The sequence below is a fragment of the Rhamphochromis longiceps genome, linkage group LG16 (assembly GCF_057381845.1).
Source record: "Rhamphochromis longiceps isolate RC_006_pf linkage group LG16, R_longiceps_female_GT1.1, whole genome shotgun sequence".
Lineage (NCBI taxonomy): Eukaryota > Metazoa > Chordata > Actinopteri > Cichliformes > Cichlidae > Rhamphochromis > Rhamphochromis longiceps.
Window position 1 is genome coordinate 19537293 of NC_140572.1, and position 72089 is coordinate 19609381.

A 72089-nucleotide genomic window follows, 5' to 3' on the forward strand; every position below is an offset into this window, starting at 1 on the left:
TAGTTATGTGGTGTTTTGGTTCCTCAGGCCTCATTGAAGATATAATAGCTCCTGGTCCTTTTTCGACTTTGTGGGGTGATTATGATGACGATGATTTTCAAAGCTAAAAAGTGAAGGCAGCTATTCAAGTTATTATAGTAGACATTTTGAGAAGTTGTGCACAAGTTGACATTTAAAGAGTAGTTCCTCATTAATGTGGCTATTGTGCCTCGTGGGTTGGCAAAAAACGGTTCACATTAAGCATAATAGATATTGTTTTTGGAGTCTGAGTGAAAATGAACATGGACATTACCCAACTGGAACAGCCATTTGGTTATTTTTTCAACTGGTCTCGAACCTACATGGATGAATACGTGTCGTCTGAGCCAGTCACTGGAGACATTCATCAGTGCAAGCTGGTGCAAGCGAATTTCAGTGTTCTTTGTACTGGAAAGTGTACCAAGAGTAATACAAAAGCCAAAAATGTATTGGTGAATGTAGGCGGATTAAAAGACAAAAATATTTGAGAACTTCCCTTTTCAGATGAACAATAGGGCACAAAGGCAGGTGCAACCATTGCATTATCCTACTAATAACAATCTTTCTACAGCTGTTAGCTGGTTTATCGTGTGGGTTGTTTTAAAGGTCAGACCTTTACCTTCTCCCATAATATGACTCAAAATCTTTACAGAAAACTAAGCTCCTTGTGTGTTCTTTATTAATCATTGAATGGAAAAAGAAAACGTTGATGTGCAAAGTAATATCTGGCAAAATCAGTGGACTGATTCCGCAATTAGACCATTTATGGGAAATGATACAAAAAAGAGGAAACATCTGGTGAGCAGCAGTTCTCAGGGTGAGAATGCCTTGATGATGTCAGAGGTCAGAAGTGAAAGGCCAGACCGCTTCAGGCTGATAGGAAGGAAACAGTAGCTCTAATAACCAAGATATGCAGAATCCATCACTGAATGCACAACACCTCAAACCTTGAAGCAGATGGGCTACAGCAGCAGAAGACCACACTGATGGCATTCCTGTTAACTGAGGACAGGAAACTGAGCCTACAATTCACAAAGGTTCACCACAATGGAACAATAGTACATTGATTTCCAACATTTGGGTAGCTGAGTCAGAGTTTGGTATGAAAACACCATGAAATCATGGATCTATCCCGACTTTGATCTTCTTTCCTCCCAACTGTAAGGTGATACAGGTATTGTTGAACACGTTGATTGTCTTGTTTTTGTTATTTGCAGAAGTATATTGTGTATCACTGTGTAACCCAGTTCCTAAAATAATCTCAAACAGAAAGAGAAGACAAATTAAAACATTTAATGTTCATTGTTCTGTTCTTACTGGCCCGGTTAATGAAAGTGAAATGAGATCAAAATAATTATTTAAACATAGAAGGGATGCAGATTATATATGATATGCTCTGGTCAAACAAGGGTTAAGTTTCTCAGAGGGTTGATGAGCTCTGATGAGAGCCTATTGTTTTACTCCACTCCTCACATGTCAGCCAATCGGTGAAGCTCTAGGCAGCTCTTGTCCCTCCTTAGTACCAGCTCCCAAGTTTTCAGTCTCTTGCTTCTACAGCCGAACAGAGCAGACGGACTAAAACTTTTGTTATCGGTAAGCTGGAGAAATTAACCTCTAACGAGTTAAAAGAAATACCATCTAAACTGATATTTTTTACAAATTATGTATTTGCACTTGTTGTTGTCAAGGGCAGAGCGAAACCGGAGGGTTTACTGAGCTGTGGCTCCATGTAAATGCTGAGCATCCACTCGACGGCGGTAAGCTAAATGTGGCTAATCAGACACGTGATGTGCGGAGTGTGGGTACAGTTGTTCGATGTCTCTGAAACGCACTGTTGTTATGCTAGTTAGAGCATTAACTAAGTCATTAACATGTGAAAAGCTGTAAATGGTTAAAGCAGCTAAAAATAACTTTATGAGAGATAATTGTAAGCAGACTTTATCCTGCTTCCTGTTTAAATTTTGATGTCAATCGGTTGTTTTACAATACTCAGTATTGAACACTTGGTGGTAATTTTTAGTGTATTTCCACTTGTACTAGTAGGCCTATGGTACAAGCGGGATTAAGCACGTCTATTTTAATACTCCTATTTGTGGACTGAGTCCTTGTGTTTACGTGTTATTGAAATTGATTATTTGCACTTTGTTCAATTTCTGATAAGCATTTGCATATTATTCCATTTCTTAAAAGGGGTAATATACTTATTTATTTGTGATTAGATATATATGTACAGTGAGTTATTTTGATGGATGTAATTAATGTTTACAATGAAAGTGAATTATATGGTGACTATAATTCCTGCATGTTTGCAACCTTGTAGATAATCTTCAATGTTACTGCAGGTTACAAATAAGTATTGAACCTTGATACTGTGAAATTTTGGATATTGATACTTTGACCTTTGAAACTTGATATTTTAATGTTGTACAACATGACTGAACTGATGATGATTGAATTGATGATAGCTGATCTGAATAGTAGTTACTGCACTGTGACACTACTTTAGTTTAATTTGTGAGAGTTATCCTTAAAGGGCACGTGACATATATTTGGCCATTGTTTATAGGTCAGGTTTTTATATGGGACGAATCCAAAGACCAGGTCAGCGATTCCAGAACCCAGAGTGTTCCAGTGTTCACTGGATGGCGAGCCAACCCAAGATCCTAGGAGACGATATACATGTACACGCACACTCATTTGCACATTGATGGACTACAATCCTCTACTGTACAAGTAGTACGGTAGGACAGACAATCACACACACACTCCTTGTCAGACGAATTCTATGGGCCCCACCGGTACCATTTGGACTTAAAAAAGACTAATTCTTTTACTTGTGCACAATTTTATTTAATTCTATTTTTTTTTGCTACTTTGGGGGAAATTTTTATACTTGACATTCTGTTAAAACCTGTTGTAATACTGTGTTGTTTACAAATTTCTTTTGCAAGGCTTAACATCACTAAAGTACTTTTAAAGCCACATAACTGTGTTTGTCTGGTTTCTCTGCCATTCGTGTACCAGAGCTCTAAGAGTCGTTCTCAGTCTTCTGACACTAGCCCAAATTGCTTATTACTTTGGTAATTATCCATCGGTACTTTATGTAACTCCACGTAAGTGCTACAACTGTGAAAGGGAAATTATACATTACATGCTTTTATTCCATCACACCTAAGTTATACTAAGTCATTATTGTTTGCCTGAGCAAATCATCACTTACAAAAGGGGTACAGAATTCTACTCGCCATCTTCTCCTCTTAAATGTCCCATATGAAACTGGTTTTGCACTGGCTCCCCAGTAAATTTATACCTTGGTACTCTTAGAACCAAATGAACATCATTTCACAATATCACAGTCTGAGGATTGATGCTGACCATGTAAATCAGGGGTGTCCAACTCCAGGCCTCGAGGGCCGGTGCCCTGCAGGTTTTAGATCTCACCCTTGGTCAACACACCTGAATCACATGATTAGTTCGTTACCAGCCTCTGGAGAATTTCAAGACATGTTGAGGAGGTCATTTAGCCATTTAAATCAGCTGTGTTGGATCACGGACACATCTAAAACCTGCAGGACACCGGCCCTTGAAGCCTGGAGTTCGAGACCCCTCATGTAAATAGACTAGTTTGTGTATATCTTTTTAGCATTTCTATTATCATTTAGATCAGAAAACAACTTGGGGTTCAGTGTCTTGCTCAAGAATCCTTTGGCATGCAGACTGGAGCAGCCGGGGATCAAACTACCGGTACTAACTTTCCAATCATGGAAAGTTAATCCATGAGTCTAACAGGTAGTCCTGTTCTACCTCCTGAGCTACAGCAATACCCTTATGACCTCAGTGTACAAATCAGCCATATCAAATAGCACAAATATTCTCAAAATTGTTTCTTGAACATGGCAATATGTTGACTGAACTCAAGTGCCCTCCACAGTCAGCAGAGCTTAATCCCATAGATTACTCATGGAATGCGGAGCAACACGAGATAAGCATCATCTATGTAGCGCAAGTATGGGATGTTATCATGAAATATGCAGAACAAAATCCCAGACTGAAGTCTGAAAATCCCATTTTCCAGCACCTTGTTGAATTTATGCTACAAGAAATTAAAGCAGTTCTGACGGCACAAGGACATCCTATCTGGATACGACCAATACCAACACAACACAATGAATCTTGATTGTTCTGATAGATCAGTGCGTGTTTAAGGTGACACTTCTGTTAAGACATCTGTTCCTCCTTCATCACCTGTTTATACTTCTTCACCATTTTTGCTGCGGCTGCAGGCAGTAACTGAAAAATCCAACTGAAAAACTACAAGTTTAATGACATTTAGGTGTTGTTGTGAAATGTTGCTTCAAAACATACTTCTCTGTGTGTTATGCCTGTGACATGACACACAGAGAAGTAAACTATAAAACCCCCCTGCAACTTCTGTGCTGTCACGCTTCATGATTAACAACCTGTCCATGTTAACAAAAACAGACATGAGGGTTCCTTCCTCGCCTTTGTTATACACTTCCTCCTGTTCATTCTGGTCAAGTCGGTTTTTACAGCCTGGAATCATCATCACCATCAACAACATCTGACAAAGTCTCTCTTTTTTTTAAAGGAATGAAAATAAGATACTCCACCAGCGAATGGGATCAAATGCCTGGTTTGAGGTTTGACGAGGATCATTAAAACTTCAAAGAGCAATGTTATAACTCATTCAGGCTTGAGAAAGTGTCGACCATTATTGTGAGGTCGACAAAATGAGTTGATATTGGCTATACACTTCAGTGAAGCTATAAAAAGTAAACCAAATGAAAGAGACAAGACTATTAACCCTCTAACATCTAAAGCCTGATTATTCCCCGTTGCTGACAGACATGGACAGCAAGAGACACGATGGCCAAGCAGTCATTCCTGATGTACTTCTAAGAAGTCTACTTGAAATCTGGTGCCTGTGATTCAAGTGCAGTTGGTGCATTGTAATGTAAAATCTCTATGGATGAAGACTTGACTATTCTTAATTTATAATTTGATTATATATTACATATGGACAGCTTATGGAGAAGGGTTTAAATGATGTGATACATGATGTGGATGACATGTTGATAGAATGCTGACTTGTTGAAAAGTGGAAAGGGAGCGACAGTGGAGTTCACCAGGAATGGAAAAAGATCAAAATTTATTAATTCATTCACTTTAATTGATTTCAAATTCAATATTCAATTCATATTTCACAGCATCACATCACAACAACAATCACCTCAAGGTGAATGTAGAGACCCTACAATATTAAGAGAAAAACCTCACCAATCAAACCAAGCACTTTGCAAGAGTGGGAAAAAGAAACACCACATCAAAGAATAAAAATACAGAATGAAAAGTACAGGCTGAGGCTGAAATGGATACTTCTCGTTGTTTTAAACCAGGGGTCCCAACTCCAGGCCTCGAAACCCGGTGTCCTGCAGGTTTTAGATCTCACCCTGGGTCACCACATCTGAATCAAATTAGTTCATTACCAGGCCTTTGGAGAACTGCAAGACATGTTGAGGAGCTAATTTAGCCATTTGAATCAGCTGGTTTGGATCACGGACACATCTAAAAACTGCAGGACACTGGCCCCCGAGGCCTGGAGTTGGGGACCCCTGGTTTAAACACTTGGTTTTACTTTAGCATTTTGCATGCTTTAACTTCATTCGTCTCAGAGACTGGTTACCGGAGCACAAACAAAAGTAGCCCACAAACCAGTTATACTATATACTTTAGACACTTCTATCTGGCAGCAGATAAGACCATCTGCTATCTGCTAAGTCTGTAGCTGCCAGCAGACTGCCAGTACACTACCACTGCTGAACCAGTGGCACTCCACTGGGGGCAAGCAAGGCAGGCAGTGCTTGCCCGCTGAACTCTAAAAGCAGACAACTATTAAAACTCAAGTGAATGTGATCTCTCTCCTTTCATCTCAAACAGTGTTCTGTCATTAAGGAGATTGATGGTAGACTACCAGGCTAGACAGGCTGCTGCTGGCCCTGGTTTCACTGCTCTGAGATCAGTTACCATCTGGACATTTGTAGAAACAGAGCTAGCACAAGCAACTAGATGAACTTCAGTGATTTAACATTGTACGATTTTATATTCATCATAGGTGACAATCCTGTATTTTTGGAGAAAATTAAAACTGCCTTTTGTGAGAAATGTAAATAATTTCCAATGTGTGTAAGTTGAAATTATTGTTTTATTTGTTCCCCGATTGCAAAGACTTGGAAAACCAGTTAATAAAAATAAACACTGACTAACTTGTCCTGGACCTCCAGATTATTTTGCATTACGTTAGTTTTGAGTTAGTTAGTCATGAGTTTTTTTCCCCCAGAAGAAATCTGCAGTAGTTTCTTTTCTTTCTCAGTCAACATGTGCGTACTACTACTCAGGCTTATAAAATAAATTCAGCATATTGTTTTAAATTCCCAAAGCTAAGCTTGAAAAGTTTTTTGTTACTGTCTCTTTTTCCTGATTAAAGGCTGAATGATCTGTCCAGCCAACTCTGTTGTGCAGAGTCATGATGAGCACTTCCTGTGTTGTTTATTTACCTTGCACTGAGCTTCCAAGAGTTCCACAGATCCTCTGGTGTTCATGCTTGTCCTGCCAGAGAGCTGAAGTATTGGCAGTGACGCATGTGTACAGTTTCTCGCTCACGTACACATAATCAGGAGTGTGCTAATCTTTCAGCAAGGGGCGAGATCTTAAAGCTTTTACGCTGCCTTCATACCAATATTTCTTTGCTTTTCGTCATGTTCTGGGCTTTTTGTTTACACCAAACATTAAACTTTATAGTTTCTTATGGAGTGTTTTTTGCGACTTTAGTATCATTGACCTTTTGAGTATGAATTTCTCTTTAATAGTCAGAGATAAACTTCCTTCCCTCTTATCAGTAGCTCATCCTTAGAATGGGAAGTTACTTCTCATTTCATTAGTATGATTACACTTTTTCAGTATCATCTCCTTCCCCACCCACAACCGCCCGCCCTGCTGCTTCTACCCATGCAGATTCTTGGAAACCTTTTTGCTCCATGTACTTTGACTTTTGACAGCTGGCTTACTCAAGAAAATGCCTGTGTGTGTGTGTGCATGTGTGTGTTTCTGAGTAAGCAGGAGGTGACATTGGATATGTTCCTTGAAGTGCTTCTCCTACAATTCCTTGTAAATTTCAATCTGATTGTGTGGAAGGTCGCTGCTAAACGTGTCACATAGTATACAAGAGAGGAAAAATGTTTTGTCTTCCTGCCTTTCCGAAACTCCAGGATTGTTTACATCTCAAGATGTGACTGTGGATCAAACAATTAAAAAAATCAAGCCAACAGCAAAGTGCTAGAATCTACAGTTCCTCCCATGGCCTGCTGATACTGGAATCCAAAAGCAAGTAAGATCCCACCATGGTGTTTCAATTGGGTTGAGGTCTGGACTTTGACTAGGCCATTGTGTTCATTGGTGTGTTTGAGGTCATTGTCCTGTTGCATGAACCAGTTTGGCCAAGGTTTGGATGGCAAACAGATGGCCATTCCAGTTTTAATTAAGCCAAAACCAAAGTGCCTGAATCTGCAGTTCCTCTCATGGCCAGTCGATACTGGATCCAAAAGCAAGTAAATCCTCATAGACTCCCTTGTTAACAGGAATTTATGCTACCAAGTTAGTTTTCAGAGATGTTTAGCTCCAATAGAAATAGGATGCACTTTCTTTTTAACATGACTGTATGCAGAGTCAATAATAATGAGTTTGCCCTCCAAAAAGCCAAGTGTGTGTAGCCTGATGGCAGGGCTATTATGTGTAGACAGAGTACAGGTGTCTGTAAATTTAGAACAGAAAAGGAAGTGACAGCAGAATTCACCACAAAGAGGAAGACGAAAAACACCCATCAAAGATCAAAAATGCAACATGAGAGGTGGTTTTCATTATTTTTAACACCAAGTTTCACTTCACTCTAAAGAAGTTATTTGTGTAATATAATTCCTGTCTTCTCCACGTGCAGAGGCTGAACACACCAACCGCAGCCTGAACAAGGGTCACCAACAGCCTGCTGATGATTGTACAAAGCAGCTATGGACTGTAAAACCAGTGCTGGTATCTTTAAACTATCCAACTAGATGACAATAAATACCATTTAGAGACTGGTACTACTATGGTTTTGCCCTCTATGGACAGCTTCCCCCCTTTGTGCCTTTGTTTCACTATACATAACTGAACCTCTATCACCAATATACACATAACATTACAGTCATGGTCATTATTTCATTGTTTCGTTGTTGTTAATATTGTTGTTAACATGTGAATAATTCAAAGGCCATTTAAAACATGTAAAACGTAAGTACTTCCACATTTGGAGTAATATTTTTTTTGTTTTGTATCAGATGACATGCTGACCCAAATTGCAAAAAAGCAGACATGCTGTTCTGCTCAAACCTGCCTATGTGATATGTGATCATATCTCAGGATTCAGCTGTCGACAGCCGCTTAGTCACTGGCAGCTGAGATCCAAGTGCTCTTTACATGACTTGCAAAGAAGAAACACTACCTGGGTGTGTTGGTCGTTGTGATTTCCTTTGTAAACTGTCGAGATTTCCACAGTTCCTGTTTTCACGATCCAATGTCTGTAGACTTTTTCTACAGCTAAACTTAGTGATTATTGGTTGTGACACAGTTTTGGCCCACTCTTCTATCCACAGCTTTTTAAGGTCACGAGTTTTTAGTCAGGTTGAGGTCTGGACTTTGACTGAACCATTGCTCCATCTTGATTTTCTTTTTCAGCCATTCTGTTGCAGATTTTCTGCTGTGTTTGAGGTGCTCACACTCAGCAATAATCAATTGTAATCAATAGCTGATTATCAGCATCTGGCTGCTACTTATCCCTTTAAATCCCACGTAAGCAGTAAGTATTTTTCACAGGACTGCACTCAGTACTGTGGAAGCGTTGTTTTTTCATATGACTTTATGTATTCAGTTTTACTAACATGACATTACATATTGGGACTATTCTATTGACCAATGTGATTGTGCATGTATAAGCATGGAAAAACCCAAGGCATAAACACTTGTCTCTTTGGGGACTGGGAAAATACAGCAGAGAGAAGCATACTGCACCAGAGATGTACTGTTGAGATCAGTGAGGGACAGAGACACACATACACATACACAGGTACATGTAGATAGAAATTCCTTGATTTACCAGCGAGATTATTACTACATCCAGTGATAACAAATCACAATGCAGTACAGCCTGACTCAACACGTGTTGAGGCATTCATCAGACTTTTACTTACTCCTATCGATAAAGAGAAACCTATACAAACAATTTGTTGTAACAGGCTGGTTAAACCTGTTCATCAAGCCCCAAGTGAAGCAGCAAAGAAAACAATAAGTGGTTTTGTTTCACAAACCACCTGTTTCATTCTTTTCAAGCCGGTCGTGTCACTTCCTGGTAAGAGGAATTTGACTCTGGTGAATAAACGGTGCAAAGAAACCCTGTAAGTGCACAATATCAGAGTTAATGTCAAGACTGAGTATGTCTTTGTTTGGATACGACGGAGCCCTGAGATAAAAAAAAAAAAAACACAAAAAAAACGACCTCCAGTGAAGATGACTACCGGTACAATTATATTGTTCTCCAGTTCAGACAGCAGCAGTCAGAGGTCGCACGTCATAAATGCTGCAGATGGTCACACAGTTGCTGTGAACATGTTGCAAAAATTTTATTAGACAAAGTCACTTGTGCAGCAGGCAGCAGCTGATGACGGATGTGTTTGTAGCAGCTGGACATCCAGTTCCTTTCAGGCTGAGCCCTCACGAGCAGCTCCCCGACAGTCAAAATGCCAAATGTCCAACCATATGCTACACGTGTAAATGTGAGTGACCCCAGATGGTGTAAATCTGCACATGAAGCGAGCCGCAAATCCACGCATTTCCCCTTTTTCTGTTTTCTTTCTGTCTGGTTTGACTGGACGGGTGGAGGCGGGCAGCAGGCTCTGGCTTCTCTTTTTCAGTTTCGTCGCTTGACTCCCACATAGCCCTTCCTGTCAAACATCAGAGCCCTATCCCGTCTTATGTTTATGAATAATCGACCAGCTGGAGGTTGATCAGGGCCCGATGCAGTCATCGTTGACATCATCGCTGTGCATCACACCATTACGATGGGGTGCTAATGCATCATCATCAGTTAGTGGAAGAGGGTGAAGCATCTTAGTGTCAATGATTCTGTGATTAAGATGTTTGTTTTTCACTTCTAGTTTAGTATATGAATATTGAAATGCTAGAAAGTGAGTGTGCAGCCACTAAATGTTGCTTAATTCCAAGGCAATGCGACAGATCTAGAGACGTTCATTCTCCATCCTGATGGCCTGAAGGTGTTTTCTGAATCTCTGAGAGTTTAACCTCAAAGTTTAAGCTGTAATCTTGAATCAAAGAGATCTAAATAAAAAAATTAGTCATCTACAGAAATGTAAACAGTATAGAGGGGGTTAAAAAACACATCCTGCGGTTTAACAAGAAGTCAGACCACAAAAGAAAATGTTTAGGAAGTGAACTTTATTTAAATAAATAGCCACATAAATAAACAACTTTCTTCAACTAACATTTCTTCTCCTTCCTTCCTCCCTCCTTCTGTTCCTCTTTATAACCTCACACACACACACACAAACACACACATCCACACGCATGCATCCATACACACAAAGACGTGCTCATGCTCACACAGTCAAGTAACAAATCAGGAAAAAAAAAAAAAAAACATGAAATACTTCTTATCCAAAGTTTATCACAAGGGTAATTTTACAGGTTTGCATCGAAAGTCTTGTGTTTCAAAAGATTTGTGATTTTTTTTCCCATCATGAGAAAAAAACGAAAGAAAAAAAATCAGCAATAAGAAATATGAGTAAAGTGCAAATCTCGCTTGTTTAGATAGCAAGTTCAAAGGTCAAAGAAAATATCAAAGGGGACGTCTGAGGAAATGTCCTGTAATGGAGCCATCGATCGTTTTTTCTTCAATGTGGGGATCAGAGAGGAGGGGCTGGGGGTGGGGCAATCTGACTGCAGTTTGTTCAGGCAAAGGCACAGGTGTTGAAGTGAGTGCAATAAACCGAAGGGGGGGGGAGGGGGGGTCAATATAATTTCAAAAAAAGAGCCGGGCTCGAAAAGACACAGCTCTCACCTACAAGATGTTTCACAGACATGAGACAGCTAACTACACTCACATTAATACACATCTGTTACAGCTTTCAAACACCTTAACTCGACTGCCTGCACATGCAATTCAGTGCAGGACATCTGTGTCTATTTCAAGCTACTACTGAGCAACTGAAGAAAGTTCCACTTCCTGCACATTATGGTATTGCTATGTTCTGATTGTTTTCTTCTTCTTCTTCTTCTTTCTTTCTTTCTTTCTTTCTTTCTTTCTTTTTGTTTTTTTTAGAAAAGTACAAAACAAACACTACCATGGTCCTCATAGTAACAGCTAGAGATACCCACAATACACGTAGCATTAGGATTTGGTGGCAGCGGGAGTTTTTCTTTTCTTTTCTTTTGTCTCACAGCAAAAGGCTAAGGAGATCGTGTGAAATTGGTTCGCTACACCACCACGCTACATCTTGGAGACAGCATTCAAAGAGGAAAGTCAGTAGTGTGTCTTTTGACAGATCCTCTATTTCTTGTGCTGTTGAGTCTTTGGTAAAACCCAAATTCTTCCTTTCGGATCTACAAGCATGCTGTGTGAATAAAAAAAGCAAAAAAACAAAAAAAACAAAACAAAACAGCATTTTGAAATGCCTCGAGCCTCTTCTCTAAGTCACTACAGTATCATAAGAAGTACCTCTTCTAGTCAGCTAGCTAGCACGGCAAGATGAAACACACACACACACAAAAAAGAAAGACGAACACAAAACCTCAGGCAAGTACACGTGGAGTTTTTGACCATCCTATGTTAAGCCTCATTTCCATTGGTTTCTTTCATGTAAAATATTGCACTGTTCCCACAGTCTTTGTTCCGTACGAAAAACCCTCTTTCTCTGATATTCAACTTGCTCATTAGCGTTTAAAGGTTTTTCTTAACCTTTCCAAATTGTTGCCTGAGGAGGTAGTAATAGCATCTAAAAAGAAAGGTGCTTATCAGACAAAGGAGAGGGAGGGGTATGGATCCACACATGTAGGGTGCTACCAGGCTGACTGATGTACCTGCTGTGCTTTAACTCAACCAGCGAAACACCGTCTTCGCTCAGTTTTGGCTGATGAGGGTGTAGTAGTCTTTTTGCAGCTTGAGGTAAAAGCAGCGTTTTGCGTCACTAAAATTAACAATCTTGCACAGAAAAAACAAACAGGGAAAAAAAAAATCACAGTTTCAGTAAAAATAAAAATCGTCTCCTTCGGTGTGAGTAAGCTTAGGTTACTATACTGCGTGTTCACTGCACTGCTACAGAGAAATGTCTCTTCAGGAAGGTGAACAAAGTGGGGAGACTGAAAATAATATGAATTTTGGTCTTCTGTCCAGGCAAGTGAAAAACACTGAGAGCGCTTACACAAGTGGCAAAAAAAAAAAAAAAAACAAACAGGAAAAAATGGAAGAGCGAACTTTCCTGTTAAAAAAAAGATCAAAAAGTAAATCTAGACAGCATAAAAATATGAGAGTGACTCAGCAACGTCAGCTATTCAAGTGAGTCCATCGGAGCCGAGGAGAGTCTGTCAGTCTGTTATTGCTTCTCTGGCTGTTACGAATCGAACACTTCATCCAAAGTTTGGTTTATTGCTTAGTCTTTAGCTTATACGATTAGAAAAAACACATACACACAGCGAACACGTGTGCAGACACATTCTCACGTGTACCCCATAAAGACAAATTCGTCACTTGCGTCTGCTTTTTTTGTTGTTCTTCACTTCTGCTCTCTTTTCTTCTGCGCTCAGCATCAAGTCTTTTTTGGCTCTTCCACCAAGAGAACATTCGCCGGTCTCGCTTGGCCGATGATTTACTTCACCATCACACAGCTGCTGAGCTGCTGCTGCTGTCCAGACATACCCAGCTCCTGCATGTCGAGGTCTGTGCCAGAGACCGAGCCCATCCTCCACATGGCTGATTTGGACAGGATGGGGAAATTGCCTTGTGCTGCAGACTGTTGACGGAGGCCAGTGTGGTGGTTAGGGTGGGGTTGCTGGCTGATGTGTAGACGTGCCTCGAGAAGGTAGGCAGCAGAGGCCACGGGGGACAGAGAAGAGGAGTAGCAGGGTGAGGATGAGCAGCCTGTGGCGGAGGTCTCGAGGGTCTGTTGCCAGGGACCCTGCTGCAGACCCACTGAAGCCTGCTGAGCAGGCAGGACGGGTTGAGCAGGGTTGTCAAACATGGAGGAGGAAGCAAACACGGTAGTAGGCGGAGGAGATGGTGACTGTTGGTGTGCCAAGAAGAGCAGGGGCTTCTGTTGAGGTCCTGTCTGAGGGGCTTGGACCTGAGGCTGTGGTTGGTGCTTAATCTGCAGCATTCTGGGAAATGAGATGAGATTTGTTATCAACAGCTCGACTTGGGGTTCAATTGTTTGTAGTTTATGAAATTAACAATCCCATAATGCTTTGTGCTCCTGCAATAATGTGACTCACCTTTGCTGGTGCAGCACCTCCTCCAGCATGCTGCGGTGCTCAGAGAGAGCTGGACCCAGTGACCCCCGGCTACCGCGGTTACAGGAGGGTGATGGGGCAGCCTGCCTCGTCAGACCCTTAATCTTATTCAATCCCAGAAGTCCTTTAGTGCGCGTGTTTTTCCTCAGCTGCTGGCGGAAAGCTTTGAGGCCTGCGTGAAGGCATGGGAAACTGTTATGCAATGCAGCGTTGATCCTACTACATGGTACGTGTGAGAAAACCTGAATACCAGCTTAGGCAGGTGGCATACAGGAAATGATTTCACGATCATGCGTGTGTACCTTGTGTGAGGGAGGTGTCAGAGGCTCTGCGACCCTCCTGGAAGCTGGCAGGGGGCAGGCTGCCCTGGACCTGGGGCAGGAGGTGGGAAGAGAGAGCCAGGGGAGCTCCAGCAGACAGCAGAGCTCCTCCCTCAGCCCCCGAGGCCCGAAGTGTTGCCACCCCACCTACAGCAGCTTGCAAAGTGGGGGCAGGACTGGAAGAAGACTTCAGGCAGCTGTCAGAGGAGGCACCGTCTGAGGGGCTGACCACGATACCTAAAGAAACAGGAGAGGTCAAGACTCTGCATCGCTACAAGAATGAAGAACATGCGTGCGCATGTATATTATACTAACATGGAGGGTTGCACTGGTGGAAACGGGCGGAGACCTCAGCCAGAGTGTGTCTGCGAGAGGTGGTGGTTGGAGGGAGCAGGGGCCCAAGAGTTTGCGTCGCCTCCTCCTCCTCCAGGTCTCTGGGTCGCACCTCTTCGCTGATGCTTGTCTCCAGCAGGCTGTTGGGTGAAATGGAGCGGTTCCAGAGCAATCTGTTCAGACTGGCCTCCACTGGAAACACTACACGCTGAAAAGGAAGGAGGTTGACTGTTAGCCACTGACTGCTAGCAGGGCAGGGTGCAGCTTTTGCATTTGGTCTATTAATATAGATGCAAGAGAGCGTGCTATTTAAGAAATTTACCTGAAACAATCCAGCTTGGTCACACTCTACCTCTGAGTACACAGGGGGGGTGTTTTTGGTTGGAAGTGAAAACGCTGTTGTTCTAAAACTCTCAGTGGACTCCATGATCACCTAGAAGGAAGCAGAAAGCACAGAGATTATTAAACTTCATGCAAATAAGAATGGAGATTGATAGTCAGCTACATGCAGCTATAGTGCTGACCTCTGGGCTTGTGGAGTCGGAGGTGCTCCTTGGTCTCTGGCTCCATGTTCCACACTGGCGGCTCAGCTGCTGTGCACGATGCTCCCGCACTCGCTCCAGCAGCAGGTAGTAGATGGCAGAGAAGTGGTTGTAGCTGCTGCTCTGCAGAGACTGAAGATAAGGTCAGAAGATTAGTCATTTTGCCATTTTGTTTACTTTCTGTGGCTTGTAATGACAGTTTATAACCAGTGCTCTCTCTTTATAGCTTTCTTTAGCACCTCTTTAAAACTTTTAAGGGAAAGACAAATATAGCTGCATATATCTGCATTTATATATTTGGAGATGACAGAGTGAGAAATCTATATTTAAATACAGAATAAGGTCTTTGAAGGAATACAATGTAGGTTCAACTTAAGAGAGAATGAAAACTTAGCTGCAGCCTACCCGCTGCCTGTAAATCCGTAAACTGAGTATTTTTACTGTGACTGCAATACTTTCATAAAACCACTAAACACATTTTGATTCTTGTTCAGTCACCTCGATAGTCCTCTGACGGTCGATGCCCAGTGTGTTCATGATGCCCAGCACGGGTTCGCTGTAGTCGCCCAGGTTGGAATTGTACTCCGTGAGGGGATGGCTGAGGATCTGGTGGGCAGCTGACGGATCCGCCATCATCCAGCGGTGTTGCTTGATCTGAGCAATGCTGATCCTTTTGGCTGGATCCACCACCAGCATTTTACGGATCAGATTCTCACAGTCTAAAGTACGCAAACAGTGAATGAGTCTCTGTATGTAGTTTACACCGTTTTAGTAATTTGCGGTAACTGTTGTTGGGATAATTTATACCTTGTGACATAAAGAAAGGGATTCTGAATCGTCCCTCGGTGACTCTCTGCCGGAGCGCGGGAAGGCTGGCTCCGTCGAACGGAAGAGAGCCGCAGACGAGGACATAAAGCACGACACCGAGACTCTGCGAAGCAAAGAGCAAAAAGGAGAATGTAATCACGATTATGTAAATGTCATCGCTTCCTCTGTCAGTAATGCTGTATTACATTCCCGGAGCTTACCCAAATATCCAGCTGAGGCCCCTCATACTCCTTCCCTTCAAACACTTCAGGGGCAGCATAAGGCGGGCTGCCACACCATGTAGACAGAGGCTCCCCTGCATTGTAGAAGTTTCCAAATCCAAAGTCTGCACACAGACACAAGTGTAGAACAACTTTTTTTAATCAAACTTGTTTGCTTTCCATTCCAGCTTGAAGCGCTGCAGGCCCTATAGCGCAGATTTAGTACTGTTCATGGTGTGTTACGTAATTTATCATCATGAGATATTCATCAACACTTCAAAGTAAGCTCGGGTTAACATATCTTCTCATACAAAAGACTGACTGTTTTCCTGTTTCTGATAATTTGGCTCTACAGTTTCTTCATGTAAAAGCGTGTGATTGTGTGCTGAGCTCATTTCCTCTGGTTGATGCTTGTCTTAGTAAAATGGGTGAATAATTAACATTTAATTAGCACATAGATGGCACAACAATGATTTAATTAGAATCCCAGAGCACCAAATACGTTCTTCAGGCGTAAACTGAACAGAATACAGAAACAGCAAGTAGGTACAGAAGGACGTTGTTGCATTAAAAACCATTAACACTGCATCTTATCACCAGCCAACACTAAGAATATGATCGACCTACCGGCCAGTTTGATATTCATGTTGGCATCCAGCAACAGGTTCTCAGTTTTTAGGTCACGGTGAACGATGTGGTGCCGATGGCAGTAGTCCACCGCGGCAAGGATCTGCCAGAACTTCTTTCGTGCTTCATCTTCACTCAAGCGGCCATTTGAGGTTAGGTGGTCTGCAGGGAGAGAGGATCCAGACTATCAGGATCAGACTCTTAGGAGGGTCTATTATGAGGTTACTTCCTTTTTCCATGCTTTTATTTTGCCAGTGGCCTTTTAATTGTCATGGAGGGTTAAAATTAACCTCTGTGTTTCTGGGTGTGCTATGTACCTTTGTGAATGCAAATGAAAAGGCTTAAGGCTTCACTCACCAAACATCTCTCCATTCTTTGCATACTCTGTCACAATATACAGCATGTCTTTGGTCTCCATGACCTAAGAGAGAAAAAGAGAAAAAAAACAATGAGTGTAACTGTGTCATGGATAACCATATTTCAAAGTTCAAGTTGTTCCCAGTGTTTCATTGTAGCACATTCCAGCATTTATAACCACCACATTCCTCATTTGCAAATGTCTCCATACACATAAAATTAAAAAAACACCAACACCCTGTTTTCCATTATATGCCCTGTTGCATAAGTAAACCGTCAGTGACTTCCCGTGCACATTTTCCTCATGTCTTAAAACCCGTTTACACACGTCAAACAGACCCAAAAAGGAATGCGTAACATTCAGACTCAAACCAGCTGATCCAATGCATGGGAATGTTTTTCTTGAGGCTGATACCAGCTGGCAGTGGATGCTAGTGTTGAATTTCAAGCTTCCCCTTATCTCTTTATATCTATGAAAACAGAGCGGGGCACATTCACATGGGCTGTTCACATGGTGTATCAGAAACACTCAAAGTGCAATCACTCAGAGCTCAATGCACTTTGTGGGACGGAAAGACGTAATTCCCGGTTCTTTCCTGGAGCTCACACAAGGCCTCCGTTTCCCATGAGAGCCCTCAGGGACAGAGCAGTTGAGCTAAAAAGGTTGCACAACAAAGCAATTATCGTCAGATGACAAAGTCCTGTCTGGATAAAGCTGCTGGCCAACTCCTAAATTGAATGTCACCAAATTCCAGTGAATGGCGGAGCTTAATTCTTTTCAGCCACCGGGTCCTTTAGAAAACCAGACAACGGTGATTCAATACACCAAGGTCCCCAAGCGGGCACAAGTCTTTATCTGCGAGATAGGGCAGCTCCCTGTCACCTTGAGGTGCAGCTGACGTCACTGTTGCGAAGAACAGCCATGGCGCGTCAAGGGCCCCTAGTCACCCCCGAATAAAGATAAACCCTTTAACATCCATATTGGACTCCTCGTTTTCCATAAGGTCAATTTAAGGTTGCTAAAAGCTGCATAATGGGAGCATAAAATTAAAAAAAGAAAAAAAAATCCATGAGATTCCAGTGGAATTTAAAGCGATAAGACGGGCGGTTTATGCAAACAAACAATGAGCGGGAGAGAGACTTCAATGACCTTTCAGTTTAGAGGAATTGTTTTGGTTCCCGTGAGACAAAAACAAAGTGGAAGCAGCAGCTGATTTATCGTGAGGTCTCCCAAAAAACTGCAGGGATACTAGAGGATGTAATCTACAGATCACAAGATGGTCTTATGTCAGTACCCTCCCTTTGTGCAGGAAGGAGAAAGAGGAGGTGACGAGGGTTGCTAACAACCATCTGACTAACATCACCTTGAACAACCCAAGGCCAGGAAGAAATTAACAAGGGACAGAGGACAGACAGCACAGCAGTGATACAACACCACAAACCTACAGATTATCATCTCGCTCTATCACAAAACAAAGACTGTCAGATCAAAAATGGTCTTTTAAATAAAATTGGTTTTTTTTATTATCATTCTATCTTTTAAATTAATGAATTCCATCTCATGTTTTTTCCACATAATCTAACTGAAGTGTTAGGCTTCGTTCATGGTTAATCTGTCTTTACACTCACTTGACGCATCTGAATAATGTATAAAGCATGAATGCCTTTAAACTATTTTGCATATTGGTGTGTGTCAGAAGAGACGATCATGTACTGGGGATTTCAATTTCTATTTTATTTGTGCTTACACATCTTAAGTGATGCATTTTTCTGTCTGCATTATGGTTAATTTGTTGAGTGGTTGGATGTTTCTTTTTCTTTTTAACATATGAAAAATTTTGATATCCTCTTTGAATTGTTTGTACCATCAGTGTGAAGCATTAAAAATGTCTGTGTGGTCTTGTGAGATGAATAGAAGGAGGTTTCTAAATAAAAAAATAAAAAAAAATAGTGGACATCTATGATGTTCGATTTCTTTATTACGTTTTTTCTCTTATAGAAATTCCTAGGAATAATATTATCCCCTTGTTTCTGCAGTCTAGACATGATTTCATGGTAAGAGCTGCTCAGCCATTTAAAACCAGATACAAACGAATCCTGAAAAGTAGCAAACAACAGAGAACAAAGCAAAAGGCAGAAAAAAATCCAGAATGAAAAAAAAAGAGAAAGGGCATTGTGTGTCTGTTTGCATGGGTGTGTGTTTGTTGCCAGACGCGTGCCGCGGTGCTTGCGAGGTCAGCTGAGGGGGGAAAAGCGGATTCTTTCGACTAAGTCTTCAATTTGATTAGCAGTAAAGCAGCGCTTTGCTGTGGGGTAGCCTTCACGTGACATGCACACACATTGCAGTGGTTTAAACAGGTGCTAATTAGGCTTAAAGTCCAGACCTGTGGATGTTTTGGTAATTAGTCGCCTGCCTGCTCTGTTTCCCATATCTCTGCCATCACCTCTTCCTTCAAACAACTGAAGAAATCTTAGAAATGCAATGCTCTTAGCAGCGGCTGGTACCGATGACTGTTCTCTCTCTAACAAGCACACATACGCATACAGGGAGGTCAAAGGGGATTGCACTAATGCTGTTCTGCAGTACTTATGACTCAGTATACTCTGAGAATCGGCAAGCTGGTTAAAACCAGGCAACAAATGGTCCTTAAAGGCAGTGCTCTGCAGCGCACCAGTGCTGTTTAAGGGAAAATATTTTTTTCCTCAATTTGCAAAGGCTTCCTTCCACACCAGAGCATTTTACTCAAATGCTCATGCATGCATTTAGACCAGCTCCCTGCAGACCAGCATACAGTCCGGCTACCGTGAGGGCGTAACACAGGTTGAATTACACACGCAGCATTCTGCACTGCACACAACGACATTTCAGAGAGCAGAGAGAGGTTAGCCACAATACACACCTGGTAGAGCTTGATGATATGAGGGTGGTTCAACAGCTTCATTATCTGCACTTCTCTGTAGATCTTTTCGAGGTTGGAAGGATTCAACCTGGTTTTATCGATAATCTTGATTGCCACCTTAAAAATGGGGGGGGGGGGGGAATCGTGGTTAAAAATTGCAAATTTCAAAAGAAAGGCCAGAAAAAAAGCTGCAAGTAGAAATTAATAATATTAACAATGATATTAAAGCAGCTGACCTGTGTTTTAGTGACTTTGTGCCTGGCCAGTTTCACCACTGCAAAGTTCCCTTTCCCCAGGGTCCGGATGATTTCATAGAAGCCGACCTGCAGCGGCCTCCCCTGGGCAGGGCTCGACTGAGCTCCCCGGTTGGTTTCTGTCATGATTACCATGGCGTACCAACAGACTGGGGTTACAGCACTGTGATAAACGAACCTGCAGAGACAGCGGTGCACATTACTCATTTTATTGCATTTGTGTAAAAATTCACTTGCTAGAAGCTTTTGTTCCGCGTGTAACGAGCATTTGGTCCTGACTGTTTGAAAACACAGACGAATTAAAATTATTATATGATCACTTTATCGAAACATTGTTGGTGTAATAAACGAGTTAAGCTGGAAATACGACTACAATCTCGTTACAGGTGTACAAATACGTGTAATATATATAAACAAGCCCGCTGATATTCATTCATTGGGTACAAAGAGATCTACACAAATAGGTTTCACTAACCTATAAGAAAAAGCGACACTTTCACGACCATTAAGAAAAAGAGGCTGAATAATACGTAAAAAAATAGTATATATATACATGTAGAAAACTAAAAAAGAGAGAGAGAGAGAGAGGCAGAGAGAAAGAGACTTTGGCTGAGTTGTAAAATTACCAGTTTTTCTATTAAGTGACAATGAGCCAGTAAAATGTGAGTTATCGAGAGTAATTCTTACCTTACAACGATAATAACCACCTTCTCTCACACTTCAGGCAGCTCTCGGACGAAACGTCAACCATTCCACAAACAGAGCTCCGGATAAACAACGAGACAAAAAGGAAAAACTGCGGGCAACACGCGCGGGGTAACTTTTTCCTTTGACTTTCTACAACAAGTCTTGAGGCCGGGACCAGGCTGCGGCCGGTGTGTGTGCCTGTAAGCTCCGCCGGAATGCAGAGCTGAGGGCTTCGGCACTCACAGGGGGAACTCCTCCTCCTCCTCCTCCCTCCTCTCCTCGCCACCATAACAAATTGATACCCACCTTATTAACGTCACACTCGCGTCAGAGCTTCGAGCTGGGTGCAAGGCAAGGCCGGACCCGAGCGCAAGGAAAGGGTTGCTGGGCAACCGCGCGGCTCGGGCGCACGGTGACGCGAGTGCTGATGGAGGGGTTGCTTGGAGATGGGGACGGTGACGTCAGTCGTAAAGATGTGTCACCACGTGATGTTTCCCTCTGCCGGGCTCGTAGCTCGCGGGCTCTCTCCACAGAGCGGCTGCGCGCGCGGCTCCGACAGGAACAGAAACAGAAAGCAACTGGTGTTCGTCAGCCGCGCGGTCTCTGCTGCTCACGGAGCACTTTAGACTCTGCTGGGCTCGGAAAATACAAACACAGAGCCAATAAGTGCGCCATTACAGTAATTATTGTAAATTCAAATAATGCAGTCAGACTTTGAATGCGTTATTTTAATTTACAGTAATTACTGTAAGCCGATTAGGCTGAATTTATACACACACACATATATATGTGTGTGTGTGTGTGTGTGTGTGTGTGTGTGTGTGTGTGTGTGTGTGTGTGTGTGTGTGTGTGTGTGTGTGTGTGTGTGTGCGTGCAAACCATAACATAGTAAAGTACATTTAATAAGCAAAGTCAGTTATAATAAAAACCTTTGCTCAACACTTTGACCATTTGACTTAGCAGGTTAAGGAAATTTAATCGAATTTAAATACAATTTAGAAATAGTTTGAGGTGATGGATCATTACATGTGGCATGATCCACATAAAATGCTGGTAAACCATTAGTAAAAATGGTAATGGGTTCTGAAAGTTTGAAATTATTCATTTGCTATGAATCAAATTATGTGAGCTACAAGTAAAGCTTTTTTTGTTTGCTTTTTCTTTCTTTATGAACTTGTGGATGGCCGATAGGAACGCCACGCTGGATCTTGGTGTAAGCTAAGCCCCCCCCCCCCAATTTATTCTGCTTCTGGATTGTTTGTGAAACATCGCCTTTCCCTGGAAATGATGGACACAGACCAGTGGATGTGTGCTGCCGAGTTTCAGCAATCAGAGCAGCTGTGTGTGTCTTCCTTTCCTTTTCCCTTTGAGTTGCAGCTTAAAGCTTACTGAGGGATTTTCCTGCAGACGTGCACTTTTGCCAGTCAACATGGGGGGGAAAGAAAACAGCTGAGGTCATTAGTATAAATCCAGGTTACATCCAATGCAAGTTAAAGATGTTGTGGTTGAGTGTGTTTCTGCTGTTGCTATGCAAAGTACTCCTGATTACCAAGCAGTCAAACCGAGAACATATACAAGATGATGGCCAAAGACAAAGTTAGAAAAAGAGTGGCAGAACTTAAACAGAAGGAGAAACCTGCAGAGTCTATGTTATATTAATGGACATGTAACGCCGCATAGTATGCTCAGAATAAAAGCCGGTGTAAAATACCAAATATCGCATTCAGTAGAGATGTAGACTCTTCGCTCACGCAATCTGAAATGTTAAAGGAATGCAAATCACATGCAAAATGTCCCAACTGAAAGGTCACACAATATTTTGATGCACACTTGCAACAAAACCACACAGCCCACTCTGCTTCTCATCACGCCAGTTTCATAACCAAATGTCTACCTGATGTTATTTGAATGTGCGCCTCACTTGCATGTTGCAGTTGTTGTATTTCCTGAGTGTGTGCAAAGCAGGCAGGCACAGTTATATAAACTGTGTCGTGCTGGTGCCAGAGCTCCCTTGTCTGAGCGCATCCTGATGTTTCACATGAAATTTTTGGATTTAATACGCGTACAACGGTGGCCACATGACAGTATATTAAATTCACCTTTTTATTTGTCGAGATTCTGGGCTCACACAAGTCACAACGTCAGGAAAGGTTTGACCTTATAAGAGTGATGAGATTGGCATTTGAATCAAAAGGTCTAATTTAGATCAATTCAGATCAAGTTAACTTTAGTTTGCTGTTCAGACTGGCTAAAAAAAAAGGGTGTTAAAACAGAAAGAAAGCTGCACCTGACACAACTGTCATTGTAAAACCTTACAACTTTTTCCTAATTTCCCACTTATTTGTAGAGTCAAGGTGCAATGGGTTCATCCATATGCATATAACTTTAGTGACTTTAAAGGAGAATAATTGTGCATGCATTCATAGACGAAACAGCATTGCAGAAGTAAGGTAAATGTGCATATATATTTACATGCTAATGATGGAAATCATTGTGTGAGTGTTCCTCCTATATGCTGCTATAAGCATAAGTGAGGCCCTTTATTTGCTGCCACTTCCACTGGCACGTTCTCAAAGAGAAACAACTTCCCTTTCTGGAAATGACGTGAGTGGGATCCCTTTTGCACGCGTGAGGCTCGTTTTTTGTCTTTCACACACACAAATACACACACACAAATACACACACACAAACACACACACAGACACTGCAAAGTTTCTCATGATCTGAGTTGTCACAGTCCACATGCTGTTTTTTCATCAGTGTGGCTTTGTGCTTGCGTGTGAGTGTTTATCGTGTCAACATTGATGCTGTTAAGGTTGAGGTATTTCCTGTGTGTGCACAACAGAATTTGTTTTAATTCCTGCTATCAGTCGTTTGCAAAATATCAGCAAAGGACGCATATATGTTTGACTGACTAATGATTTTCTTTTATCTTACTGATATCGGTTCTTTATCTCAGTGATATCTGTTATCGTTACATACTGAAACAGGTGACTAATCAGGCACATTACACTGCATGGTGTGCTGCCGCAAAGATGAGGAGCCACGAATTTAGTTGGGTGGTTTCTCATGTGCTCCTGTTGCCCTTTAATCAAAGGTGGGCGCGCAAAGGTCAAGGTGAAGGGATATTTCACTTGCTTTTAGCACTTATTTCAATATTGCGGACTGACGGTAAACAGGGGGTGTATGACAGGAAGTCATGAGTCACAGCTTCAAACCCGTGGATTTTCTCTTCTGCAGCATGCTGAGTTATTTAGGTTGCACCCTCTCACTAAGTGCTCTCTAGATCACCGGAAAAATGTGAATAACAGCAGGAACGCGAACTTCAAAGAAGGTAAAAGATGTGATTCCCTCAAAGTGAAGATCAAACATTTGCTTCTGTTAATCGGTTGTCGTGCCATCACATCTAACTAAATTTAATAACGTTGAAGTGTCCCCGGATGCTGTCTTCAAATAAAACATATCGAGGTCCAGCGTGGTCTTCAAAGTCAGGATCACAAGACAGCAGAAAATCCTCTGATAGCAAGGTGTGTGTCTACATCATAAGATTAAGCCCAATGCTGGGGGAGAAAACAAACCACACATATTTCAGGATGATTAAATATGAACACAGGCCACAGGTACTACTTTTTTCAAACCTTCAACATCCAGTGAACATCTCGCTGTGAAATCACTTTTCTAAAAGTTTTACTATGGGGTATACTGTCCCCTTAAAGACCTCTCACCACACACCACAGAGACTTCAGTGTGACACATCACAGCTAACTGTAACACGGTGCTCACAGAAATGTGTTTTGAACCTCACATTGCCCATCTAAAGAGTTATCCCGGCCCTTTCCGAATTTTACATGATTTCCCAGGTTTGCTTTCTAGGCTGGCAGTCTGGGTCCAAAACAGCGTAAGTGTAAAAACAGAAGAAAATACTCACAATTCTACAGGGAAGCAATCAATTGATAGCAAAAGCTAATTTAGAACAAGGTTGTTTTAGACTGCAATTTGCATTTGAATGAGAAGTACCTTTACTTTGTGCTGTTTTTCTTCCAAACTTTTAAGCTGTTGTTTTATTCTCCTCCACTTCATGTAAACTATTTAAAGATAATGCATATAGTAGGTTGTATTTTATTGAAGACTAAAGGTCTAAAGCTATGCTAACAGCTTATTGAGATAGCATTTACTCACAGGGGTCCATGCTATTTAAACTATGCTGATATTTTGGGAGCTATCACGCTACCTATGGATTGTATATAAAAGACAATGTACCAAAGTGCCTTAAAATTGTATTCTTTCCAATGGCCGGTGGGGGTGACTTCTCTGACTGCAAATGCTGGAAAGCATAGCAGCCTGTTGGGAAAATCACCCTTCAGCCTTTGATGACGTCAGAGAAATCATGTCTTAATAATACAGTGTGATGCTTATTTTGTAAGTTATGGTCACTATTAGAGTTGATGCAGGGTGTTGTCTTTGGTCGGGTCTCTCTACAACCCCTGTTCTGAAATTTTTTTTAATGCTGTGTAAAAATAAGAATGCACAACATTGTTATATTCACAATACAGCATACAAAACATATGAAATGTTTTAATTGAGACAGTTTACTATTTCATGAAAAACGTTAACTCACTTTGATTTAAAGGCAGCTTCATCTCCCAAACACAGTTCAGAAGGCTGGAAAAGTAAGTACTCCAATTTTAACATTTAGATGAACTAGAAACGGGTCAGTAATCTGTCAAAAGAGTATCTTTGAGAGGCAGAGCTACTCAAAATTATTGGTTCACCCATCGGCAAAAACAATATTAGCAAACTGTGGAATAAGAACAAAATCTTCAATACAAAATTTATATTACTTTAAATATCTCATTATCTGTAGTACATAATATTATGAAAGATTCATAGCCTGGATAAATGTCTACGTGTATAAGAGGCACGGCTGAACATCAGGTAGTACTGCATTAAGAACAGCCATGACTCTGTTGTGGTAATTACTGCATGGACTCAAGAACACTTCCAGAAATTACTGCCTGTGAAATCAGCTCACTGTGGCATCCACAAATACAGATTAAAGTGCAATCATGCAAAAAAGAAAGAAAAAAAGCCATATGTGAAGATGATCCAGAAATGCTGCCATCTTCCCCGAGCCTATGCTCGATTGAAGTGGACTGAGGCAAAGTGACAAACTGTTCTGTGATCAGACAAATTTAAATTTGAAATTCTTTTTTCAAAGCCACACCGGACTAAAGAGACCACCTGACTTATTAGCAGCTCTCAGTTCAAAAGCCTCTCTCATCTCTAATGGTATAAGGAATGCATTAGTGCCTATGCTGGGCAGCATGTTCATCTGGAAAGGCACCATCAGCTTTGAAAGGTAGATACAGGTTTTAGATTAACATGTGTTCCCATCAAGAAGCTGTCTTCTTCATCCTTGCATATTTGAGCAAGTCAGTGCTAAAGTGCATCTATTACAACAGCATGGCTTCACAGTAAGGGAGTTCGGGTGATTTCACAGTGTATTGCTTTTTCTGTGTGCTTACCATCTTAGTGGTGCAGTTGTGAGCACTCTTGTCTCACAGGAAGAAAGTCCTGATTTCAAATCCACAGGCTGGCCGTGTCTGTGGCTGTACATATAACTCATCCTGTGAGGACTTTTTCAGACTACCCAAATAACCAGTAGTTAACCTGTCAGTTCACTAGTACAAAGTCTGCGCGATGCCTCATTGCACCAATTTGTGGGAATGGGCAGGTTATATTACAGCAAATGAACAGCCATCCCGTTTCTTCCCACTTGCAGGCTCCAATGAGACAGCAGCACCCCTGCCTAAACCAAAAAGAGTATTTACAGCAGTGAGGATGCAACTAAAGCAGACCTTCTGCTGCTTCATAAATTAGATTTGAAGAAAAGGAAAAATTGAACAAAAGGAGAAAAAGGAGAAGTAGATGCATTGCACGCAAAGTGATCGCTACACTGAAATGTTTCCATGTTAAATGTCATGCGCGACATACAAATTAGTGAAAGGCCGTTGGCGTTGTTGTTTTTCGACTGATGCTCAGTGGTCACAAATGGCGCACAGTGGTATGTAAACACCTTTAAACTGTAATTTCACTCCCTGTGAAATTTCATCAAAATACAGAACACACGCTGCGCTGTTCTGAATGTAGCCGTCCTGATTGCTTTCAATTTCTCTCAGGTCACTCCCCTTCTGCCCCCTCGAGTGGCTCTCAATAACTGCCTCCTGCATCCATGTCAAACGTCTGGCATGAACTGAACAGCAGCTGGCTTTCGTAATCACCACAGACACACTCTTTAGCTTTTGTGTTACGCTCACACGTATGAGCCAACACCTGTCGGAAAAGCAGCAGAAGCCGTTTAGCTGAAGTTTGCTGTGAGATCTCGTCTTTGATAGCCTTAGATGCTAAAACATGCAGCTCTTATCGTCCTGCCTCTTTTCTCATAAATATGGCAAAACCACAGGAAATAATAGGCCTGTTCTTAAGGCACATGTGCAAAACATTTGGGAGTTCGCAATAACTTGAAAGCTTAACTGTGTAAACACACATACATGTGCGCACACACATCACTGACAGACGTCCACAGCCGATGCACTGTTCGCTGACCCTGACCCATTTATTCATTTATTCGGCTCCTTGTTTTTGCAAACTTCAACAGTCTGTGAAAAGCTTCTTTGTCTGATCATTCGGTGTCATTGTATCTTGTGGAGCACAGGGGTTTCATTCTTCTTTGGCAATTAACGCTGGTCTGTCTATGCTTGTTGACTTTGGCAGGCAGAGGCTGTCCTCGTGAGCTTGTGCGTCAAGCTATCATCCAGGAGGTCCAGGACTAGCTCTGCTCAAACAAACAGTTTCAGTGATGAGGGCCTTACAGATCTCTGACTCGCTCAAAATCACGCATTAGTCCACATTTCTCTCTGATTTTAGAGTTTGTGGTTGTAATTCCCATAAAAATGATGTGGGAAAAAATCATTAATTTGAGCTTGAGTTGTTTATCCATTTGGAAGTAATCGAGTTCACAATGAAAAATCCTCTCATTTTGGTGGAGATATTCTCAGTATTACAGAGTTGTCTTCAAAATTTCCCATCAACTTGTGATCTGTTATATAGTAAATATATTATGGTAATCAGCTGGATACTTTCCCACAGCAGCAGTTCAGTGTTACAGGCCCCGAGGGTGCCTGGAGCTACAAAATGCTTGATTGATGCGAATGGCTTTTGCAGCATTAACAATCATACAGGCGAATATAGCCAAACTTTTTTTTTTTAACCCTTGTATGGTGTTCGGGTCTGTGAGACCCGTGTTCAGTTTTTTTCAAAAGAAAAATTAAACAATTAATTATTTTTTCACGTGTAAATGTGTTGTGTCTTTCCACTCACTCCACTTGATTATAACTGATTTATTTATAACATTTTATATAAAAGAAAAACGAGAAGCACATTAATTCATAAAAAATTGTCAGTTTTTCTTTCTCTTTTGGTTTTTAGTCGTGGTTTTCAATTCAGTTTGGTTAGGTAGTTTCCAGAGTGAGTTTCCTTATTTCATTTCAGTTTTTATTGATTAAAAAAATGTAGGTTTTGTTTTTTTGTTTATTTTACATTTTCCAATGTTAGTTCTAGTATTTTTTTTTTTATGTTGAACTATGAATCAGTATTTTCCAGCAGCAAGAAGTAAGAAGTTTAGACTCACACACACACAACACAAACATGTTTTTATGGCAGTTGACTCACAGTCATGCTTACATCTCAAGTCCCAATAAACAAATGCGTCAAAGTCCCCTCAGGGTCAAACCTCACCAAAATAAGTATCTAATCTCCATTAGATTTTTTTATTCAGTTTTTAAATGCATGGCTTTATTCTTATTTTGATTAACAAAAATGTTTTTAACACTTTGTTTTAGTTTTTACTTTAACTATAATAACCTTGGTAACCACTTACCAATATGTATCTGGACTGTGGGTCAGGAAAAAGGGGTTAGATAACTGATGCAATGCCCTGTGAGAGCATCCTGGGTAGCTCATTATGTTTGTCATTGTTTATAAGTCATTAAAACGTTTTAAAGCTTTTATTACTGCAGAGTTTAGGGATGTTTACTGCAGCTGCATTGGAACCTTATTAATATACACCTTTTTTCCATCTGCACATATCGCTGTCATGCAAACCCAACGAAAGGTTTGTGTAAGAGGTAAGAGCTGTGGTTTTAGTTAGTTTCTTTGGTCCAGTGGCAGCAGTGTGCTAGGTAAATAAGTTCTGCTGCAGTCTTAAAAGTGCCACTTCTTTCATCACAGGAAGTTTTACAACACTATAATTCTCAGCAAACAGTGTTAGTTTCAGTTAGCTCAAGGAAGAGGAACCAAAAGCAGGACTAAAAACAAGCAGCGCTGTAAAGGAAAGTAAAGAAGACCTTTAATAAATTAACACACACAAAAAATTAGCTGATATTAAAATTTCAAAAAAGACAGGTAACCACAACTTGAAGAAGTAGTCTGAGGCTAATTCTGGGAATCAAAATTCAGCCAGATAACGCGCAGATACAGCTTGCTAACCATGCTAGCTAGTGTTAGCGAGTGACTTAGCGCTCTGCCCTTTAATCCAAACATGGTAACTTTGGTTTCAAAACAAGGAAGCTGGAGATGCTTAGATACTAAAATTGAGCCTTCAAAACAGAACTTTACATGGGTGATGATATGGTTGCCAAGACATCTTTAAACAAACACGGAGGAAGTAAACAAAACTGAGAGTGAGTAAAGTACTACGATAACACTCAGAGAGCACGAACCTCCACCAAGGCAGCTCGCTCTCTTGACAGTATTTACTTTGAATGCAATAGTGTATTTATTGTGTGTTGTATCTATTCATTTTGTTTTCTTTGGTCTTTTTAAATGTACTGTAGGATGCTTGTAGTGCATTAAATCAAGTGCTAAGTGCAGGTTTATGTTATTTGCCCCCCTGTTGAAACCCATTTCCATTTGGGCGGGAGGGCACATGTGTGTACATGTGTAGCATTCATTTTACTGTTTGTTTAATTAGTTTAAATGTTTAATGAATATCAGGTGAAAAGAGGAAATCCCCTGCATCAAAAAAAAAAATGAAAAAAGTAAAACTAATACTTATTCAGGAACATGGTGCATGTATTCAAATTGTTGTATATTTACACTGTTATAACCTATTATTGTAATGTATATAAATCCATAATAAAATGAAACAACTATACACAAAAAAGTATCCCATGCCCACATGTTCTTGTCAGAAACCTCTTATTGTTTATTGAGAGCATTATTATCACATTGACCTTCAGATTAATCTATTAAACTCGAAAGAGTTCAAGTGTGACATGATATTTTCTGATCTTTGTAGGGTACTTTCTGGATGTTGAAAACACACAATATTTGTAAGACTGATAGTTACTAAGTTATAACCTTAGGTTATAAGGTTCAATTTTCAATCAATACTCAATTAATCAATAAAGTGACTTTGAAGACCTTAGTGCATGTACGGATTAATGGATTGTTACCATGACTCCACTCTACACCCCTACAATGTTTAATCAAAATTCACTGAAACTTTTTTAAGCTATTGTGTTTACAGACAGAATCGCAAGTAAGCAACATTACAAAAAAATAACCTCCTTGGCAGAGGTAAGACTTCTTTTATGATTCCTTTTATTTCAGATTAAATGATTGTACTGGTGTTTTCCATGTAATACAGACATTCTGATATCAGATGTATCTGCTAATTCATTACACTCCATTTCCATCTTCAGCTGGACACTGCCTCAACTCTAGTGAGTGCAGTGGGCAGTGGACACTGGAGAGGACAGTCAATCAATCAATCAATAACACATGTAAGCAGCTTGACAATGGCGATAGTCTGTTTGTCCTCATTTGCTTTTTATCTGATAGACCACTGTTCCATGTCACAATGCCACACTGCTCAGTCATCTGGGTGGAGTGGGAGCCAAACACATGGATCTCTTCCTCTGTTTTACCACAGGTTTGCTGAGGTTTCTCTAGTTGTTGTTCCTGAATGGTAGGTACAGTGTCCTGGTCCCTCAGTCCTCCTGTCCTGCCTGCTCCAGGCTTTGCCTTCTCTCTGTCCTTCACTCTCTCCTCTCTGTGTGCTTGTGTGTCTGTGTCAATGTTCATGGGAAGGACTCATTGTGGGTTCCCGCCTCTGGCTGAACACACCTGCAACAATCAATCACCTGTTCTCGATGATCTCGTTAAGAAGCACTATTTAAGAGGGCGGCTGAGGTTCATTCTTCTCTGGATCGTTGAACTGTGCTGTTAGTAAAGCCGTGGCTCTTTTGTCTTTTCCTTGCCTTTATAAACTCGCAACTAATCTCATCCTTCTTCCTCTTGTATACAGACCTTCCCTGGATTTTCCCTGTCCTGGAGTTCTTGGAGAGACTGCTTGAGCTGAGTCAGTGTGGATCCCCTGTTCCCCCTTCGTACTACCTGTATATATCACCCTGGCGTTTCACTGTAAATAAATGCACTAAACTTGATCCCTCTGAGTCCTGCCATTGAGTCCACTCCATCCAGCATTCCTGACATATAGTAGCCAAACAGTTATATATTAATAATAAATAAAAGATCACACTTGGAACTCAGGGAAAAGCAAAACGATCTTCAGCGCCATTCTTTACGTCTGGTGGCTTTAACATAATCTGTTTATATGACAGGAACAAAAACCTTTTTCTGCCAAAGAATGCAGTGTATTGTGCTAACAGAAGTAAGGCTGATACAGTAATCCTGTGGTGACAGTTATCTCAAGATGTAAATACCTGGCCAGTTCCTGTATCTGTTCACCAGGCCACACAGATCCTGTATGAATGCTTGTGTGCGCAGAAGCCCCTCTGGAGATGGAGCCATGTGCGTCACACCACAGATCAGCCTATTATCCATAGCTGAAGGCGACAGGAGAAGAGGGCTAGGGGCTGTGCAGGCAGGTGATAGTATGCTTGGCAGAGAGAGTGGCAAGAGGAGGAGATAAAGCACGATGACAGGCAGTCAGCGAGTGCATGTAATTAAAAAGAGTAAAAGCAGGAAGTAAAAGACAGCATTAACCAAAGAAGTGGGAGATGGCACGGGGAGGAAAGGGTACGCAAACAGAGCGCGACGAGGAAAGCATTAGAAAGAGGTCAGCACTCAGTGGAGCAGGAGAGTGCACCTTTCATAGTGATTTGGTGATGTAATGCTCTTATTCGACTGCTCCGAAAAATGACAGAGTGAAAGGATTAAAAACAAAAAACAAAGAGAGAGTCTGGGTCACTTTTAGTCTTGTTTCTCACCACTCTGCTCATTCATACATGCAGGATTTTGTGCAGCAAGCACATCATTGTCACATATAAAAACCACACAGGCATTCACATTGAATTGTTTTCATGCACTTTGATTGATTCTCCATTAATCAAAGTTGCTTCCCTTGCTGCACCTTTTGGGCTGTCCGTGTATACATACACAACTCCCTGTGTTATCCATGTGTGTGTCCTCTGAATCACTCTCATTTTCCCTTTCTTTTCTGCCCTTTTTCACGCTCCCGAGACTCATGAGCGATAAACCTGAAATTTAATGATTTACCCCACCTGGACTTGTGCCACTCTGTGGCTGTGAAAAACAATTTGTATTCTAACAAAAATGTGCCGTGTGCGCAGTCAGAACTTACAAACAACACACATCTGGTCCCTTTAAATCAGGGAAATCTCACTGAGCATAGCGCAGCAAAATTAAATTAAAAATATATATCAAAGCTTCACTGATCCCACATTCCTCCAGCTAGCTCCACGGGAAGCTGGAACATTCTCCGGATTTATTGTTCTAGCACATGAGAGTCAGCCGGCGAGAGAGAAACAAGCAATATGTTCTGCACTCGCTGCTGCTGCTGCTGCTGTGTGTGTGTGTGTGTGTGTGTGTGTGTGTGTGTGTGTGTGTGTGTGTGTGTGTGTGTGTGTGTGTGTGTGTGCATTTTCTCGCAAGTGATTGCATAAGTTTTCAAAGAAGATAATGAGGAAGCTGAAGATGAAACCGTTGTTAAGAGTCAAAGTTCATGGATGCATCACTTTCTGTTTGGCTGCTTCAATTATACAAAAATAGTTGTAGCAAATAACTTAATCATAATTGTTAATTTAAACAAAAGAACGCACAATACTTGGTATTTAGAAGAAATGAGTCACTAATTTAATTGCCTGCTAATGTTATTATCTTGTGAGACTGCACTTCCATAAGAACAGCTACAAAAACATCATGCAGCCACATAGTTTTCATTATGACACACACCTTTAGTGATTGTAGTCATTCGGGGTGGCTAGATGGCTCAATAGATGGGTCAATAAAACTCTGTTTGTTTCCTGTTGCCCAACACAGCTAAATCAGATATTAAACTGTCTTTAAACCTGCGGGCGTGCAAGTACAAAGTCCGTGCACATAATGTTCACTTGCTGATATAATGGCTGATAAGTGGTCTTTCTCATGCTCCCTCACCTAAACCGCTTCCTGATTCCAGGATTTCTTGCTTTAAAACGGCTTCAGGTGTTATTTAGTCAGAAATTAAATTTAGAAGACATCACCACTCATCCTACAAATCTTTAGGATTGACCTTTGGACATCAGCTCTGGCTTTCCTTTTTTGGCCTTGGTGCAAAAGGAGATCTCCACTTCTCCCCTCCCCTCCCCTCCCGTGTAGCCTCGTCAGGCTGGAAGCTCCAGCGCTCACATGGCTGGAGCCCACAAACACATACACGTCCTCAGCGTCATTTCTGCCTCTTAGACACCCGCCTTCACCCAGCTTAGGTCTCCTAATCCTCGTTTAGCTGTTCTTTTCTCTGACGGACTCGGCTCAAACTCCCCGCAAACACATTTTTTCTGAACCTGCCGCTCTGAAGCGACAGCTGCAAAATGAGACGGCAGAGGTCAGGTGGGAGAAATTACCCAAAGAAAATGAGGAAATGAGCAAAGTAAATTAGAGTCCGGCAAAGGGAGAGGGGTTAAGGCAAATGCACACGAGCTGGGGCAATATGTGTTACGAGTAGATGAACAGTTTGATAGTTGCCATCTGTTAATATTTCACTGAGTTCTCTCTATATCTTTGTGTTTACTTCTCTCCTTTCTCTCTTTCTCTTACAACTCTCCTTTGATGATTAAAGACTATTATCCAGCTTTAGGGCCCAGCTGAGAGGCCATATGGACATTTAGCAAAAAGATCAGGAGCACAAGATGCAGCACCACCTGGAGGGATAAAACTCGCAACTTTCTTTCCATCTGGACTGTTGCAATGTCACTTCCAAGTCATACTGGAAAATCATGTCTTGACAGAGATAATGCACAGTGCATAAGTGCAGCAGGACTCAGGACTTTAGTCTAAACAGAAATACAACTATTGCTGTACTTGATATAATCATCAATAATTATAAAATAACTTTGGGCTGTATTGAGGTGAAATTTGGCAAAGAGCTGTGAAGTGACATTTTTGTTTTTTTGGATGATTTTCTTTCAATAAAATGTATCAAATCCTTCTGAATATTCCGGCATGATATCTGGTACTGGGTAGTCGACCTGGTACAGACAGCATGAGGCCATTTGTTCCCATGCAGTTCCTTTCAATCCTGAATGCTCTCACAGCTTCAGTCCCTTATCCCCTTCTCCGCCCTGCAGTCTGGTGGAGCTTTGATGGATTTACTTGTGTTATACATGAGTTTTATCGGGTTCAGCTTTAGGCTGTCGCATGTATGAAATCCATTTCATCACAAGCAAAACAATTCAGCCAACCCCTGTTTGCTGAAACTGTGTCTACTTGCAATACTTGTGGACATAAATCTGCTTAGGCAGCCGCACTGTGGGGACGAGGAAAGATTTGGTAAGATTCAGCGTCTGTTGTTGCAGTTTTGAATGCTGCAAAACCTTCACATTTGCACCGGTTGTGTCCTGCGTGTGTATTTGCTGCCTAACATCTTGTCGGCCATACCAGTGAGCAGGGAGCCTTCCAGTCGTTCCTCATTTGGGTGTATTGTATTGTGTTTTGATTTAGTTGCTAGGGTTGTCACGAGATAAAAGAGCACAACAGGCAGTTTGACACAGTTCCCTCTTTGTTCCTCGTCCAGCCGGACCTGCTCTCATCACTCAACACCCAGCCACCCACCGCTCACTATAATCATTAACCTCAGATTAACCGCGGCACAAAGACCCCTTCTGTCGTGGTCTGGGTGGTTTTCCACAGCATCAGCTCCTCCCCACTGGGTGGAGTCTTTGTTGTTCCTCACCTGATGGCAATCGGACCAGCAGTATTTATGACCGGCGCACTCAACTGGTCTTCGCCAGATTATCTGCCAACTTTAGTCAGTTCTCGGCCTCACGTCCGTTCCTTGGTGACTAATCGTGTGTATTAACCGTATCTCTGTTTTTTTCGTCAGCCTCTGAAAACCACCTACCAAGCTCTCCTGGATACCAGTTTGCTGCCACCGGTAATCCCTCTCCGTTTTGGAGCTGCCATTTTCTCCTGCCTGCCTCCCTGCCTTGCATGCAGCACCCACCTGGACCTCTCCTGCCTCCCCCCTCCACGCAACCCCCACCTGCAAGCTTGTAAGACAGCTCAGTGTACTATTTTTTAGATTCACTCGCAACCCTCTGTGGGATTCCCCTGACTGCATTGTCTTCTGTTTCAGTGCCCGGGCCCACCACAGTTTTCCCTGCCCAGTACCTGCACCCAGTTATCCCTGCCATCTAGTTTTCACCACAGTATTTTTCTCTCGCCTCAGACATCTAGTTTATGTTCATTGATTCTAGTCTGCACTTTCTGTTAGCCTCTGAGCATTGTAAAAATAAAGTCTCTTTTCGTTACACCTCACCCCTGGCCTCCGGTTTTGAATCTGCGCTTGAGTCCATCCCATGTCCACGGGCCACTGCGCCTGACAGTATAATCTGGCCAGTATATGGACTCAGCGGATCAAATCCGGACTGCCGTCTCGAAGCAGGGCGCCATTCTTGGTACTCACGAGGACGCGCTCCAGTTTCTCCTGGCGAAGGTTAACTCACTCACTGACGAGCAAGAGAAGATGCAATCCGCGGTTCAGAACCTTCAGTCAGCCACTGCCCCTGAACCCGAACCCATTCCCAGTACGTCGGCACCGGTACCCGCGCCGCCGCCGCCTCAGCCCGCTGCGGATTCTGAGCCTCTGCAGACGCCGATGTTCCGCGATGCCGCCTCCCCGGAGCCGGAACCCTTTTCTGGCGGCCAGGGGGGATGCAGCGGTTTCCTCCTTCAGTGCGAGCTAGCGTTCGGTCGCTCACCCCGCTCGTTTGTTTCTGATACTGTGCGGATTTCTTATTTAGTCGGGAAACTGCGCGATCGCGCCCTTACATGGGCAGAGGCTTATCTAGCTAGACATCCGTTACCGACTTGTCATTATGATGACTTTTTGAGAGAGTTTAAGAAAACTTTCGCTCACCCGACCTCTGAATGCAGTTTGGCGCAGAGGCTGTTGCATCTTCGCCAGGGACGGCGGAGCATTGCGGACTTCCTAATCGATTTCCGCATCGCCGCCGCCGAGGCGGGCTGGTCTGATCGGGCTCTGCATGGGGTGTATTTGCACTCTCTCAACGATGAGATGAAGGACCACCTGGCCTCCCGGGATGAGCCCGCTACTTTTGAGGAGTTGGTTTCCCTCACACTTCGCATTGACAGCAGGTTGCGGGAGAGAGAGTGGGAGAGGGACTACAGTTCCCGTCGGTCCTTGCGGCGGTCATCTCCGGTCGTTTCTCCCCCGCCACCGCTTCCGGTTCAGCCGTCCACTCCCATTGCTGGCACCGGGGGTGGTGAACCGGAACCGGAACCCATGCAGATCGGGCGTTACCAGCTGACGGTGGAGGAGAGAGAGAGGCGCCGCCGTTCACGTTCTTGCTTTTATTGTGGCTCCGGTGAGCATTTGATTTCTTCCTGCCCTAAGAAGGGAAAAGAGACTGCCCGCCGGTAGGTCCGGGGATATGGGTGGGCGGTACCAGGGTTAACGCCAAGCCCCGATTTTTGCTTTCTGTGACACTCTTACTCGGTCAGGGAGCCCACGTCTCATCAGCGCTGGTTGATTCAGGGGCCGAGCAGAGTTTGATCGACAGGGGATTTGCTGAACAGCTTCAGATCCCTCTTTTTGAGTTAACTCCGTCTATTCCAGTTAGGGCATTAAACGATCAGGTCTTTTCTTACATTACTCATCGCACTGCACCGGTTACCTTGATCACTTCCGGCAACCACAGAGAAACACTGATCTTTTACACCTCACAATCCCCTGACACGCCCATAATTTTAGGTTTCCCATGGCTAAGACATCATAATCCTCACCTGGATTGGGTGGGACAGAGGGTCGTGAGTTGGAGCCCATATTGTCATGCCAACTGTCTCGTCTCAGCTGCCCCACCTGGGGCCACTGAGCCCTCTAGCAAGGAGAACTGCACCCCTGACCTCTCTGCGGTTCCCCCCGAATATCATGACATATCAGAAGTTTTTAACAAAGATAAGGCACTGTCCCTACCACCCCATCGCCCTTACAATTGTGCCATTACCTTGTTTTCCGGCTCCACGTTACCTTCCAGCCGTCTCTACAACTTGTCACGCCCTGAACGGGCTGCCATGGAAAAATACATCGGAGACTCACTGGCGGCTGGACTCATCAGACCATCGACTTCCCCCGTGGGTGCTGGCTTCTTCTTCGTGGGTAAGAAGGATGGCACACTCCGTCCATGCATCGACTTTCGGCCCCTTAATGACATCACAGTTAAAAACAAATACCCATTACCACTCATCAGCTCCGCTTTTGAGCCCCTCCATGGGGCCACCATTTTTACCAAACTGGATCTCAGGAACGCATATCACCTAGTCAGAATCAGGGAGGGGGATGAGTGGAAGACTGCGTTTAACACACACTTAGGACATTTCGAGTATTTAGTCATGCCATTTGGCCTCACTAATGCACCTGCAGTTTTCCAAACCCTAGTGAATGATGTCCTTAGGGATTTTCTGGATCGTTTTGTCTTCGTTTACCTCGATGACATCCTGATTTTTTCCAAGGACCTCAAGGAACACAGAATCCATGTCCGGGCCGTACTCCAGCGGTTGTTGGAGAACAAATTATATGTCAAAGCCGAGAAATGCGAATTCCATGCACCATCTGTGTCATTCCTGGGTTACATTCTTGCAGGGGGGCAGGTGAAGACAGATCCGGCTAAAGTGAAGGCAGTAGCGGAGTGGCCACTACCTACCTCACGAAAACACTTACAAGGGTTTTTGGGCTTCGCGAACTTCTACCGCCGCTTCATCAGGAATTACAGTCAAGTAGCCGCTCCCCTAACTCGTCTAACTTCCTCTAAGCTTCCTTACCATTGGAGTCCAGAGGCCGACGCCGCCTTCTCCCGGTTGAAAGAACTGTTTACCTCTGCGCCGGTCTTAATCCATCCCGATCATAGTAAACCTTTTGTCGTGGAAGTAGACGCGTCAGGCGTTGGGGTCGGGGCGGTGTTGTCCCAGCGTTCAGGTTCATCTGCTAAGCTTCAGCCCTGCGCCTTTTTCTCCCGCCGCCTCTCACCTGCGGAGAGGAATTATGACGTTGGAGACAGGGAGTTGCTTGCTGTAAAGCTAGCGCTGGAGGAATGGCGGCATTTACTTGAGGGAGCAGAGCATCCATTCACTATTTGGACTGACCATAAGAACTTAACCTATTTACGCACAGCCAAAAGGCTCAACTCGCGCCAAGCTCGATGGTCCCTATTCTTTACTCGATTTAACTTTTCCATCTCTTACCGACCAGGCACCCGCAACACCAAGCCGGATGCTCTGTCCCGCCAGTTCGACCCTGTGTGTGACCCGTCTGATGCACCCACCATCTTGCCGGCAGGAGTCAGGATCGGTTCTGTCGCCTGGGACGTGGAGGAGGACATCCGCCGTGCGCTGGAGACTGAGCCAGACCCCGGCACGGGCCCTCCGAACCGACGCTATGTCCCCACCGTGGCTCGCCCTAAGGTGATCGATTGGGTCCACAAGGGCAAATTTTCTTGCCATCCGGGTGGGGGGAGAACAGGCTCACTCCTTAAAAGGTATTTCTGGTGGGAGACTATTGATAAAGACGTCAAAGAATATGTAGCTGCCTGTCCTGTCTGCGCACGTAACAAATCGAGCTCACTACGCCCAGCTGGACTTTTACGACCCCTCACTATACCTCATCTCCCCTGGTCTCACATTGCGTTGGATTTTGTCACTGGCCTTCCCGTCTCCTCAGGTAAAACCACGATTCTCACTGTGGTGGATAGATTCTCCAAAGCTGCACACTTCATTGCCCTAAACAAACTCCCCACTGCAACGGAGACAGCCAAGATTATGACTGAGCAGGTCTTCAGACTCCACGGCATACCTTGCGAGATCGTGTCAGATAGGGGCCCTCAGTTCATTTCGCGAGTGTGGAGGTCGTTCTGCACCGCTCTCGGGGCTAAACCCTGCTTGAGCTCAGGATTTCATCCACAGACGAATGGGCAGGCCGAACGGCTCAACCAGGAACTGGAGGCCACCCTCCGTTGTGTCGCTGCCTCCAACCCCGCCTCATGGTCCTCGTTGCTGCCGTGGGCAGAATACGCTCACAATTCGCTTACGTCTTCTGCTACTGGCCTCTCGCCTTTTGAGGCCTCCATAGGTTACCAGCCGCCTCTCTTCCCCGACCAGGAGGCCGACCTCGAGGTTCCCTCGGTCCAACACCATCTCCGACGTTGTCAGCGGGCGTGGAGGTTGACCCGTCGGTCGTTGTGCCGGTCCGTTGCTCGCCAGTGCCTGTACGCGGACCGTCGCCGCAGGGCAGCCCCTGCCTACTCCCCTGGGCAGAAAGTGTGGTTGTCTGCTAAGGACGTTCCCCTCAAGGTGGCATCCCGTAAGCTGGCCCCGCGTTTCATTGGACCCTTCGAGGTGGAGCGGGTCCTCAGCCCTTCTGCGCTGCGGTTGAAGCTGCCTTCCTCGCTGCGCATTCACCCGACCTTCCACGTCTCCCAGGTCAAGCCGGTGGTCGTGAGTCCGTTGTGCCCTCCTTCCGCTCCCCCTCCTCCCGCCCGGCTCGTGGATGGGCATCCTGCCTTCGCGGTCTGGCGCATTCTGGACGTCCGTCGGCGGGGACGGGTCCGGCAGTTCTTGGTGGACTGGGAGGGTTATGGGCCTGAGGAGCGGTCCTGGGTGTCTCGTTCCTTGATTTTGGATCCTGCTTTGCTTTCTGCTTTTTACGGGGCTCGACGCGGGCCGCGGGTGGCTCGGTCGCCGGGGGCCGACCCTTGATGGGGGGGTAGTGTCGTGGTCTGGGTGGTTTTCCACAGCATCAGCTCCTCCCCACTGGGTGGAGTCTTTGTTGTTCCTCACCTGATGGCAATCGGACCAGCAGTATTTATGACCGGCGCACTCAACTGGTCTTCGCCAGATTATCTGCCAACTTTAGTCAGTTCTCGGCCTCACGTCCGTTCCTTGGTGACTAATCGTGTGTATTAACCGTATCTCTGTTTTTTTCGTCAGCCTCTGAAAACCACCTACCAAGCTCTCCTGGATACCAGTTTGCTGCCACCGGTAATCCCTCTCCGTTTTGGAGCTGCCATTTTCTCCTGCCTGCCTCCCTGCCTTGCATGCAGCACCCACCTGGACCTCTCCTGCCTCCCCCCTCCACGCAACCCCCACCTGCAAGCTTGTAAGACAGCTCAGTGTACTATTTTTTAGATTCACTCGCAACCCTCTGTGGGATTCCCCTGACTGCTCTGTCCTCTGTTTCAGTGCCCGGGCCCGCCACAGTTTTCCCTGCCCAGTACCTGCACCCAGTTATCCCTGCCATCTAGTTTTCACCACAGTATTTTTCTCTCGCCTCAGACATCTAGTTTATGTTCATTGATTCTAGTCTGCACTTTCTGTTAGCCTCTGAGCATTGTAAAAATAAAGTCTCTTTTCGTTACACCTCACCCCTGGCCTCCGGTTTTGAATCTGCGCTTGAGTCCATCCCATGTCCACGGGCCACTGCGCCTGACACCTTCTTGTTTTCATCATCGTTCACCCTCCCACGGCCATTCTTCCGTCCCCCATCTATCTTCTCCCTCTTCCTGTTCTGCACGCCAGTAAATGCTAGCCACTTACGGCAGGGAAATGAATATCTAAGAAAGAAAAGCAGCCAGAGGAGTCACCTGCCACACTGTGCAGCAGCATCTGCTCCCCCAGCTTAAAGCGAACCATATGCCTATTTTAGCAGCAGAGATAAGAGAGCTCCTAGGCTCTGATTCACCACAGTTCTCTCTTTAGTCCTCTTTATGACAAAACTATTATTATATTATAGAGTTCTTTCCTGAGCATTTGCTTGCATACACTTCTGTCCTCTTCTGGGCAGCACCACCTCCAGCTATAGCATTAATGACGTCAATGAGATAATGTGCAGTGTTTGCAACTTCACAGGAAACTTTTTTTTATGATATCCCAGCCTCCTACGTTCTGAGCCAAATATCATTATCTCAGTGTGATACTTCTTGTGCATAAATAATTACCGTCAGGTGCACGGTGACATTTCTGCAATCTTAATGATGCTCTGCAGGTATGGAATCATATTGCTGCAAGACTGACAACATAAATATCTGGTCACAGGAGTCAGGTGGGCGGCTGAATGCCACACGATCCCAGTAATTTTCTTCCTTCATCTAAATTTGACAGGCCACATCTGTTTCTTCATATTCCTCTACCTTTAATCCCTTCAAATCAAGCCCCTTTTTCTCGTAGATATTAGCCTCACTATCACTCCTCCTCCTCCTCCTCCTCCTCCATGGGCGTGAGCGGTGAACAGACTGCTTGGTCAAAAGGAGGTATGGGCAATGATGTCAGCAGCCTGCGTCAAAGTCTCAGGGGCATGTTTACAATCCCCTTAACCGAACTGAGCCTTTCACCGAGATCATTGCGCACTAATCAAATCTGCACTGCTAGCAGTGTGTCTTTGTTTATGCACGTCAATTATCTCCTCCAGTTCAATCACTCAGTTCACCGAGAAGCGTGGCCACTATGCAAATGTGCAGCACCCCGAGCTAAGGGGATGCAGGCACACCTGTGTGCAAGCAAGAGACTTGCACATATACACGAAAGAACTATGTGTAACCTTGAAATGGCTCAATAGAGGGTTTTGTGTTCGATCAGCGGAGGTGACTAAAGCCTTCTTGACGTGCGCGAATCCATCATATTCCTCCCTCCAGGCTTTTAGTGAGAAAGAAATAAACTCCTCATTTGAATTTGCTGCAGAACAGCTCTAATGCTTCCTGTTAAGGATTCATTGTAGGGTTGATGAGTTACTGGGTGTGTTGGGCTTCCAGTCACATGAGTCATCAAGACTGTGGTTTGCATTTATATTTGACTGCATTATACAGTGGCATAAACACTGACCTCAATGCAGCCGTGCAAGACTTACTTTGAAAGTTGAGAGATAAAGGGAGGGGTGAAATACGTCAGTGAGGCAGGTAAATAGACTGACTAGATACAAAGCAGCTGATGTTACAGCCAGAATAAAGTCATGCTCACAGACTTATCTGTGTGCAGTCTGTCGCACAAGACACGTCAGACTCGAAACATGTGCAGGTGGTAATGAATAACAAGGAAAATGTTTGACAGTCTGCTGGGAAAATGATTTGATTTGGGGCTGTTTTGCATTATTTTATTAATTGCTTGTGATTTCACGTATTTAGGTGGTTCTCAAACTGTGGGGCAGGCATTGCTGTGGGGCAGTTGGGTGTGCATGGCTAGAATGAAAATAAAGAGGGATGCTAAGATGAATAAAATATTTTTTTTTTGTGGAAAAATAAACAAACAAGAGCGTGGGGTGTGGTGCAAACTTTGGTTAGCCTATAGTCATGTGAAAATCAAAATTAGTTCTAAAGTTTTACATATAAGGACAAAATAAAATTAAAAATATCCGTTCCTAATCAGGATCTAAAACGATTTAATATAATCTCAAATGAAAACCAATACATGATGCATTATATTGTGTCATTTATTTATTTATTTAACAGAAACTGAGGGTACACAGACCAGTTCATGGTCGCCTCACTGACTGCAAGGTGCTCAGATCCTGTGGCGGTAAAACTAACCCAAACCCTCCCCCTCCACCACCGTGCTTGACAGCTGGTTTGAGTTGTTTGTGCTGATATTCTGTTTTTGGTTTTCATCAAACATGGTGCTCTTTGGTGTCATCTGTCTGACATTAAAGTGAATGTGCTAAGACTAGAATGATATAAAATGATGGACTTCACATTGTTTGGAAATGACCTTATAACCCTTCCCAGACTTGGCATTGTGTTAAAAAAAACCTGAATGTTCCAGATCTGCAAACTGCCAAAAACTCTGCATTTATAGAGGTGCTCACACTCGCTGATGAACCGCCAATCAAGTATATTTGATCAGCAGCACCCAGCTTGTACTTACCCTTTTAAGTCTGAGGGTAGAAATAGGAAGGGATGGCTACATTTTCACTCTTTTTCACACATGGCTATGCTGTTACTTACCCACAATCCCCAAAAAGGTAAATAAAGTAATAGTTACTAATTAAAATATAAACCTTCAAAACCCCATGCATGTCTCTATATCACTGAATTACTGTAGAACTCTAGAAATGTTGTTATATGACATGTTAGGTCACTCATATATTTCAAAATTGATGCCTTCCAGTGTCTATCGTGCTAGATTAAGACGAGTAAGCAAACGTATTAAGGCACAGCATTTAGCAGTTCTTGTTTCAGTACATATTAGCATGCCTACATTTATTAAAAGTACTCGAACCAGTCCAAGAAAAAAAAAGAAAAAAAAAGGTGCTATAAGAAATGCTAGCAAATGGAAGCTAATCCATCACTTGGTTGTCAAGATATTTCACTCTTTGCCAAAATGATGGACTGACTGACCTGAGTGGTGCTGAAAATTTAATGACGCCGTTAAGGTTATTCATCGAGTTGTCAAAAAAGGTACTATGCATGTAATATTTACACAGTGAATAGTACTCCAAACTGAGCTCCTGCTGTGACTTGGCTAGGACAACGCATACTGATTTTACACATACATCTCAAGCTAAACATGCACTTAGTGGCCTTAACTTGCATCATTACAGACAGATTATGGTTTGCTTCTTTTTTATCACCAGTGGGCTTTTAGCGTCAGCTCAGGCTTGACTAAGCCTGCAGAAGCAGCCCTGCAGAAGCGAGTTGGAGGGGAGAGGAAGGGAGTGTGAGGTAACCCATTAACTGGTTAGAGCTGTCAGAGGGGCTGTGACCGCACAAACAGAGCGTTTGTGCTGCATTTACGTCAGACAGCAGCTGTGGTTCATCCCTCCCCCTGCAATACTATGAGAGTCAGCCAGACAGGCTTTGGGACTGGGAAAGAAAAACACTACAGAGAGCTATGTGTTTGCTTCTGGAGAAATGGTGATATGCTCTACAATGCGTGTGCACAACACGCAAACAGACAAACGAGATTAAAGTGGTCGCCCGTGGCATTTCCACGTAGGTGACAGGAAAAGATTCACACACGTACATGCATAAAGCTTCGTAATCCACGACATGACATCTGCTATAATCCTCCTTGGCATTTAGTGCACACGGCTGAGCGATTATAACAGGTGTCATGTCATGTTTAAAACTGGATTATGCTGGCTTAAACCTGCGAGTGTCTTGCAGCAAACGCAAGTGTGCATGCGGGTGTCAAAAACTCAGCTGCAGACTCATAAATGGTGTTTATTGTTTTAATTAAGGGGGGTATGGCGTCAGCTGCGGTGGACTTTAATCACCCACTCTAAATTCTGTGGGAGCTTGAGAGGAGGATATAAAATAAGAATAAAACACAACAGTGCAGCTCAGGGTCAAAGGTGCTCATTGGGAAAACGTCACCAGGCTATATTATCGTCAGCTGTACAGGCCCGCAGTGTAGGGCTGGGTATCATCACTGATTTCTAAACTCTATTCGATTCCGATTCACAAGGTCCCGAATCGATTCGATCCACGATTCGCTTCAGTTCGATTCAATTCGATTTGAATCTGGGAAATTTTGCCTCAGACAGTCAGAAATATTATAATTCAGATCAGTACATTTGCATATTTTTGTATCTATAAAAAGGAAGCTGACACTTGCAAGACCTTATTAAAGGTGTAAGCGTCACAGCAGATGCCTTTGTGTAAAAGTAGCTGAAGGTAAAACACAGAAAAACATGAAGGTGATTTTTTTTGGATCTTCTTTTGCTGATGGTTCGGTCAATATTGTTTGGAGAGAGATAAAACTAACAGCTTTAGAATCAGCGCAAAAAGGGCATAAACACAAAGCGCGGACCCGCCGAAACATCAGAATCAGCGAGCTGTCGGTTTTCAGCCCCAACCGTGTCCGTGCCGTCGGGTGATTCTGATCCGTCGGCAGGTCCGCGCTTTGTGTTTACGTCTTTGTGCAGAATCCGTGTACCTGCTCTCATTTACTGTTTTAGCTATTTGGTGGTTGTTGAAATTTTGTGAGGTTTAACCTGAGATTCTGGCGTTTTGGGCAAAATAAATTTCTATTAGAAAATCGATTCAGGATTTTAATGAATCGATATCACATTATCCAAGCCAGAATCGATTTAAATCGATCATCAAAACCCACCCCTACCGCAGTGCTGTTTTTCTTCCTGTCGTTGTTTTATTCCCCTCTCAAACTGGAATCATGTGAGAGGAGCAGAATATGTGTTTGTTGTCAGAGTCATTGACGTGTGCAGGCATCTGTGCGTGGGTGCGTGTGTGCCCTCAACAGGCAAAGCAAAAGCTGGTTACCAGAGGTGTGGACTCGAGTCACATGACTTGGACTCGAGTCAGACTCGAGTCATTAATTTTATGACTTTAGACTTGACTTGAAAAAATGTTCTAAGACTTGTGACTTGACTTGGACTTTTACACCAATGACTTGGGACTTGAATTGGACTTGAACCGGTTTACTTGAAAAGACTTGATATTTTACCCCAAATATAAAATTTAACATGCATATTATATAGAGATTGAAAATGTGACGTCATTCACGGGTAGAACCGCAAAGGATTCTGGGAACTCGTGGCAAGCGGTACTAGCGCACGCAGGCTTTCAATTAAAATCAGTTACACAGCGATAAAAAGAAACACAAAAATGGCAAGAAGCTGTTGTATCATTAACTGCAATAGCCGGTCGCATGACAGCCACGGGAAGCCGACGGGTAAAGAGATCGGTTGTTATCGGATTACGTCGTTGAAGAGAAATTGTTCATGTTTCCGAAGTAACAAAGACGCGACTGGATTGCAGCCATTCTAAGACCAAATATAACGTCCCAGAACCCTCCAGCTCACAGGTTACTCTGCTCCAAGCATTTACACGAAGGTCAGTGTTTTTTAGTAGTTAATACGTCATTTTCATAACATAATTAGTGATATAGGTTACAAGCAAGTCTGGCGCTGAACAGAAATTGTCGCGCTATGCTCCTTTGTTTATTGTGCATAAATAGTGAATTGTCCTGACACAATATTGCGTTTCGCTTCTGTTATTATGGTACATTGACAAAAACATATACTTTTATTCACAGGATAAAACAGGTTTTTTGTATCACTAATTGCCCAGTACGATTACAGCATACAATATTATTGTCACTGCTACATTTCTGTGATGGGTACCAGAAATTATTTCCACTGCTAATTAATTACCGTTGAGCTCAAAGGTCCTATTAATAAACGGTTAACGAATGTGTATTTATGATGACGATTTGTGAGAGTGGTAAACTTATGATACGTACGATGGTCTTTCGTTCTACACGGTGCATTTCAAGGTCCTGCACCCATCCGTCGGTAAACTGTACCTGGGCTTGTTGCAGTGACCTGAAGTTACTAAACTTCATGAGTGTGTGCGCTCACTCCAAGAACCGTATGATTATAAATATGCATATAAATATGCTACAATGAGATAGCTGACTTCATCTAACTAGCAAATGTTGTCCAGGCTACGTTGGTGATACAGTTTTTTTTAATGTGTATGATATTTTTGTCATGCGATTTTAAAGCTGGTCCTACAACCGCATCCAAGAATAACATGCAGCTTATCTCAGAACTGTCGGTGAAAATTATTCTTGGAGCTAGGTTTAATTGAGCTGCATTTTAAAGAGGTGCAATTTCACAATTTGTGTATATTTTCTACGTTCACTTTTGTCATGTGTTGAGAAAAACACAGATTTAAAATTACATGGTCTAATATTTACATTTAGCATAACTGCAACATTATTTTTTCGTTGTTTTTTTTTTTAAAGACTCGAAAGGACTTGAAATTCAAAGTTTCAGACTTGTGACTTGACTCGGACTTTTACACCAGTGACTTGAGACTCGACTCTGACTTGCCTGACATTACTTGAGACTTGACTTGAGACTTGAGGATAAAGACTTGAGACTTACTTGAGACTTGCAAAACAATGACTTGGTCCCACCTCTGCTGGTTACTAACTAGGTCAAACTCGCCTGAAAGCAGCCCTGCACGGTGATGCCATGACCAGTTATACATAGTTATACATAACTTTGTAGGACAGTTTTTGCCACACAGCAGACTGAACAAAGATATCATGAGAACTTTTAAATATTTTGGACAAAAGTAGAAAGCAGTGGAAATCAGAAATAAATTGTTGTTTTTGCACATCTCTTCTCTTTAATTGTCGAATAAAGAGGATACAGAACATAACTGGCCATATAGGCTGACATTAAAGACAGACAGTGTAGACATTTATTTTTCTATATAGCAAACAAAGGTGGTGTTGTTATACTAAACGGCTCATTAGGAAATGTACAACTTCCTTAGTTTATCGGTCAAATAAAATGAGGAACATGAGCATCAAAGCAAAGTTTGTGGGCATTTTGCACAAGTGTGTCAGTGCATTCATTTAGAGGTGGTGATTCAAAGTGTAATAATAAACATAATCCATTTCCCACAATGTCTCTGTTGTTTTGCTAGCTTAAATTGCAATGAGCTGAGCATAATAATGTGACTTTTCTTTGGACACACTCGTGGGGGTTATGTCAGGTCAAGTCTGCAGATAATATATCAAAAGTGATCATCCCGGGGCTGTGAGGCATTTAGGTCGGGCTTGAGGAAATAGTTCACACTACAGAGTTGTTTGTTGTTTCGTGTGGTTGTGTAGCATCCTATTGTTTAACAGTTGCCCTACTTATTACAGTGCGCACATCGACGGCACCTGTCTGAGGTACTTAAAGCCCATTGTTTTGTTTGCACTAACACACGATGTGTTTGCTGATGCACTCTGACATTTCTGATGGTTCATTCCTTCTGTCATGTCAGGTCAGACACTGACGTCATATGAGCTTGTCATTTTAAGCATCAGTGCAGATTAAACAGTTGGTGTATCAGATGCCGGCAAATGCCTGCAACTAACAGATTAAAGCAAAGGTTTGTTATGGAGACTGATCTTGTGTTGTGAATTTTAATAGTTTACTTCTGGTCCTTTTTATGTGTTTATAACTCAAAGGTGTTGCACTACAAGTTGACTCTAGCAGCTATTTGAGGCTGGCACACTAAGCTAAAGGCTGAAACTAAAGTTCCAAAAGTGAGTCAGTCCCATAGACTCCCTTGTTAAAATCACAGACTATATATAAAAGATGGATATATCTATTTATTATTTAACTGAGAACACCTGCATGCTCGTTAACCTGGTAAAACTTCAGTCACACAGGTCTAGAAGATTCCCACAGTTGCTCATAGTTTGGATGGAAGACGCTGACTTTTCTGCAAACACTAACCAACAGCTGGCCAAGTGATAATGAAACTTCAAAAAGTGCATCACAAATCAGTAATGGAGAACTTTTGCTTTCAGACTAAAATAAAAGCATTTTAATAGGTTCCCTTTTCCCAGTTTCACTATTACCACATGAGTACTTTGCAAGTGGTTGCAGGTACATTAGCATGGAAAGATGCTAACCAACCGAAGCAATCACAAGGAAGGTTTAGTTGCAGCACTTTGCAAAACAGTAGGTAATTTCACAGCAGCAATATAGATAGTTTTTTGTAATGAGAAGAGTCGCCACCTGCTGGTCATCAAAAAGATTTCAGGTTTAAGATGCTTACTTTTCAGTCCTGGAGCTTACTGCCATCTTTTATATACAGTTTATGGTTGTCCAATGTGAGAATGTGGGGATTGACACATTGATGGCGCGCCGCTTTCAAATGAACTTTATTGGTGTGTTTTTCCAGCACAGCAATGCCTGTATTAGATTGCAGCACTCCTTGGTTTCACAGTCAGATCTTCCCTCTTCACCTTTGACATCTAATGCAAATGATGAGAACTAAAAAAGGCTCCAGAAACAGGACTTTCGCCATGATTCTGTATCCATCACGTTAGTCTGCAGGTTTAAAACGCTTCTGCATTTACTTCTTTTTTCAGACCCAGTGGCTACATCCAACTTTTATATACAATCTACATTCTGATTCAAATTTCATGGTGATCCATCTAAAATTTCATTCAAAATAACAAATATAAGGCTATATGGTGGCCCCCGGGGAAAGTGAGTAGGATGTATTCACTGGATGATGAATGTCTGTAAAAACTTTTCATGACAGTTCATCCAAAAGTTGTTTTTTTTACCTACTGCGCAAAGCTATTTGTGTAGTTTTATATAACATTTCATTTGAATACCCGAAAGAAAGGAAATAAACTAAAATCAATTAAACCGGCTTAGAAGACCCTGCAAAAAGGGATTATCTCCCGTGGCTGTGGACACATTAATGACATTAATGTGGTTTACGTCTACAGATATGACATGCGTAATCATGTTTTAATATGCTTTCATAATTGGGCCAAGAGACTGTCATGAGAGATTAAAATAATTCAGTTTAGGGTAAAAATATGAAAGCAGCAGAGGGATCTGTCAAAAGATTTCCATGTGGCATATTGAAAAAAAGAGAAAGAACGAAAGCTGCTGATTAAAATCTCTTTGTGTAAGAGCTGCTGCTGTGCTGGCGTCAGAAGCAGCTGATGTCACCTCTAAAGCTAACCACTGTCTCCCCACCACACCCCAACCCTGCATCACCGGGCCTGATGATCGCCCTTCTCCCTGGGGGGGCACCTCACTGAGTGACTAATGACCTCCTCCGACAGGTACATCTCACTGGCCCTGTATTTTTGTGCTAGACAAAGGCAGATACAACACCTGATGTATCGCAATATTGCCGCAGTCCCAGGTGCTCGACAGTCTGTTGCAGACAAAGTCTTGTGTCAGGCAGACAAATAGACAGAATAGTGACAGAGCACAGAAGAGCACACAGCCCGACATAACGAGCTAAGAAACGTACTACAGCATGACGGATGCTCTGAAGAACAGATGGTGTAACAGTGTGCGTAGCAATAAAGCATACATCCTCTCTGCAGTGCCACAGTGAATCACATAAAACCACATGGCTTTCCACGCACACCTCAAAGTATGAGGGACTAATGTGGGAGGAAGTAAGAACTGTCAGAGGGAAGAAACATCACTCCGATGCTCTGGAAGCAGGCGGTTGATTTGGCTCTAGCATGTGCGACTCTAAGATAAGACAAAGAATGAAAGAAAGGGCGGTAAAAAAACAAACAAACCCAAAACTGTTATATTCAAAGTCAGAGAGCTGAATTTTTTAAATTTTTTTTACCAGAGTGGAATTAAGATGTCTTTCGAACCTTAAAAGATTAATAGAAAGCTTTTAGAGTGCTTCATTTATTATATTTATGCCAGATTTTCTGTTCTGTCAATAATCCTCGACTCCTACAAGAGCCTCCTTAATTCACAAAATAAAGGATGCACAGATATTTACAAAGAAAATTAAGAAAGAGTGCCGTTACATTTGAGTGCATGCACTTAATAAGGCTCTTTCTGAACTGATTTGAAGTTGTGATTTGTTCCATATATCTGGATTTATTGGTGATTTAGTGGAATTAGTTAAAAAAGTTACTGCGACTTAGTGTGGGAGGAAAAATAGTTGGGCTTTTATTCAGAAACAAATAGATAATGTTCTTATGTTAACTCAGAGTGTGCAAAGATTGATATGGCTATTACATATGCAACACTAAAGTGTGTGTGTGTGTGTGTGTGTGTGTGTGTGTGTGTGTGTGTGTGTGTGTGTGTGTGTGTGTGTGTGTGTATTAAAAACCCAACTATACTGGCTACATAGAACAGGAAGTCTTATTTTTATGTATGAAACCAACCTTTTGCCAATTAGTGTTAATAATTCATTTCCATCCCAGTGAAAACTACTGCAGCAGTAACTCCTCTGTTGTTTTTATTGTTTTTATTGTTGTTGTTGTTGTTGTTGTTGTTGTGTTTCCAAACTTCAGCACGGCACATGAAATTTAATATGACACTCATAAATATAAAGCACTGACCTATTAACTTCAGCCTTAATGTCAGGATGTTTTTCACAGTGAAAGTCTGCATTGAAGTCTTCAAATGTCATCAACCGAGCAAAATCCATCCACTGTGGAAGGCTAAATTGGATTAGGGATGTCAGAAGGACAAATAATAACCATGATGCCGCTTGTGTTTCTGGGAATGATGCTTTGTTTGTGAATGACTTGCAGAGGTGGGACCAAGTCATTGTTTTGCAAGTCTCAAGTAAGTCTCAAGTCTTTATCCTCAAGTCTCAAGTCAAGTCTCAAGTAATGTCAGGCAAGTCAGAGTCGAGTCTCAAGTCACTGGTGTAAAAGTCCGAGTCAAGTCACAAGTCTGAAACTTTGAATTTCAAGTCCTTTTGAGTCTTTAAAAAAAACAAACGAAAAAATAATGTTGCAGTTATGCTAAATGTAAATATTAGACCATGTAATTTTTAAATCTGTGTTTTTCTCAACACATGACAAAATAGTGAACTTAGAAAATATACACAAATTGTGAAATTGCACCTCTTTAAAATGCAGCTCAATTAAACCTAGCTCCAAGAATAATTTTCACCGACAGTTCTGAGATAAGCTGCATGTTATTCTTGGATGCGGTTGTAGGACCAGCTTTAAAATCGCATGACAAAAATATCATACACATTAAAAAAAACTGTATCACCAACGTAGCCTGGACAACATTTGCTAGTTAGATGAAGTCAGCTATCTCATCTTAGCATATTTATATGCATATTTATAATTATACGGTTCTTGGAGTGAGCGCATACACTCATGAAGTTTAGTAACTTCAGGTCACTGCAACAAGCCCAGGTACAGTTTACCGACAGATGGGTGCAGGACCTTGAAATGCACCGTGTAGAACGAAAGACCATCGTACGTATCATAAGTTTACCAGTCTCACAAATTGTCGTCATAAATACACATTCCTTAACCGTTTATTAATAGGACCTTTGAGCTCAACGGTAATTAATTAGTAGTGGAAATAATTTCTGGTTCATCACAGAAATGTAGCAGTGACAACAATATTGTATGCTGTAATCGTACTGGACAATTAGTGATACAAAAAACCTGTTTTATCCTGTGAATAAAAGTATATGTTTTTGTCAATGTACCATAATAACAGAAGCGAAACACAATATTGTGTCAGGACAATTCACTATTTATGCACAATAAACAAAGGAGCATAGCGCGACAATTTCTGTTCTTGCTTGTAACCTATATCACCAATTATGTTATGAAAATGACGTATTAACTACTAAAAAACACTGACCTTCGTGTAAATGCTTGGAGCAGACTAACCTGTGAGCTGGAGTGTTCTGGGACGTTATAATTGGTCTTTGAATGGCTGCAATCCAGGCCATCCGTCGCGTCTTTGTTACATGAACAATTTCTCTTCAATGACGTAATCCGATAACAACCGATCTCTTTACCCGTCGGCTTCCCGTGGCTGTCATGCGACCGGCTATTGCAGTTAATAATACAACAGCTTCTTGACATTTTTGTGTTTCTTTTTATCGCTGTATAACTGATTTTAATTGAAAGCCTGCGTGCGCTAGTACCGCTTGCCACGAGTTCCCAGAATCCTTTGCGGTTCTACCCGTGAATGACGTCACATTTTCAATCTCTATATAATATGCATGTTAAATTTTATATTTGGGGTAAAATATCAAGTCTTTTCAAGTAAACCGGTTCAAGTCCAATTCAAGTCCCAAGTCATTGGTGTAAAAGTCCAAGTCAAGTCACAAGTCTTAGAACATTTTTTCAAGTCAAGTCTAAAGTCATAAAATTAATGACTCGAGTCTGACTCGAGTCCAAGTCATGTGACTCGAGTCCACACCTCTGATGACTTGATCCAAAAAGTTAATTTTTCGGGTAAAGGAGCAGAATCACTTCAGGTTCTACAGTAATGTTCTTTAGTCCGTAGCAAGCAAATAAGCAACAATAAACCCATTTACCGAGGAAGTCATTCAAATCACCGATGTGTTGTTTTGGAGGTGATTCGTTGCCTATGTGATCGAGTTTATTGCAGCGAGCCCTGAGGCCCTTTTTTCCCTGAGTTGATGTAGTCAGGGGTTAGTAACACATAATCAGTGGCCTGCTGGAAGCACTTGTTGACATCTTTTTTTTTTTTTTACAGTTTACAAAGTGCGGCAGTCCTGCATTATGAATATGTGTGTAATATATGTACGAGACGCTTTCACGAGGAAACATGTTTCCCGATTCACTCCCTGAACTCCCTGCAGTGAAAACTGGCTTTGATTCACTGTTCAGACTGCTGAAAATTTTAAATTTTTGTAGATCTTTAAAAAAAATATTAAGAATTTTAATCAAAGTTTCATGTGTTTGTCAAAGAGACAGCACTTCTGGGTCCAGAAGATGGAGCTCATGATAGAAGCGCAGAGAAAGAGAACAGTTAGTAGTTTCAGATATTCATAGAAATTGTAATTGTCAATCCTAAACTTTGCAAACTTTACTTTTTCGCTGTCATGTTTATCACTCTCCAGTCCTCTCTGCTTCACTGTGTAAGATCCACCTCCGTATGTCAGCCTACTGAATGACTGTTATATAAGTTGATATCATAGGTGGACACTGTGCCAGTGTATTTCCACATCTCTGTTTTTTAATTATTGCCTTTACATAACAGCTAAATGTCCTGTAAATATCCTGCATATTTTTTCTCTTTTGAAAGGAAAAATCACCCTTTTTGAAAAAGGCTTCTCTTGTTTTGTTCCGAGCACATCTGGAGTGAATTTGACACAAATAAAGTGTGTGTGTGGGGAGGAAGGAAAGACGGTTTGAATTTTGAAAAATAAATCAAAGTAAAATATTTTCCATCTCAGCTGTTATCTGGCATACTAAGTGTAGCCAGTTGGCTTATTATTCAGTCTGGAGGCTATGTGGCTTTGATGCTGTCCAGTCTGAGGCAGGGAGGGGACGAGGCACGACGAACCTGAAGTCTTTGGGGAGGGATCTTTACTTTTACTGTTAATGGAGCATTTATACATCATGTAGTACTAGTTTATTCAGATCTTTTACTTTTTAGTAATAATAATCTACAGTTGTTGAATTCTGCATATGTGAAACCTGCTGCAATATATCAGCCACATACAAAACAGCTTTATTTCCTCATAATGTTATTGCAGGTTTTGAATGCGATTGTGAAGAAAAATATGCTAACAAACTGATGAAACTCTAAGAGGTCAAGAGAAGGTTACATATTTATCACTCATGCATGAAAATCAAATGAAGAATATGTACCAGTTTTTGAAAAATGCAAACTTGTCTGGACCACATGACTCAGGTTTTGGTGGCGGCAAATGCTGTGTTTACATTTGTGCATTTAACGGTAAGGCTGCGGTCTCTCTGATGTAAACAGCAGTTATTTATGCAAATAAAGACACAAGCTATTTTTGTGAAACTTGTGACACCTATATGAGGCAGATTAAGCCTCACAAGGGGCAGTATGATCACTATTATTCATAAGTAATGGCACTGTGGACAGCAACAAACACGTGCATTCATTTCATGCATTTGTTAGTCTGTGTTTTGCACGTGACTTTCAATCAAAATGTGATGCAGAACCATAATTCTTTTGCTGTTTTTTTGTTTTTGTTTTTTTGTTTTTTTACAATTGATCCACCTCCAGTTCTGGACAAGCACAAACTCCCAGTTAGCTTTTGCAAATTGTGGCGCCTCTTTGATTTTCTCCAGCTGTGTCCACAGCAGCTTATCTGCAATTTTTTCCAGAATGTTTCAGGGTCGTGAGGTTTTCTGATACAGTCACAGCAGCTGAGGTAACTGTGTGAGATTCCCTCATCAGTCTTGACTTTTCAAGTTAGTGATTTTCATGACTGGCACATGTTTGCAGAGATGTTACCACTGAAGCTTCCCAACACCATAGAAAATGCAGCTTTTAACCAAACTTTTAACTATATGTGAGATCATCCTATCACCTTATCCAATCCCAGCTGTTTTCTCTGCAAGAGGCATGGTACATGGTATTTCTATATCTGTACACTTTATTCTAAAGCCTGCCGTTGCATATAACTACCTCCTCTAAATTTATAATATGTTCAGAAAGTATTGCTGTTCTCCTGTAGTATTGATTAAGTATAGATTATAAATTAAAACATTTAAATCATGACAGTTCAGGGTCCAACTTTAAGCAGCAAAAGTCAGGCCACAAGCTTCAAGATAAGCACAGTAACTTACTGTGAAGTTTAGAGAAACTGTAGAACTTTATTTTTGTGCGATAGACTCTCTCATTCCCAGGTATGAGAGCTAATCCACATGCTGTTTACCCAAGTGGTACCTAACACCTTTGCGTCATCCGTCTTTCATGTGGAGTTGACTCAGAGGTGGATTATCAGACGTCAGCAAGCAATCCGTTGTACACCTGCAACACCGGAGAAGAAATGTGCAAAGGGGGAGGCTAGGAAGACCATACCAGCACGTACAATGCCTTATCTCATCAGTAGGACAATGGCTCATTTACGTGGTCTAATCTGTCAGAGCTGAGGTGGTTTTTGAATCAACTCAGCAGAGTGATCAATATGGATGTAAAAGCAGCGCTAAGTGGACGGGGCTGAGGTTGGGTTTTAGGCCACTCTGTCTAATCTGAGCAAACAGACAGTAGTCGAGTGGGATATTGACCCAGGCTGATAAGATATCAACAGACATTCCAGTGTAGATGTGTAGTGAAGGTCAGCATCAGAGATCAAGACACAGGAGCGGGCAGTGAGTCCATAAATTCACACCGGAGTGACGCATGAAAAGACAAAGAGATAACTCATTAAAATGACTTGACGTTCACCAGAACTGGATGTGATTCACCCACAAAAACAAGGAAAAGCACTTCAGTGATTCATGTTTAACTTTAATCGACAAGGAAATGTTTTTCTTTGTTCACCTAACGCCACAGCTTTGTTCCACTATAGTCCAAATAGTTTACATGATACTCAAACAGAAAGGGCAATCTAAACGTGCCAGCTGAAATGTTTCTAATCTTATGTACCTAGAGATTAACTGACCTCTGGCACCTGGTTCCACCTCGTAAGCAATTCAACTGGTACTGTACATCCGCTTTATTGGTATCATACTGGGAAAATAATAAAAGCACCCACGTGTACCAAAAATAAACACAGGGAAACTCAGACTTTCCCAACCATATATTAGGTACGCTGTTAAACTGCTCGTTAGCACAAATATCCAATCAGCCAATCACATGGCAGCAACTCAGTGTTTTTAGGCATGTAGACATGATCAAAGTGAGCATCAGAAAGGGAAAGAACAGTCAGCTGAGACACAGGTTGCATCTGCTGACCTCAATAGGTCACAGGATAGGGTGATAAGGTCACACGTGGGTTTCACCCAAAACCTCTGGTGGTAATGACCCATGCTTTTTTCACACCTGCTTCATATGATGAGTCACTTGATTAATAGTGGGTCAATGACCGTCTTAAGGGACAACCCCCCACTAGTGTTTAAATACCTGGGACTCGCCACCGGGTGGTTTTAGAACTGAAGAAGCCTCACGGATGAGAGGTGAAACGTCACACTTTTTTTCCGAACTCACTAGACTAACAAGATCTGAATGACTAAGAACCTACACAGTCAAGCTGTTGTGTTCTTGTTGTGTGCTACTGTTGTTGTTTTAATGTGCAATAAACAACTTGTTCTTTGGTTTTACATTACATTAGGATTTATTAGAACACTCGCCTCTAAAAGTTTTACTATGCCCCTTCTTAATAGACTATAGCCAATGTAGAACTGGAAGTGCACTCCGCTTCTTCACTGACAGCCACAAGAATGTCACAGGGCAAAATGTTTTGTTTTTAAACACTCATTTTAATATTAATATGAGAATTTATAAAGATAATAAAAACAGGAAAAGCTGTATTAACAGCACTAGTATTGCTTTCTTAGAGCTTGTGCAATAGTAGAGAAACATCACAGTTAAAGCTAAGCTAGTGTTTTTCCGCACTCATGTGGATGAATACCTCCGTCATTACCGTAAATCTTGACACAGGATTGCAAACAGTGACGAAATATGTTTAATAAAGGCATATTTGAGGTTTGCGGTTGTTCCTTTTGTAATGTAAAGTAGCATCCCTTTGTTGTGGTGCAGTCATTACACTGATCCATCACTTTCATGCTCACTTACACATCTGCATGCAACTATAGCTGTTTGCAGGCCATAATCATCAGGAGTGTCCAGAATTATACATTCTAAAGTGTCATATTTGACATTGCACAATGGCGCACACGGCGCTCTACAAAAGGCAGAGGATCTGATGCCAACTAACAGCTGAATCACTAGTTTAATCATTAGAGCACATTGATCTGGCCTTGTTGCATTTAGTTTCATCCGTTTACTCCCTTGCTTAGTCACAAAGGACAAGGACTGGCTGTACACTCGGGGAATATGAGTCCATCAGTTGGGAAATATATACAAAATACTTGCTAAAACTACCATAAAGTATTTCTGTTGATCTAGAACACAAGTGCAGTAATCCAGATTGCTATAAATATCGTTTACACGGTTACATTAAAATCATCAAATTCAAATAAAACCACCTAAATAACTTAACTTAAATCTAGGGATGAATGTTTTAAAAACACACTAATGCAGTCTTGAGCTACGGGCAATACTGAAACAGGATTCTACTCCACAGTATTTCTCCTCTTTATCTTTCTATTGTGGAGTTTGCGTGTTCTCCGTGTGCCTGCATGGGTTCTCTGCAGGTGCTCCAGCTTCCTCCCACAGCCCAAAGACATGCATGTTAGATGGTTGTTCTAAACTACTGACTGTGGGTGTGAATATGTAAGTGAATGAAGTCTTTCTCTCTGTGTGAGGCCTGTGATAGACTGTCCAAGGTGTACTCTACCTTTCTCCCTATGACAGCCGGAATAGTCTCCAGCTCTTCAGCTCTCCTGTGATAAGCATTGTATTGGATAAGCAGTGAAAAAAAGTAATAAATGGATGCAAAGTCCCTAAATCCTTTATAAAGTATTTGTTACATCTATACACAAACATGTTTATTACCTGCCTTAATATGATCCACACTGTGGCCAGCTTCGGTAACATAAAACTCCTCTTTGTGAACATAAGCGTGTGCATGGACAGTAGTGTATTCTCTCATCCATGTTCATTAATGTGTGTCTATGTGTTATACGCTGTGTTATTTCAGGAAAGGGAGGAGGGACATTACTAGAACAGGGAGTGGTTGTACTTGCAAAGTAACCCCTCGCTGATCAGAATGCGACTTACTGTTGCTTTCTGTCACACTGATTAATGTCCACATGAACGCTGACCCTGATGTCACTTGTTAAAGGGCTCTTAATAAGGAGGTGATCTGGGGAAACTGGGTAATGAAGTGTGGACCAGAGCATGGTAAATGGCTAAAGTGGAGCATGACATCATCGCAGTGATATCAGGGTGACGCACATCACAAAGCTTCATTAAAATTCCCCTCATTCCAAAGCTTTTCTCATGAGTGAAAACAGCTCTGGAGCTTGGTGCTGCATGCTGGGACAGGCTCCGTGGAGTCTACATGGCAGCACTAAAAGCTGGAAAACAGCACTATTCGGTAATGGCCAGTTAATAAACACATTTAGTAATCGCTGAGTAGACCTATGTCTGTTTCAGACATCGGTTCCACTTCAGCTGAAAGGCAAATGTTGCACATCTACTTTTTGTCCTTTGGATAGAAATAGATGCTGATTATTGTATTATTGTAGCTGTGAATATTTATATTTGGACTTATATTCACCATATTTGTCATTCTAATAGTTTACTAATGCTGAAGATACAGTGGTAGCGATGCCTGTTTTCTTTGTTAGTGTGAATAAAATTCTACCTTTTAATGAAGTCCTGAAAATGTACTACTAATACTATTGATATTATTATTTATTATTATTATTATTATTATTATTATTATTATAGTTAATAATTGTGAATATTTACTGACCTGGTGCTCTAAACTAAAGGGATAAACTGGCATAGATATATTGAACAACCATAATGCTCTTTATGTGGTTCAGGATTGTCATAAACATGACATCATGCAATAAACCTAGTGCGCTGTGGTCTATAGCTCCCCCCAGTGTGCGGAAATAATACTTCAGAAACAAGCCCAAATGATTTGCAGTATATGGAGAAAGCACCTGCCCTGTGTTTGTGTAGACAATAAAAAGCTGTATGGGTTTTGAAAGGATAATAATTATAATGCTAATAACATTAAAACGTGTTTTTGTTTACTTGTTTGTTTGTTTTAAACTAAGTGTGTTGGTAGCTGTTTGTACCTGTTAACAGCTGTCAGCGCTGTGCCTGTATGTATAAGTTATTGTTATATGCTGCCATCTAGTGGTAAGAGTAAATATGTGATAAGTCTTCTTTCTTTTTCTTTTTCTTTTTGCCATTTCAGTGATATATTTACCTAAATTCTAACGTTAGACGTAAACTATTTTGGATGCAGCTTCTTTAAAGGTTGTGGTGGGTGGCTATAATCATTTTGTACTTATCCCTATAGTTTAAAACTATACTATAATATAGTATTTTATTTTCATCTGGGCCACCCTCACTTACAGACTGAATTAATGAAAAAGCACTAACTATTAAAGGCTGGCAAAGAGTAGTGTTGGATCTCGTGCCATTGGAATATCTTACAAGGTGTGGAAACCATACTTGAAGTATGTGGATCCTCATGTCTCTAATATTATGCTACAAGGATTCTCTTGAGTGTTCAAACTGCATTTTACTACTGGGACCACAGGTATTGTACTGTATTGTATTTCTTTTTTCTTTTTTTAGATGGATCTGGGCTGGTGTTTTGTTTTGTGTTTAGTTTTTGGTTTGTTTGTTTGTTTTGTTTTTTATTGCTCTCAACTGTACACTATATTATGTTATGTAATTATGGATTGTTTGTGAAAATGAAAAAACTAAAAAAAATATTGTATTCATAATAATAATAATAATAATAATAATAATAATAATAATAATAATAATAATAATAATAATAATAAGGTAATACTAGAACTAATAATGCTTAAAAATAAAATGAAATATACAGCTTTAAAGGAAATCATTTGTTTCAGTCATTTTTGTCAACACAAAATGCATCTGTTGGGCTGTCACCATGATACTGGATTAATTGTTTGATCTGCCTATTTGTTGATGAATTATGCCACATAATCTATATAAGAAAACCTACTGGAAATTTAGTGACACTAAACAGAACTGAGAAAATAAAGTGTGGCACTGAACTCTTCCACACCCTTCAAATCCGAACCACTCATCCCAAAACTGTATGGCCACTTCATTCCAACCATGAGACAAAATTACGTTGGAAAAAAGCATTATCCTCCTCAGTGCTGCACTGTAAATATAACTGATGTTAAATACTATAATAACGTGCACTGAAAGCTCTTGTGCTAATTATAGCATGGACTCTCCTACATTTGCCTCACAGTGGTTTGGTCCATTGCCAGTCATTCACCAGAGCCCTTGAGCAGAAAGGGAAGGGAATTAGATAGAAATAGTTCCTGTATACGTGCTCAGCAGGAAATTCAGGAAATGAACAGAGTTGTGATTTATTTGTAACTCTTAGTAGTAAATAAATCCACAGTGATATTCACATTTAATTACATCTATTTACGTGTTAACTATTTGAAAATAAGTAAGAACAACTAGCCTCACTTGACCTCATAATGTGTGTTACCATGGATTAAAGCATGGTGCTGGGTTTTTTTTGGTGGGGGTGGGGGGGAGGGGGTATCGTGTTTTTGGTGATCAATAGCTGTCACACAATGACAGGAAAGGATTGTGGGAACAACAACCCTCCTCACCCACCAAGATATTTTAGTCCCATCCACAGTTTGGCAGGCCAACGGGATTCTGGCCCCTCGTGCATGTCGTGCTCTGATTTATGCTGATGAACTTTGGTAGGAGTCACAGCGTCCCTTTGTGTAAATATAACTGCTATAAATGTTCATTTGTCCTTCTGTCAGTTGAACACCAAGAGGAGTAGAGAAGTTTTTAAGAAGGTAACTGGTTTTTAAGTCCTTATTATTGCTTAATTTATTTTAAGATAGGTATTTCCTGAAAGTGTGCTCATTTCTCCTGTGGGAAACAATGAAATCATCTTATTTACCTTATCTTATCCATTATTGATATATTGTGATGGATACTAATAATTTATTTCAAGACTGATTCATTTCTGCCTACCCGTTTTTTGTCCATTGTGCTTTAACTAATCCAGTGACTCAGATATACAGAAGGTGGCATAGAGGTGACTGTCAGTGATTGTGAACTGACTGGATAATAAATTCAGTACATTAACGTGATGATAAGTGTGTTAGAGAATATATTCTATACTGTGAATAATAATATAAACATGAAATATTTCAATTTAAAACAACTCTAATATCAGTGATTTGCAGGCAAAAGACATTCATTGGCTGACATGCAGAGATATGTGCTATTATAACTCATCACATCTACTACAGGTAGCATTAAAACACAATAGGAATGTCAACAAGGATGTTCCTAACCCCCCAAAATAATGCCTATGTATATAATTTATATTTTTGGTTTTTTTGGAGAGTTATATGTTTATGTACTATTTGTTTTTTCACGCTGCACTCAGTCATCACAAAAAATGCATTAAGTAAATCTCAGATAACTGAGAAAAATGAATGATATGTGTCCTTTCTCCCATTGTTGTCCTCTTATAGTCTCCACCCTTGTTTACTGAGCTGCGTGGGGATGATCTGCTCACTCAGAGATATGAGTGTGTATGTACAGACACAGAGGGGGAAAATATAGTTTGCATAAAGCATTTGACCTTGACTTTCATTGTTACTGCCAAAAATCAAAGTAGACCTTGAAAAAAAATCATGAAATCATATCTAGTAATATATCATATGACAGAGAAACTGTATAACACAGCTTTTATTTTTTCACCAAAACAGGCTGATGTCAGCAGGCTGTACTAAAAAACATCATAAAACATCAAAGTTTTAGTATAGCCCTTGCTCTTAAGTGGGAATTAAGCTCTCTGAGTGCTCTTGTTGATACAGTCCACCATGTATTCTCCCACTGTACATTATTAAACAAGGAAGTCCAGAGGTGTTCAGAAGGAAAGGTCCTAAGTTATCTAATTGGATTCTTATTATGTATTTTTTTTTTCAACATTTCGTTTTCAACACATAGCTGAAAAATTGAACATCAGAGTTTCATAACATTATAAGAACACCTTTTTGGGATATCATCAATCTTCCGTAGAAAGTAATTACAGGCTCCTGGTCTAACGTAAAATCTGGCACTCGACAGTGACCAGAGAGGAAAGCGGGGAAATCGGGAATGTGACGTCCAGTCCGCAGTTTGCGGCTCTCTCAGCGGTTCTCGGGTTTCAGCTCGGCGCGTGCTCTACGCCTCCTGCTTTGTGTTGTCAGGCAGAGAAAGACGCGCCATTCAGGGTGGCGTGTGTCCTCGTGCACGGTCGCAGAGTCGGCGCGGAGAACTGAATCACATCTAGTTAATTTACTCTCTCCTCTTAAATAGTCGACTAATATTTATAATTTCGTTACCATGTCGGTGGGAGTGGAGTCTGGATTCTCAAGCGAGGAGGTCTTAAACAGCCGCTTCCCTCTCCATCGGGCTTGCAGGGATGGAGACGTCGGTGCCTTGTGCTCCCTCCTTCAGTGCACATCAAACCCGGCCGACCTCACGGTGGAGGACACTTTCTACGGCTGGACGCCCATACATTGGGCTGCTCACTTCGGAAAGGTATCGCTTCTGTCCGCCCGGGTTTTAGTTAATGGATATTTTTTTTTTGGCGAAATGTTATCCAGAAGGAGCGTCGTCGCTCTTCGACATCATGAGGCTCGTCTCGGCCATTTCCTGATGTTTCCATTAACTGTTAGCTGATGAGACGAAGAAGCAGCCGTCCCTGAGTGCAGGCAGACAATGGACCGTTGAAGTTAAAGCGATACTTTTTAAAGCTAGTTTTCAATGAATTGTATTAGTATGCGCAAAATTGTAGGTACGTTTTTACCTAGTGTTGAACAAGAACCCTATTAATATTAACTAATGGCTTTAGGCGATAGGTTTAACACGAAATTCTAGCATTACAAGAGCCACAAATGTTAGCTAACGAGCAGTTAGTTAAATTGGATGTAGCCTCGCGGACTGTAGCAGGTTTGCGGCTAAAAAGGGCGGTTATTCAAACTGCTTTCAAGCCAACTCCCGGCGCTAATGACTCATTTTTAATGAAGTGTTTGAGTATAAAAAACACTCGTGGTAAGACTTGTTTAACAAACTGCACATTAGAAAAGAATAGGCCTCACGTTTGTACAGAGACTGGATTCATACCCCGAGGCAAAGCTTTGATAATTGTGCCTCGAAAACCCAGTCAGCCCACATAGGAGCGCTTCATTTTTGCCCTTTTTCGGCTGCTGTAACACACTTGTCTGTACCTGCCCTGTCTCAGAATGCAGGTAATGGGCCTGTCTGACTGTATGTGCATTGCACTTGTGTCTTCACAGCTCGATTGTGTGATGCGTCTGGTTCAGGTGGGCTGTGGTGTGAACGCGGTAACCTCCAGGTTTGCACAGACGCCCACTCACATTGCTGCTTTTGGGGGCCACCCTGAGTGTTTGTTATGGTTGCTTCAAGCTGGTGCAGATATTAACAAACAGGTACGATATCAGACCCACTCTCATCCTTTTTCACAGAGTTTCCTGAAGTGACATGTAGACTGCATTTGTTACAAAGTGGGACAAGAGGAAAACATAATTTAAAAAAAAAAAAAAAAAAAAAGGGACAATGGTTTTTATGTGAAATGAAAAGGAAGCAGGGGAGGGGGCGAGTGAAAGGAGCGTGAGGGGTTGAGCTCAGATAATCCCATTGAAGAGGATAATTCTAATTTGGGGTCACGGCCCTGGCAGTGTTGCTGCTCACTCCTCCATTTGTCCCACCAATGCCCTCACATTCCATTTTATTTATTTATTTCTTCACCATATTTCCCGAAGCAGCCACTGTCAGACTGTTGAGTGCCTCACTCATCCGTCTTTTCCTCTCCGTGGGATTTCATACACAGACAGGCTCATGCGCTGAGGCTATATTTTATGCTCCACTGCACTACTGAGAGGAATCAGATTAGTGGGGCACAGTGACATAACATATTGTCGTAATCAGGAACCACATTGCTTTGCAACTCCCATTGAATCTGCTTAGCGTCTGTGGAAATAAACACAAGGGAAAGTTCTCAGATTTGCGGACCTTTTCCTCTTGAGTGTGTAGCCTTTTAACTTTCCTGGGATTGGGCAGTAGGAAAGTGTGATATTTGAGTGCAGCCTACGTTGCATTGTGGTTGGAGAAAGCTGCCTCACTCCCCCCCCCTCTCCTCTTTCCTCTGCTGCACTCTTACTAATGTGCAACTGTAAATGTGTGTGGGCGGCAGTAATGTCTGGGTGAAAAGTTCAGGCTCTGCCCTGCAGCGTTACACCCTTTTATAATATCCAGTATGTGCTTAGGATGCAGTAATATGTGATACATTTGATAAATACTTAATTGGTAATGTCTGTCTGATACATTCTATATATAACTGCGGTCTCTTGTCATCACTCAGGACTATGTGGGCGAGACGCCCATCCACAAGGCTGCTCGCGCGGGCAGCCTGGAGTGTATCAACACTCTCTTGATTCAGGGAGCGAAAGCTGAGTAAGTCCTGTGATCAGTCCTGTGTCATCATTTCTTTTCCTCTGTACTATCCAGCAACTTAGTTACACCTTTACAAGGGATCGCCACCAAACTCACATCAGTACAGTTGTTAAGTCTAAATGTTTTATTCAGTTTCTTCAAAGCTGCAAATATGTGATCTGCAAAATTAACAGTGCAGGTCTTAAACATAAATTTGTAGAAGGTGCAGAATGTAATTACTAAGATTAAAATTTTTGATATTATATTATATTAGCTCCAGCCAAAAGGAATGCTGCTCTAGAAGCGGTTACTTTACTTTAAATCAGTTCAGGTTGTGTCTGTATATAACTTTAAACAAGATTTGAGCAAAGGACTGAATTAGTCATTTAGCTCAACAAAATAAAATCATCTTTGTTTTATTGTTCATGGGTTCATTAAAAATGTACACCAGACAACTGTGTAGACAATTACATCCTTGAAAATGTTTTTAGAAGTTCTAGAGATGCATTTTGTGAAACGGTAATAATATAGCAAAGTTAGCTTGCTTGACATGTTAAACATTAACAGAATTGGTGGCGCTTCCTTGAAAATGTGACACATTTTGTTAATCCTTAAAAATTGTTGTTTTTCATTGCAACAATTCGCATTAAGTTGCTCTCTGTGTGTAACATTATCAGATAAGACATATTCCACAAGTGCCTGCTTGTGTACTTGAATAAGCAGACATTTATTACCTTTATAGTCTGCTACACTTTATGTGTGTTACAGTAAAAGTTGATTATTAACTCTGCACGGCGTCTTTCATCTAGATGGCTGACTTTTCAGTCCAGCACGATTATTACACAAACATTAGGGCAACTTAATGTAAAGGTTGATAAACTGTTTAATTAGTAGGCCATGTTGCATGATCTCTGTTAAATCTAGAGTGTGGTTTTCTTTGTTAACATTTGTTTTAAAGATTTGTGTCTTAAATACACAGCTTAACTGGGTGACCAAATGCACATTGCTTTTTTATCTGAATACCTCTTTACTGTCATTGTGGAAAGGCTGTAAGGTGTTGCATTGAATGAAAATGCATTGATTAGGTGGCCGTGTTTGGAAATGCAAAATCTTTTTTTTTTTTGTTTAAGTTTTTGCAAGATTGTTTTGGCTGCTTTCATGTCCACCTTTTTCAAGGATCATTAAAATTAACAATAATATCTGCATTGAGCAGATAACAGAGTTAGATATAATAGATCTTGCACGATAAATTTAGCTTATTATTTTAGGAGGTAGACATAATCTCCTCTTGTAGTAATGATCAGTCACACCTTTACAGTTGTTTTGCCAACATACCCATTTATAGAAAACATTGTTATCACTGATGTTCGATCTGACACATGAACAAAGAAGTGAGGCAAGACTCACTTTTCCTGTTTGTTAAATTTAGCTTCAAGACCAGCAGGACTTGAAATAACAACAGCTATATCGTTAGATCATAGCTGTTACTTTCCTAAAGGTCATGTGAATAAGCCTAATGAATTAGGCACCCAGTTTACATACTCACAGCTTACCTGTGTTATCCAGCTGTAAAACAAACAAACAAAAAAAAAAAAGCCTTGAGTTGCTTCTCACTAAAGTAGGTTACCGGGTTTGTAAGTAGCTTTTTAATGCACAAAGAAATTAAAAGTTGCTGCTTACTTTAGTCTTAGGAGTTTAGATGTTAGACTCAACATGTTTTATTTGTTTTTGTTTTTCAATTATGAAGTCTTGCAGCTTCATTTTCTGCAACATACTGCCTGCCTTTTCTTTGTGATCCCATTAGAGAACAGAAACCCCAAGCTACCAAGGAGTTTATATGTATGTTAATTTTTTTGTAGTCTAATAAATCTTTGTGCACCAAAAGCTCTCTGTAAAGAAGGTAAATCCCACCATGAAGCAGTAAAAGTGAGCTTTAGGTATAACCATGACAATACTGAACATAATCTGAGAGCAGTGCTGACTTTGGGCCTTGTTTCAGTAAAGGAATGCAAACAGTGCTCACACGCCTTTTCAAAAGGTCTTAGAGACACACACACCATGCATAATCTGTTCCGCATAGTTTCACAGAGTGCGTGTCCCAGAGTCATTAAAAAACACTCGATGGAAATTAAAAACACTTCATTTTCTCCTTGTATAAACACCCTGGTTGCTACGGTTGCCTTGGCAAATTAAATCCACTGCTTTCATGCAGAGAAGCTCAGCAGTGGTTCACGCAGTGTGCATTTGGTTATCAGCTGATGAGTATTATATTTTTTGATGAAAATGATATGTGATTTTTTTGTTTTGTTTTGTTTTTCTCCCTGCAGATCACAGATATTTAGTTTAGTTTATTATCAAGTTTGTTTGTTTTTCATTTTATTTAACTTATGACTCAGAAATGTAGCGGGGGCGCAGCTGGGGGGAAGACTAAGGCACAGCAGGTGGGACTGGGGCTCATGACAAAATAACAAATTTCAGCATCAAAGGGCTTTCAAACATCTGCTAACAAAATATTCCAATGCTAACAAAGGTTGACAAAGAAAATAGTCTGCTGTCATGTGCAGTAAAGATTTGGTGGCAAGGCAGCAAATGAACCTTGACGTGATAATTATTCAGGCAATCAGTTGTTGGTAGCACTCATGGTGCATTATATCTGATGCATAAGAGAGAAAATATTTTGCTGGGAAAAGATTTTTGTTTATGCAGTTTATACTATAATAATACAACTCTGCAATACATAGTAGTCTACATCATATACTACTATATGAACTAAGTTGTGTTCTTATGCTTCTAGTTTTTATACCCTAATTTTTAGTTGTTTAATTCAAAATATGTGTAATATACAAAGTCTAAAATACTGTGTTGATAATCTTCTAATTTGAATCTGTTAGTCAGGACAAATAGCTCTAAATCCACTCATTTAGAGCTTTGGTAATTTTTTATTATAAATGCTGTTATTGAAGTCAAAGTTTCTGCATTTTCTTTTTGGAAGTTAGCTTGAACATTGAGTCTACTCTTTGAGATCTATTACTTGAACATCCATCTCCATGTCACATTTCTTTCATGTCAGATTAAAGCTCCGTGATAGGCATCTAAACACTTCTTTTGCCCTCCGGTCCACTCACTGCATTATGGGAGCGAAGCTTCAATAACAAGCACGTTTTTACTGTGGAGTGTTTTGTACAGGACCTAAGGCAGTAAAATGGATTTAGTGGATTATGAATGGTTTATTCTTAATGGAAGCTCACATCAACATTACCATGGTTATAAAAGAAAAGCAATGCCTCCAAATATTTTCACAGAAGCCTTTGAGAGTACGTTTTTACAGCAAAGCGGCTAAATTATATTTCACGCAAACAGGATGTCCTTGTCACATTGATTATATGAACAGTGAATGAATGAATGAGTTTTATTCAGTCGCTTAAATCTACATTTTTCATTGAGGATTTTCCTCAGTGGGCTGTTCATCTTCTTGGCTTTGTTTTATGCTTGCTTTGTATTACATCCTCTTGAACACACTTGTCATCTGAGATTTCCTTTTCAACGGGGAGAAGTAATTCATAAATGATAAAACTGTAAGCTTTGACTATATGTCAGAGCATTTTGCAGCTTTGACTGTTTCTGCTTATCTTCACATTTTCCATGTGGAAGAAAGAAGAGACACAAGAAGAGTGTGATGTACTCATTTGATTCATTAGAAGGAAGTGCTCTTGAAAGGCTTGAATTATGTATGAAATACTTTCATTCCTTTGGCCGTCACCTACAGATGCTTTTATGCACCTTTCTTTTTTTTTTCTTTTTTTAAATGAGTGGGAACAACATTAAGTCCACCTAAACCTGAGGTTTGTGTTATTTTACTCAGTGGTGTCATGGTTGGATACAACTTGGATCCTTCTTGAAGCATGCCTTGACGCTCAGCAGGCATTTTGGCAACACCTCTGTGCAAGCGTTTCTGCTTTAGTCTAAAAGATTGGGTTGACAGTCATAACGTTTACATAATTCCTTACTGGAACATAAAAACGATTAAATAAAACTCTTCAAAACTTTCCCCAGTGTCACAGTTCATCATGGTTTTATTTGTAGCTCTGTCCCGAGTGCTGACAGGATCAACATCTTTGGCTGTTTGCGCCAAGTCACTTGAACGAACGCCATCTTAAATCCTATTATAAATACACTACCAAGAAAAATGATAAGGACATCTATAAAGTACTCGTAGAACCACTCATAAAGTAGATATATGGTAACTAAATAAATCGGACCCAGCTTTATAAATATGAGCTTTACTTTTTGAAATCCAGTATTTAATTAGAATCATAAAACCAATGCTCTGATTTTGCTCTAGAACGCTAAAATAAACTTAGCACTAAAACTATATAGACTTTTTGGGGGGTAGATTTCTAAGAAATTCTTTTTTGTCATGAGCCTCAAACTGTAAAGGTGGTCCAGTAGCAAACTAGCAGCAGGTAGGCCAGTGCTTAGAGGCTGCCGGTGATGAGCGTAGTGCAGGCATGCTTAGAGCAGCTGAGTGAGATGGGTTAGATTTGCATAACATCATGTACTGAACTGTCTAATGCTAACATCATCCTGTTGCAATGGTTATTCACTGTCATTTCACTGTACCAAATATTTTACGTTATACACAGAAATGTTTTCTTTTGTATGTCACAGTATTAACCCTATACAATATCATAGTCTGTTTTGACTTCTAATCTTTGTCACCTTTTCCTTTATGAAAGTGACAATAAGTTTACAAAAAAAGTTTTCTATACTGTTAACAGAAACAGAACCGTACATCTTAATGTTTTGCAGCCATTGAATTGGAAATGACTTGGTTTTTTCAAGTAATCCTAGAAAGGGGGAGAATAGACACTGCTGAGTCTGCCCCGTTCCCTGGGATAGCCGCACTGTTGTGGCATTGAGTGTTCTCACTATCGCTTCCTATCTACACACTGGCAAACTGTTGAGGTATTTCTTGCGGTGATTGGTTTTAATGCTAGGTTTTTTAATAAATCAAAACTAAAGTTTTAGACCTGCATGCTTTGCTTATTATCCATGATTGTTCCTGTATTTAGCCTCTTTTTTTTAATTTTATGATTTGTCTTTATTTTGTGAACTAACCATAGGAGTCCTTTAAATGGACAGGGTTAATCACGTGAGTCCCATGTCAACATGTAGCATGATAATAGGCTGCCTCTGGAAGGTTAGACAATAGTTAGAGAAGATGCATATTGTGTGCTTAGGACCGAAAAGCAAAGCATACCAGGCATTTACAAAGAATTAACGCTTCCTTTTTTAAGTTGTTTTTTTGTTTTTGTTTTTTTGTTGTTGTTTTGTTTTTTTTTCTTTTAAGCTATACACAGCTATCCATTTTGTTGGATTAGTGATTACCATAGATGTCAGGTCTCACTAAAGGAATAATGGTTTAAATAATTAAGGAAATAGAAAAGGGGCATATTGTTTCAGTTATGTGGAGGGCGATGTTCAAGCTGAGATTTGGTTTGGAAACAAGTCAATGCTGGAAATGAAGCCAGAGGGTCAAATAAAGAAATGAGAGAATTAATTTGCAGCAGACTTTATCTGAAAACTTGAAATTTGCACTTATAGTCAGGCATTTAAAATGCCTGGCACTCATGAGTGTCTAATGTTTAGCTTCCTCCTTAAGAGATCCACAACATATACAGACACATAAAAAAAATCACTGCACCTATAACCTCCTCCCTATCTTTGACCAACCCCACAGAAGAGCTGCAGTAATCTGCGAGTGTCTCTGCAATCACTCATTTGACATTGGATATAAGATTTCAAAACGAGGAGCAACTTTAATATCTTAAGTGCTTGAAAAGGGAGAGGAAATCTCATTTGGGGATTGTTGAGGTGCAATTTCACCCTTGTCCAAAAAAAGGCTTAACCACTGAGTTCCTCTAGACAAGAATTAGGGCAAGTACTTGTTGTTCCATTATCATACAATAAGTGGACATTAATGATTAAGATTAGAAGATGTTAGATTTTTATCACAGTAACAGTATGTTATTCTGTGTCTATCTGGTCCACTGTTTACTTAGGGAACTGTTTGTGTTCAAAGAGAGACAAATTTTAACATTAAATTCTTATTTAGTATTATACATGAGAATTTCTATTCCTTAGAGTGAGACTGATCCATCTACCATTTAACATGTAAATGATATTCAGTTAAAGTGTAACCTCTTGGATTAATCCTTTGGAAGCGTTAATTTTGAAGGGGACGGGTAATGTGCAACAAGTTTATTGTGTGATTTTTACTTGTTTGATTTTTTTATTTTATTTTTTTTAAATCTTCAATTCTTTATAAAATGTTTTTTTCACATGCACTAGTTCTTGAAATGTTTATTTCTGCACAACTGTTTAGATAAAAATGCAGAGAACGAGCAGTTTCTACACCTCACGAATGACCAAACAGCAGCTGTGTGCTTTAAATCCTGCCTCTTTGTGTGGAAGTTAATATCACCTGGTTTTTAATTTAACACTATAAACGCAAAGTTCAATGAAACAAAATGTATTCCTAAAATTTCGGTAAATCATTTTAGTCATGCATGAAACGACGTGACGATTGCTTTCAATGTTTTTCCTGTCGTGTTTTTAAAAAAAAAACAAAAACAAAAAAACAGTCCAGAGTCAGATGTGGGCCAGCGCTCCCAGTTCTTTGACAAAGACTGAGCTGTTTGGTTAGAGAACTCATTTCACAGCATGATGACATTTAGGCCCCGAACAACGGCAGTATTGTTTTTGTAACTGGCTGAAACAGACAAAAGAAATTTCCATCATTAAGCTGCAAGAAATGCTTTGGTTGGTCGATTATTTTCTGTATCCTTCAGCAGAATGATCATATTTTATATTAATAGCACCTTTTTTAAAATATAGTTTTTATTTTATTCCTGTGTAGTTTTTTTCTCCTTGCTGTCCACATTTTACCTGCAGGTGAAATTGTTTCCACACTTTAATGCTGTTTGAAAACTGTAAATTTGTGAGGGGGAGGGGACACAGTGCTGTTTGCTCATTCATTACTGCTCCCAGAAAGTTACTTTATCACTGCTGCAACTGGCTATGGTTAACACAGAGTGCACAGACTACTTAGAGTTATTTTATTATGTTTTTTTTTTTTTTTTTTTTATTCTCTTGCTCATTTTTCTTGAAACAACATGAGGACAAGTTCACTTTAGCTTCACATTCTCAACAAAAGAAGAGTGGTGTTGCTTGGGTGCTGCAGTTCGACCTTGATTTGTTCTCGCCCTAATCGTTCACTCTCTGGAGTTT

General features: G+C 41.3%; 2 protein-coding genes and 1 long non-coding RNA gene across 3 annotated transcripts in view; 2 read left to right on the forward strand and 1 right to left on the reverse strand.

Annotated features, from left to right (window-relative positions):
• Positions 1–1260: 1260 nt before the first annotated feature.
• Positions 1261–3126, forward strand: LOC146650977 (uncharacterized). The gene is made up of 3 exons (XR_014907921.1): positions 1261–1611; positions 1707–1775; positions 2585–3126. It is a non-coding gene; the product is annotated as an uncharacterized LOC146650977 (long non-coding RNA).
• Positions 3127–12471: 9345 nt separating this feature from the next.
• On the reverse strand, positions 12472–20977 carry sik1 (salt-inducible kinase 1). The gene is made up of 14 exons (XM_085384648.1): positions 20693–20977; positions 19988–20183; positions 19752–19868; positions 16852–16915; positions 16495–16656; positions 15868–15992; positions 15647–15770; positions 15338–15558; positions 14822–14971; positions 14620–14730; positions 14280–14505; positions 13947–14201; positions 13627–13816; positions 12472–13512 (listed from the first exon to the last, which is right to left on the reverse strand). The coding sequence occupies exons 2-14, from the start codon at positions 20138–20140 to the stop codon at positions 13005–13007; spliced, it is 2406 nt and encodes an 801-aa protein (XP_085240774.1). The 5' UTR covers positions 20141–20183; positions 20693–20977; the 3' UTR covers positions 12472–13004.
• Positions 20978–62548: 41571 nt separating this feature from the next.
• The window catches only part of ankrd10b (ankyrin repeat domain 10b), a 14042-nt gene continuing 4501 nt past the window's right edge, over positions 62549–72089 (forward strand). The window contains exons 1-3 of the mRNA XM_085384733.1: positions 62549–62885; positions 63644–63796; positions 64729–64820. Of these exons, the coding sequence (XP_085240859.1) occupies positions 62688–62885; positions 63644–63796; positions 64729–64820 (443 nt within the window). The 5' untranslated portion in view covers positions 62549–62687. The remainder of the gene's footprint in view (positions 62886–63643; positions 63797–64728; positions 64821–72089) is intronic.

Coding starts and splice junctions, on each gene's coding strand:
- sik1 (XM_085384648.1), bottom strand. CDS start 20,140: ATGGTAATCATGACAGAAACCAACCGGGGAGCTCAGTCGAGCCCTGCC. Junction 15,771..15,867: donor GGCCTCAGCTGGATATTTGG/GTAAGCTCCGGG, acceptor TTTGCTTCGCAG/AGTCTCGGTGTCGTGCTTTA. Junction 13,817..13,946: donor TGACACCTCCCTCACACAAG/GTACACACGCAT, acceptor GCCTTCACGCAG/GCCTCAAAGCTTTCCGCCAG.